Source organism: Nicotiana sylvestris, chromosome 6 (assembly GCF_000393655.2).
Source record: "Nicotiana sylvestris chromosome 6, ASM39365v2, whole genome shotgun sequence".
NCBI classification, from domain to species: domain Eukaryota; kingdom Viridiplantae; phylum Streptophyta; class Magnoliopsida; order Solanales; family Solanaceae; genus Nicotiana; species Nicotiana sylvestris.
The window spans coordinates 26,769,253-26,841,341 of NC_091062.1; the positions used below are offsets into that span (position 1 = coordinate 26,769,253).

The following is a 72,089-nucleotide window of genomic DNA, read 5'->3' on the forward strand; positions in this document are numbered from 1 at the left end:
GGAACAACAAGAAACAACCACATAACTTCAGCAAGGAAATAGAACTATCATAGCTCTTAGACAGCAGTAAACAACAACTATCAACCAGCTACAACCATGTTTTGAGCTCAGGAAAGTAGTAGTGTATTCAAGCTTTTAAAATAACCCAAGAGAGATCAAAACCATCTGCAATGGAACAGTGCTTGCGATTTATTTTTTTTGTGTTTTTTCTTTCTAATTTTCAAACTCTATCAGTGGGTATATATTCTTTAGACGTTTGCTAGTTCTTAGTGTTGTAATCTCTGCCTAAAGAATGAGTGAAACAGGCCTTATATAGAAGGATTTTAGGGCAGCAACATATGATTTTATTCATTCAAAATTACCCCTCATCAATTCCCCTTTTGTTCAATTCAAACCCCAAACTTTTACCTATTTGTTAAATCAGCCTACTTCCTACTTTCCTATAACTTTCCTAGGCAGTTATCAAATATTCCCTCAATATAAATCCCCTAAATACCCTTTAACCTCTTGTTATTAACCTTTTCAGAAAGTACAACTAATTGGGCTAGACCCTAGTATGCTTGAACCCTTCCCCTTTTCTTCGGGCTTCTGTACTACAAGGCCCAATTTCTAATCCAAAACCAACAACACACAAGAAAACAGACCAACGAAGTTTTGAACTCCTGACATCAGAATTCCAAAGAAGCAAAAACAAAAGGAGAATGGAGCAAATAGCAAGCACGAAATCAAAAGTACTAAAAAAAATATGTTAACTGTATTATTAAGCTAAACTAATATGATTTAAACCTAACATGCAAGTAGAAATTGATTTGAACCAGAGAAGAAAGGAAGAAAAGAAAAAAATCAAGAGAAGACGAAAACAGAAATAAATAGATACCAACAAAAGAAAAGAAAAAATGGATGACTAACCAAAGAAATCGGAGAGTATTGGCAAGGGAAGTAGAGATGAATGACTGGCCATGCTCGAGATGCTTCATTGAAACTGGAAACTCACCCTAATGAATACCCTTAATCAAGAATGCTCTATAAAGGCGAGATTCGAGACCCGATGAGCAAAAATCTTCAACACAATTCCAACCCCAAAATTAGGTCAAACCTTAGATTCCAAATTCGACAAATTCTAGAGTTCGTTTGTGGAAATTGCCAAGGTCTTTGGGTTTGGGGAGGCCTAGGGACTACAGGGTGCAAATTTGGGCGAGTTTAGGTAAGTTAGGGTTTGGGGATCCGATTTTGGATCTAAAATTGGGGGAGTTTGAGAGGGATTCGAGGGACATGGTTTGGATAATGTGAGAGAGGACGTGACAGGAAATCTAGGATGTGAATTTGGGGCGGATTGGGGTTGGTTATGGCGTCGCCGTCGGTGGAGACGATGGAGGAATTTATGGCGGCAGAGTCTAGGGTTCTAAGGTTAGAGATGAGGAATGGACCGAAGGGGGTTTGGACTGGGGGGGGGGAACCTGGGTTTAGACAGTTAAATATTCATGAAGCCCTAGTTCTGGACCGTTGGATTATGGGAATCCAACGGTTGAGATGCAAGGCCACAAAACGAGATCGTCTTGGTCAATACGGGACTGGACCGGGTAGGGGTTGGGTTTGGGCCTGATTTGGACGGGTTGAGGGGAAATTCATTTGGGCTTTAATGAATTGGCCCTAACAGCCTTTTTCTGATTTTCCTTCTTTTTTTTCTTTTCCAATTGTTTTCTTTTTTTCAATTAATTAAAACCTAAATTAGACTCTTAAAATAAATTAATTTACAAAATTAAGATAATTATCTAATATAATATTTACAAAAATTAATTACTCCTAAAAAAAGGAAATTACTACTTTAAAATTAAAAGGTTAAAAATGCAAAAGTAAGCTATTTTTGTGATTTTCACTTTTAATAAGACAAACATTTAACTAATTGATCCTAAAAATGTAAAAATAAATCCTAAATGCAATACATGATATTTTTGTATTTTTCATAATTTTAATAAGATAAACATGCACAGAAAAATGCAAACAATTAACAAAAAAAATCTCATGAAATCCTATAAAATTGTAAAAAAATAGAAAAAATTGTTTTCTTGTATTTTTTGGGAGTAATTCATATAGGGAAAAAATCACGTGGTCACAACCGTGATTGAAAACGATAGAAATGAGCTCATCCCAATGAGAACAGTGACCAGATGGAGGGTTTGCATGGACTACTAGAAGCTAAACAGTGCTAGTGTAAGGACCATTTCCCTATGCCTTTTATTGATCAAATGCTTGTTCAGCTAGCGGGAAGGTCATTTTATTGTTCTTGGATGGATATTCGAGCTATAAACAAATCAATATTGTGTTGGAAGATCAAGAAAAGACAACCTTCACAATCCCATATGGGACGTTTGCATTTAGCCGTATGCCATTTGGGTTATGCAACGCTCCGGCTACTTTTCAAAGGTGCATGATGTCAATCTTCTCGGACATGGTGGAAGATTTCTTAGAGGTGTTTATGGAAGGCTTCTCTGTCGTGGGTGATTCTTTTGAGCATTGTCTTGACAATCTTAGACAGGTGCTTAAAAGATGTGAAGAAACAAACCTTATGCTAAACTGGGAGAAATGCCAATTTATGATGGACGAGGGCATTGTTTTGGGCCACAAAATTTCCAAACAAGGCATAGAAGTTGACCGGGCAAAGATCGAAATTATTTACAAGCTTCCTCCACCCACTTCAGTAAAAGGTGTCCGAAGCTTTTTGGGGCATGCCGGCTTCTATAGGCATTTTATCAAGGACTTCTCAAAAATTGCAAATCCCATGTTCAAACTCCTTGAAAAAGATGCAAAGTTCATATTTGATGAGAAGTGTCTCAAAGCATTTAAGGAATTGAAAGAAAAGCTCACCACGACACCTATTATTTTCACACCCAATTGGTCTCTTCCATTTGAACTCATGTGTGACGCTAGTGATGTAGCTATTATGGCGGTGCTTGGTCAACAGCATAACAAAATCCTTCACCCTATCTACTATGCAAGCAAGACACTTAATGGTGCTCAGATGAATTACAATGTGACTGAGCAAGAACTCCTTGCCATTGTCTATGCTTTTGAAAACTTTTGGGCTTATTTGTTGGGGCCCAAAGTGATAGTGTACACAGATCATGCTGCTCTTCGCTATCTTATGGCAAAGAAGGATGTCAAAGCAAGATTGATTCGGTGGGTCCTTTTGTTGCAAGAGTTTAATTTTGGAGTCAGGGATCGGAAAGAGACAGAAAATTAAGTTGTGGATCACCTATCTAGGCTTGAAGAGACAGGGAGACCGAAAGCTAACCTAGAAATCAGTGATGCCTTTCCAGATGAACATATATTGGCATTGTCTAGCACATTCGCTCCTTGGTATGCCAACATCGCTAACTTCTTGGTTAGTGACCTTATTCCCGATGGATTGGAAGCTTATCAAAAGAAAAGGTTCTTGCGGGAGTGTAGGCAATACTATTGGGAGGAACCCTTTTTGTTCCGTATTTGTGCCGAAAACATCATTCGGCGGTGTGTTCCGGAAGATGAGGTAATACCAATTCTCAAGGCATGCCATGATTCTCCGGTTGATGGTCATCATGGAGGAAATCAGACGGCGGCAAAGGTGCTTAAATGTGGCTACTATTGGCCATCGATATACCAAGATGCAAATCAAATGGTTAAGGCGTGCGATCAATGTCAAAGGCAATGGTCAATATCTAAAAGACATGAGATGCCTATGAATTTTGTGATGGAGGTCGAGATCTTTGATGTGTGGAATATAGAATTCATGGGACCTTTCGTGAGTTCTTATGGCATGACTTACATCTTGGTTGCTGTGGACTATGTGTCCAAATGGGTTGAGTCAATTGCCTTGCCCAACAATGAAGCAAGGAGTGTAACCGCATTTTTGATGAAGAACATATTCACGCGGTTTGGAACCAAGGGCCATCCTTAGTGATAGTGGTTCTCACTTTTGCAACAAGGCTTTCACCGGGCTACTTGAAAAGTATGGCATAAAGCACAAGGTGGCCACACCTTATCATCCTCAATCGAGTGGTCAGGTTGAAGTTTCTAACAGGGAAATCAAGAACATCCTAGTAAAAACTGTCAATGCAAACAAGATCGACTGGTCAAGGAAGCTAGATGATGCATTGTGGGCGTATCGCACAGCATTTAAGACTCCTATTGGCACTTCACTGTACCGGTTGGTTTTTGGCAAAGCATGTCACTTGCCAGTGGAGCTCAAACCTTGACTGGGCCGAGGCTGCTAATCTAAGAATGACACAACTCAATAAGATGGAGGAATTCTATCTCCATGCCTATGAGAGTGCAGCCATGTACAAAGTGAGAATGAAGTTTGTCCATGATAAGAAGATTTTGAAGCGGGAGTTCAATTCTGGTGACTTGGTCTTACTCTTCAATTCAAGACTCAAGTTATTTTCGGGTAAACTCAAGTCCAAATGGTCTGGCCCATTCAAAGTTGTGAGTGTGTCCCCCTATGGTGCTATTGAACTGGAGTTGGAGGATGGGACTCGAACTTTCAAGGAGAATTGACAACGAGTCAAGCATTACCTTGGTACCACAGGAGAAGGGCATTTGATAGAACAATTTACTCTAAGGGATAGTCCGACAACAATCCCCACCAATGAATAACTCAAAAAGGGATCAACTGCATCGTGCCGCGATGTTAAATCAAGCGCTTCGTGGGAGGCAACCCATGTGTGGTAACACTCTTTTGTAGTTTTTTTTTATTTACGTAGTTTAGATTGAGCAAGTTGGCGTGTGTGCTAGAGTGAAGGTAGTCCCAAAATATCATGAACATGATCATAGTGCTGAAGAAACTGAAGGAAAGAAAGGTTCAGATTGGGCGACAACTATGCGGTCACATAATAACTGTGCGAACCGCATAGTCATCGCAGACCCAGGCAGAGAAATTGGTTACATTGGTTGTCAATTATGCGGTAGGTTTTTCCTTTATGCGGCCCGCATAACCACTTTGCGATCGCATATTGCATCACAAAGTGCACTTAGCCTGTCCAGTCATTAGTCTATCGCACAACATATATGTGATCGCATACTGTGTTATGCGATGGTCATAAGCACCGCAAATCTGCCAGGATAACTCTCCGCATTTGTAGTCCTCACTCTATTCACACACTCACTATTGAACAAAACAATCAAAAGAACAAAAAAACAATAAAAAAACAAAGAAAATCTTGTTACCAGCTAAGTAAGAAAAAGGAAATGATTAAAAAAAGTTAATACTCACAAGGCAAGGAACTCGTTTCTCACAAAGCATAGCGTGCTTCTGGTATGTTCTTCCTTCTCCATCTCGTCTTTGTGATATACCTGCCTTCCTAAACTCTGAGCTCAGAATTGGTCACTTCCCCGGTCCCTTAAATTTCCCCCAAGTATGGTAGCTTATTGGTGAAATTGTGGGTGATTGTCTGTGTGTGAATTGTTGATGAAACAAATAGGGGGAAGTCTAAGTACCCCTTTTCCCTCCTGTGTGAATTGACTATGTGTGAATCATTTGATAGGCCTGTGACCAAAAAAGGGGAAGTCTGAGTACCCCTGTCTTTTTTTGAAATCGAATAAATGGGAATTAGAACTCTAAGTGGGTAGCAATAGGAAACACGTCAATTGGGGGGGGGGCACTATTTCATTAAGGAATATCATCTTTGCGGGATGCATAATTGCTTTGTGGTCCGTAAAGTCGTCGCATAAGACCCCTAAGCTGACCTAGTGTAAAAAGGGTTATGCGATTGCTTTTGCGATCGCAAACCCATTATGCGGTCCGCAAACATGTCGCATAATGAGGCAGTCCACCAGCACTTATGGCTTTACTAAATGCGACCACATTGCAATTGCATAACCACTATGTCGTTGGTTTTGTGATCGCATAACTGTTTTTGTCTTTATGCTTGTATACATTTGCGATGGGTTTGCGGTCCGCATAGTTGATATGCGATGGCATAACCCATCGCATAGTTGACTCATTTTTTTCCTTTTGTCTCTAATGTATTCCCTATTCTATTTCACTCACTTTCACAATGTTTCATCAACAGGAATGGCTCCAAAGAAGTCTAATCCAATGCAATCACCACCTGCTCATAGGCAGAAAAGGGCTGCAAATCCTAGCCAACAAGCAAAACGTCAGCGGGCTCAGGCAATTGGCATTACTACTGAGCACTCCTCCCAGTCTAAAGAGGAGGAGTCACAGAGTGAGCTCGAGCCTTTTGTTGATATACAGGACGAGGCACGAAGGAAGATGGGGGAAGATCTTAATCTCTGGTTTGAGGTCAAAGGCGTTATAGATCTATATAAAGATGGGCTCTCAAAGAGAAAAATTCTTGTGGAGAAGCAGTTGAGTTTAAATGGTCTGTCGGAGCATTACCCTTGCATACTCGAGAACATCCAGCAGAGGAAGTGGGAATTCTTTACTGAGGTCCCTGATGAATACAATGAGACAATTGTGAGGGAATTTTATGCTTCATATGGTGCCTCCAAGACTGCTGAACAAAAACGAAACAAGATTGTTGCAAACTCTGTCCTAGTTCGAGGGTGGTCCAAGTTTGTTGTGGTGATGAGACTATCAATGACCTGTATTTTAAGGTTTGGACGTCAGGCATAGCTGAGTATGATGCTAAGGTAGCTAACAAGAACAACGAACGTGCCTGTATTGCCTTCGTCATAGCAAAGGGGACACTAGCCTGGATTGACCCTAAACACAAGATTTATAAGGAGGATCTCACAAGGGAGGGTCGATATTGGCTTAGCTTTATCACATCCCGTCTGATGCCATCTAGGAATGAAACTGACATCAATATTGATAAAGCACTCCTCATTGTGTGCACCATGACATGCATCAAGATTGATGTGGGAGAGATCATATTCCGAGGGCTGGGAATCGGGGCCAACCAGAAACAAACATCACTTCTTTTCCCCTGCTTAATCACTGCTCTCTGCCAAGCTGCAAGTGTGACTTTGATACCAAAGCATGACAAACTAGAGAAAGCTTTCAAAGACATTGACATCATGAGAATCAATGATGCAGTAGTGAAGGAAGTTGAAACTCCAACAGAGACTCACATTCCTCCTCCAACAGACATAGCAGCATCAGAGGTCCCAGCACTGCCTGACACCTCCTAGGCCCCAGCTACCTCCATAGCTACTCCACAACATGCCATTGCACAGCCTCATGTCCATTTACCAGCTCTTTCCAAGCTAGGTCTAATAGCTTATAACACCAATGCTAAGGTGGACCGATTGATAAAGGAAATTCCCAATCTTATCCGGCAAGCATTGACCCCTGTCCAATCCTCAGTGAGTCTTCTTCAACAACAACATAAAACATATAAGGATCGCCTCAAGCACTTTGAAGTGCATCTTGAGAAGGTTGAGCGGGGTGAGGTTGGAGGTATGCCTCAGCTCAAGAAGGATGTGGATGAATTGAAAGATGAGCTATAGAAGATGCAGAGTTTGGAGTTTGACTTGACACCCTTCCTCCCGAAGGAAGGTGAGTAGGGTGCTGACACTTTCGTTCTAGGAATGGACTTTGATTTCACGACCCTGATGACAGCTCTAGAGACATAGAGTGTTGAGACCTTAAAGGCTCAAGATCCTCCTGCACACATTGATGTTCCTTCAGAGGAGAAATTCGGGGACACTAAGGAGTCCGATAAGGGGAATTTAGCGGATGATGAAACAAATGAGGTGCACTGGTAAAGGATACTGAGGGTCATCAGGACAAGGGTAAACAAGTTGTTGTTTCCAAAAGTGCACAGGATGAGGAGAATGCAACTGTGCAGACAACAATTGTGCATTCGATAGCAGATATGGTCACCAAGGCAATTCCATCGACCACTCAGCCATCATCAAGCGAGGCTAGCAGCTCCCAGGCCTTAGATCTAACCTCATAGTAGGTGGAGCTTCCTGCTCTACCCTCACATCCACTGGAGCCTCTTGCTCCAACCGTGGAGGCCACCACTCAGTCCGAGGTTCCACCAGTTGCAGCTGCAGTACCAGCAGATGAGTCCACAGCTGCCCCAGATGCTTCAGTTTCCTCGAGCGCCTAGTGCGCCCCAGGGAGTCCCTGGGCTTTCTTTTTGCTTTATCTATGCATTGGGGACAATGCATGATTTTTGGTTGGGAGTGGGGTAGTTATAGTGATGTTATTGTATCCCATGTTTTGTGTAAATATTGTGTTATACCCGTACCCCATATTTTGTATATAAACTCTTGTAGTTTAGCAATGAATTCCCTTTGATTTTTCTTCGCCGGATTTTTTTCCAAGGGTGTAATAGTAGAACTACGGCAGCAACATGAAATGTTTTGACTCATTTGGTATTGACTATTGTAGCTTCAAGCATGTGCTAAATGGTGTAAATACATGGTACCCTTTCTTCTTTTGAATCAAAAGAAAAATAAAACAAAAATAAAAAAAATATGTTTGGTTAGTCATTCTTGTGAATTTGAGGCTCTCTCTTTGACTTTATGCTTATTCAGAATCATACATATCTTGATATGAAAGTGTTGAGTTGCCTTGTGTCACTTGAGGGTTGAAACTATGTTTAGTTGAACAATTCATGCGTTGTGAGTGAGTGAGGATTTGTATAAATAATGCACATACCTAACTTGTGATGTCTAGAACTTGCCCGGTTGGTTTCTTAGTGCAACTCTTAGGTTAATGATTGGATGTTGAAATGATCTTAGGCTCCCTTGTGACTACTAGCCAGTGTTGCCTAAATTGACTTCTCTATACATTAATTACCCTAGTTACCCCCGTTGAGCCTTTAACCTTTCATTGGCTACCACATTACAAACCTTTACCCCTTCTGTAAAGTAATTCCTTATTTTAAACCCATCCTTCCTTGAACGTGTGAGATTGAGGCTAAAAACCTAAGTTGGGGTGTCGTTATAAAGTGGAAATTGGTAAGGTTTACTACTATGTGTATATGAAAAAAAACAATAACCTCAAAGTTGTGTATATAACGAAATGCAAGCTCCAAAAAGAAAAGAAAAAAAAAAGAGAAAAGAGAAAAAGAGTGGAGTCTTGTAGAATGTTAAGAAATACTTTGAGCTGGTTCTAGGTCGGTAACCCGAGGTAAATAGGGGTTATGTAGTAAAAGAGCATAATGTATATAGAGTTCAAGGAGGGTATAACCACTACATTTCCAAATATTCATCCAACCCATCCTGAAGCCTACATTATAACCCGTGAAAAATCCTTAGTGATCTATGGTCACTCTTGAGGTAGCGGCAAAGTTAAAATAAGGGCAAGCATATGGACTGATACTTGTAGCATGTAGCTTTCGTTCCGAGTGTTAGAGTGTTTTGATTGCATCCTCTGTACATATATGTGAGTGGGGATTTTCTTTGTTGTGAGCGCGCATGAATTGTAAGACTTAGTAGAAAATAGGTTCTTGAAGTAGAACACAAGTGCACTCAGCTGTGAATAACATTTTGTCATTTTGGTCGAGGCTCTAAGTTCACGAGTTGATTAGTCGAATGGTTGATTGATAAGTTATCTTCCAGGAAAGGTAAATAAATGGAGTTACATGCTTGTTAGCTGTCAGTCAAAACCACCTATAGTCACTACTATTTTGTGGAATGTCAGAAATAGAAGTAGTATAGAATAGGATAATTTTGTTTTAGTTGCTTGAGGACAAGCAAGAGTTTAAGTTGAGGGTGTTGATGTGCCGTAGAATTTCGGTACATTTGATACCAATTAGTTAGATTGTAACTCGTCTTTTAATGCATTTTTAGTTAATTCTGATCAACTTTGGTTGTTTTGTAGTGATGAGCTTGAAGACCTAAAAACATGGAAATGAAGTCAAAAGGTCACAAAAGAAGGGAAATGCTACAACTATGCGACCGCATAATGCACATGCGGACCGCATAACTCAGAGGTTGATCGCAAACTGAAAGACTTATTGACCAAATGAAGAGAAGAATATGTGGTCCATTATGCGGTCGCATAACACTTTTGCAAGTCGCATGATGGTCGCATAATTCCAGTAGAAGAAGCTTCTCAACATGATTTACGATGGCATATGCAGTCGTATAACACACATGCGGACCGCATAATCGATATGCGGCGGAAGCTGGAACTGGTGATTCATTAAGTCTGCGATGAGAATAAAGAGTATGCGGACCGCATATGTGGTCTGCGACCATTATGTGGTCGCATAAGCTGTCTGAAGGGGCATTTTTATCCGATTTTGACCACGACTTTTGGTCCACTATAAAAAGAATAACTAGGATTTTTGTGGGTCATTCAAGTCTGAAAAAGGTCCTAAATTGAGAGCATTGAATACTCCATTAATTTGGAACCTTGTGAAGAAGGAATCTTGCACTTTTGTAAGCTTTATAACTTTATTTATTACTTTATTCTTATATTTTAGCATGAGTAGTTAGTTTTAAATACTAAGGTTGTGGACCCTAAATGAGTGTAATGTTAATGGGTGTTTAACATTGAAGATATATATAATGGTTGGTTGATATTTATTCATTTCTTGTGCTTTATTTATGGTTAGTGGTTGCAAACATTAATCTATTCCATTTTACTCTTTCTTTACTTGGAAAAGTGAGTTAGAGTTTGGTAGAAATGAATATCAAGAACTCAAGACATTAAATCTTGTTTAATAGAATCACTTAGGAATACGTGAGTTCTACTTGGCATAAATTGGTTGTTCTTATATTGCAACTCTTTTATATTTGGAAAAATAATAAAGAGAAAATACTACCCAACTATTGGAAAATATTGGGTAGTCATTTAGAAACCATTTGTGTATCAAAGGACCTTCCATTAGAAATATATCATATTAACACCGACAGCATTACATTTCATTGATGGGGACACAACCTTGGTTTTCTTAACCAAATCATTCACATTTTCATAACAAAATTAGTTATCTTCTTAGTTCACAACTATACCATTCTCTTGTTACATTAAAGGAATAGAATTACGACCTAAGTCAAGTGCCACACTACTCAAGTAACCTTTTCATACCTATTCCCTGTGGGATTCGACCCCAACCATGTTGGGTTGTTATATTTGACACTGACCGCCTTACTATATTTAATTAAAGGGTAATTTGAGCGTATCACACTGTGCCTCAACCTAGCCTATAAACCTGCCAGTTTCTCCGAAGTGCGGCGACGTGACTTGGCGACCCTACTTTAAAAATTCATATTTTCCTACCCCGATGTAGTATGAATAAATGGTTTGGACCATTAGAAATTAGGTTCCAAGACCTTCAGTTTGGTATGAGCTATGTTCCAAAATTACATCATAAAGCTTACGAATTTAATTTCTCAAAATGGCTCGTTACATGGCAATTCTTAACTCGACTTTTCCGTAAGCTAAATCCAATTTTTCTCGAACTTTATATTTTATATCCAAACATAATATATAGCCATATTATTATTTTAAACTCTTTTAAATCATGATTAACAAGTCTCATTCATCCTAACTAATTAACACTTCGATAAACCTTCCTTAGCCTTGTAGAAACATTTCATCCTTTTTGAGCTCACATCAATTGACTACGATGTACTTTTACATTCGAAAATATGGGGTGTAACAATAAATAGTTTACGCCTTAGAGAAGCTCAGGACAAAGGTGAAGTGGCCACAAAAGATGAAGTCAAATCCGAATACCAGAAAGTCGGATGCCCTTTGTGAGTTCTACCAAGAACGAGGGCACAAAACCAAGGATTGCATCGCCCTAAGATAGGAGGGCATAAAAATGTTTCGAAGGGAAACCTCAAAGAGTTGTTGAGCGACCGAGGGAGGACCAATTTTTCCATAGGAGGTAAACATCATCAAGGACCGCTGAAGCTGCCCTCACTAACTGTAACGACCCAACTGGTCGTTTTGAGTTTTTGCACTTTGCTCGCCAGTTCTCGGGAATGACTTGCCTGTGTGATGTATTATGACTTATGTAAATCATTGGTTTTGGTTTTCAGTGTATTTGGAATGAATTTGGAAGAACAGTACTCAGTTTGAAGCTTGAAATGTGAAAAAGTTTGACCAAGATTTGGCTTGTTTGTATATGATCTCGGATCAGAATTTTTATAATTTGGTTAGCTCCATTAGGTGATTTCGGATGGTTAACAGAGAGGTTGGAATCTTGTTGCAGCAGCTGATATTACTACTTCTGGTATTTTCGCACCTGCGGTTTGGGGGCCGCAGATGCGGCGCCGGATAAGCAGAGATTTGGCAGCAGAAGCAGGAGAGGATTGAGGAACAAGAAACCATAGAAAGGGCTAAAGGGAACGCATCTGCAGAATCACAGATACAGAGGGAGGCTCGCAGATGCGGAATGGTGAGGTAGAGTTAGGAACCACAGATGCGGTATTGGGACCGCACCTGTGGAGTCACAGATGCGGCTAGTGTACCACAGATGCGGTATTTGGTCCTGTATGTGAATTCCGCAAAAGCGGAGGATTAGACCACATATGCGGTACCGCAAAAGCGGGTTTTGGACCGCAAATGCGTAAAAGCCTGGGGCAGAACGCTTAAAAATGAGTTTCGCGAGCTTTGGTCTATTTTCTCCATTGTTGAATGATTTTTGGAGTTTTTGAGAAAGATTGAAGAGGGAATCGAGGGGTAACACTTGGAGGTAAGATTTTTGAAGTCTATACTCGATCCTATGTTAATTCCTACTTGTTTAATCATGAAATATGTGAAAATTAAAGTCTAAAATTGGGGAATTAGGGCTTGTAATTGGAGACCTAGAAATTGGGATTTGAGGGGCCATTTGAGGTCTGATTTTGATGTTCTTGGTATGTGTAGATTCGTGAGAGGATGAGGATTTTACTGATGTAACTTTTATCGGATTTCGAGACATGGGCCTGGGGGCCGAGTTTGAGCAATTTCGAGATTTTTGATGTAAATTGGATATTTTCAAGTGGGCTTTGTTCCCTTAGCATATTTTAATAGTTATGTAATGATTGTGGCTAGATTTGGAGCATCCGGAGGTCGATTCGTGAGGGAAAAGGCATCGCGGGCTAGAGTTTGGACCGGATCGAGGTAAGTAATGATTGTAAATGCTATTCTGAGGGTTTGAAACCCCGGATTTCACATTGTTGTGCTACTTGAGGTGACACACACGCTAGATGACGAGCGTGGAGTCGTGTACCGTTGGGGATTGTGACTTGGTCCATCCCGTACAACTGCTAAGTCACGTATTTGATTTGAAAATCTTATGATATTCCATGTTTTAGAGAATGATATTATATTTGGGCGGTATGCCTTGTTTGGGGCCTTGTGCCGACCTGTTGAGACCCTTAGGGGCATTTTGACTATTTTCCTCACTTTACTTGCTAGAAGCCAATCCTCAGTCATGTTTTACATGCTTAAATGTTTAAAACTGATTTTATTACAATACTCCTAATTGTGAAAATTGATTGGGATGAGATAGACAGAGGGTCTGATTGTGAGGTTAAAGAATGAGAGTGGCCGAGGGCCTGGTTGTGAGGATTATATATCTATGGATCGGTATGCACACCACAATAATATATATATATATATATATATATATGTGTGTGTGTGTGTGTGTGTGTGTGTGTGTATGGATCAGGCTGCACGCCGTACCGATATATATATTGGATCGGGCTGCGCGCCGCAGCGATATAGCGCTTGGGCTGTAGAAGCCCCTCCGGAGTCTGCACACCCCTAGTGAGCGCAGTTGACTATATTATGGATCGGGTTGCACGTCGCAGCGATTACTATATGGTACCTATTGAGTGTGAGTGCTGAGTGTGAACGCTAATTGGTAAGAGTTGAGTCACGAGTGACTGAGAGGCTTGCCCAAGGGGTTATAGATATACATGTACATGAGTGATGCTTTGCCTGAGGGGCTTGTTTATGAACTTACTATTTTTTTTACTCCTCTTTAAAGTGAGTTTCTATTGAATATGTTGATTTAATTACTGCTTTTACTCATTTTTAGACCGAGCCTTTATTGGAAATGTTGAACAAATGTTTTAAATAATCTTTCATTTAAACTAAAGTTTTTAAGTTACGAAAAGGGTGGTAAAATTCTGTTATGCCAAGGGAGCTGTATACGAACTATGTTTTTGCCCGAGGAGCCGATTATGGTTTTCATCTCTTTATTATAAATGGTATTGAATCCCTACTGGAACTGTTGGAAAGTGTTTTAAATGATTTTTACCAAAAGCTGGATTTTAAATGAGACGATTGACTCGTATTCTGATTGAAAGCCTGTTGTGCTTATTGAGTTATTATATTTGTGGATTCATCATTTTCTACTACTCAGTGTTTATTTACTCTTATTACTTACTAGGTTGGAGTACTCATATTACTCACTGCACCTCGTGTGCAGATTCAGGTATTTCAAAATCCGGTAACGAGTGTTGATTGCTCAGACGCAGAGTCATAAGAGATAGAAAGGTGGCTACACGACATTCGCAGCACTGCTTCCTTCCTCTCATTTTCATTACTGTACTTAGTACACTTTTGATTGTTGTTGTTGTAATCAGACCTTGGTAGATGTTCATGACTAGTGACACCCCAATGTCGTGCTTGTGTAATTATTTCGCATTTTTCTTTTAAATGTTCATTATGAGGTTATTGGTTTATAAATGGTATAAAAACCACTTTTAAAGGAAAATGGTTGATTTGGGAATTGTGTCGGCTGGACTTGTCTTCACGAGAGGCGCCATCACGACCGGGTCCAGTTTGGGGTCGTGACAAGTTGGTATCAGAGCCTAGGTTACATAGGTATCACGAGTCATGAGTAGGTTTAGTAGAGTCTCGCAGATCGGTACGGAGACGTCTGTACTTATCCTCGGGAGGCTGTAGAACCTTTAGGAAAAACTTCACATTCTTGACTTCTTATCATGCGTCTTTGATTTAGCTTGACCTTCTCAAGCCTCTCTACTATACCCTTTAGAAAGTGACAACGGATGACTTCCATTACTAAATGGAAGAACTTTTCAAACTAGTTGATAGTTCCTCCCTGGTTGCACCCCACAATGGGTTCTAATTTACTAAATCACATGTTTCTGTTTTCGGAACATCACATGTAGAGTTTTTTGGGGGATAATCACTCGGCGCGAGGCCTCCCGTGTGAGGTCAGGTGATGGTCAACTAAAAGTAACTCTTTGAATTCCTTCCATGTATTCGTATGCGTGCATGAGCGCTCAGTATCAGATGTGCATCGATGGCTTGAGATTCCCTGATCGAGGGGCGAGATGTGATCTCTATGTGTTGGTGTTAGGCCAGTCTGGAGGACTCGAGACCGGATTTTTGCCTATAGCTTAAGCACCGAGTTGCTGATTGTATGAGCAAGTGTTTTGAACTTATACGTTCGGTAGTGCCCTATTGGTAGCGATAATGACTGGATAGTTACGTGATGAGGTGATGTGACTGCGAGATGTATTCATATGATTTGGAAGCGACGAGAAGGGCCTGTTGGAGGATAGAAGAACTATTAGGTGCTTGATTTTCATCTCGATTTGAGGTATAGCCCCGAGTTATGAGTGTGTGAATAATATTTCATGTGTTCTAGTTGGGAGTGAAATAAATTTCATGTTACGGTGTGAATTCAGACTCGGGAAGATTAAGTGACTGCATAATGTTTATGACAGTGGAATCTATACAGAAATATTAGTTTGAGGCCAAGCAGGTGGGGTTATCTCCTGCGGAGTGTTCTGAGGTTGTGTGATCCTCATGTTGTCTGTTAGAGCATCTCATTTACAAGTGAAATATAAGTGTTGAAAATTTAAATTTGGGATGCTTAAGAGAGTGGGCTTGACTGTTGTGAGGATGAATGCAAAATTGCAGAAGACTCAAAGTACTAGATGGTCTGTGTTTCACGAGCTTATGAAGGATTGAGTTTGAATCTCACTATGGTATATTGGCAGCAATAGAGTATATGCATTACGAATTATTGTGTGTTTTGTTCTATGGCTTTGAGCCAAGTGGGGGAGTCCTCTATTTATTGGTTGATTGCACAGATATGTGCTATGTTGGTTCCAGTTCGAGGCGTACAGGTGAATCAGTTATGGCTTACGGAGATTGAGACCAAGGATGGCTCGAGTAAAGGAAAATTTTGACAAAGGCTATGTCATGCTTCATAGGTGTATGAGAATCACGGGATGTCTTGAGCTGTTATTGGTAAAGGATGCTCGGTGCATAAAGCAGAAAGTTGCTTTGGTTGTATTGGTATGAGGTTGCATTCTACAGTGTCTGAAGTGCTAATGAGGCACAGGTTGTTCGGTTATTTTGATCGGGCTAATTGGGGTTTGAGTAGGGTGAATGACTCTCGAGAATGGTCTAATGTGTTCAAGATTTTACATGTAACAATTGGGTATTTTCAAGTTGTATGTTTGGCTAAGAACTGAGTTTTCATTGGAAGATGTCAAGACTTGTGGTATTTTCCATATTAATTATGGGATTCTATGTATCAGCATCATGAAGGTAAAGGTAACAGATTTAGATTCGTAGGAAGTCTCTTCAGAGTAAAGTATTTTGAAGGTGGTACTTTTGGGGATATTTAAGAAAGTATTCAGCGGCTTATGAGTCTTAGACCGTGTGGTTTTATGCTTGGGTATCTTATGGTAAGTCTGGGTTGATAAATTGTGATGTTATAGCAAGAACGAGTATCAAGTTGAAGGTAAGTCAAAAGGAACTCGGATAGATGTGATAGCTTGGTAGTGGCCCGGATCGGTGTGGTAATGACATGATTAGTTCTTTGGATACTTGTGAGGTAATGAGTTTATACAGGTGTTTAGCGACAATGCTCTTGGAATTTAGTGGCCTGCGTATCTTGGTTAAGTTAGAAGGATTCAGTTCTGACGGTTTTGTTTTGTGCGAATGGAATTCGGAAAGTTCTCGTTGATTCTACCACGGTTAGAGGTGTGTATTTTACCACGGGCATGAAGAGCATGGGATGTATAGTGATTTTCTCCCAGCTGAGGTCTAATAGAAAAGTTCCTGGCTAGTTGAGTACGTAGTTGTGTGTGGCTCGGAATGTATATGAAGTTCTCATGTTTACCTTAGGACGGTATGGTATAGGCGGTGTATTGTGCAAGACTTAGATTTGCATGTGTAAGGTCAGATTAGTTCTGAAAGGAAGGTCACAATTCTTAGGCAACACATGCAGATTCAGATGATTTGGGAAATGATCTTTAGATGATTAAGGAAATGGTAATGCTAATTGAGGTGATTTGATGAGGGTATATATTTTAGAAAAAGGCAATGTGATTAAGTTGATGGTACTTCGGTAGCATTGCAACACTTCTTGTCAGATCAGCTGCTGATATTCGAGTTTGCTTGGCGGCACAGAAGAATTTTTGAGTACCTCTCATGAGATGATTGAGTACTAGAGGTGTGATATATGTGCAAGCAGCGGAATTTGGGATCAGATATGGTAGTTCGTGTGCTTTATGGACTTGGAAACTAGAAGTTCTCATATACAGGTTAGCTCGTGGTTGTGGACGGAAAAGATATGGATAAGTTAATTAGATGATAGTATGTGCTATGATTCAGTCATTGTGAACCTTCTGAGGATTATTTATCGGTTGTGTGTGACTAGACTTGATGTGTGGTTCCTTGGTAAGCCTATATGGATGTGTGTTCTGTATCGTGACGGGTCTGTTGACTTCGAGTTGCCAATGGTGAGGGATGTGTTGATTCATTTGTTATTGAGCTATTAGTAATCAGGGGGATCTATGAGATATCTTTCCATGTTGCAAGGCATTAAGGATTGTTGGTTATAGGCACATATGGTGCGGCTGTATTAGGGCCTCTCAGTGGAATTCGAGCGCGAAGAGCACAGAGTATGGCTCCGTGGATGGCATATCGGTTATGTCCTTCCGAGTCGTGTGGTGTTATGTAATTGCCTCGCGGTGGTTATGATGATTGCTTTGGTCTTAGACATCATATTGCGCATGGTTGTCAATTTTGAGCATAGTGACTTAAGGTGTTTTCACGTGGACCAGTATTTGGATGAGGTCGCGCATTGGAGCGAAGCTATGTGGAGGTATGATCCTGCGGGTTAGATTCATGTGTTTTGTTTCTATGATGGGAGGCGGGTTCTCAATCTTGTGTTGTAGTGTTACTAGTGAGCTTATGGTACAACTCTTTCATTTGAGTCATTTTTATGATTTGAGTAAGTTCGGATTGTGGCTTAGTAGTGCACGGATTGCACAAGTTTTGGCTTTAGTATGTATTGATGTGTCAGTGGCACAAGAGTAGTTGTGTTGGATTGGATGAAATCACCGGGATCTTTAACGACTGCAAAACGGATTCGATTCCAGCATGTTGGAAGGATAATACCGAGGTTCGACTCAGAAATTTGCTATGGTCTTTGCCAAAGGAGAAGTGGCTTCATGAATGATTGATCTGAGAAATGGTTAAGGCTTACTGCGTGTTTTATTTATCATTAGCAGTATATGAAAGTGTTGGGATAAGACTTTAGCTGATAAGAGGTTTTCTACCGGTATTCGGTTGTTGTGTGCTGCTGCTGTGATTAGAAGTTATAGCTACAAGTATTTGAGTTATGTGGTAAATCATGTAACTACACTTGAGGTTACAAGTATGGGTTATTACAGCTAATTCGGGCTTATTCAGAGTATAGATGTGAGATTCTGATCTTGTGGATGATTTCAGAAATGGAAATGTGGTTCCAAGGTTAATGGGCTAGATTGGACTATAAAATTTCAGTTACATTTTGTCATTGGATCTATATGAGATAGGGTGACTTGGGATCACCCCCGGGTATATGTTCATGGTAAGGTTATTCAGCAATTGGTTGGCTTCTGGAACACCTCTGGGCAAGTTCGAGGGCGAACGTATGTTTAAGTGGGGGAGGATATAACGACCTGAGCGGTCGTTTTGAGTTTTTGCACTTTGCTCGCCAGTTCTCGGGCATGACTTGCACGTGTGATGTATTATAACTTATGTAAATCGTTGGTTTTGGTTTTCAGGTTATTTGGAATGAATTTGGAAGAACAGTTCTCAGTTTGAAGCTTAAAATGTGAAAAAGCTTGACCAAAATTTGGCTTGTTTGTGTATGATATTGGATTGGAATTTTTATGATTTGGTTAGCTCCGTTAGGTGATTTGGGACTTAGGAGCATGATCGGAATACATTTTGGAAGTCTGTGGAAGGTTTAGGCAGAATTGGCGAAATTGAGAATTTGGCGTTTTCTGGTTGATAGGTGAGATTTTGATATAGGAGTTGGAATGGAATTTCGGAAGTTGCAGTTACTATTGAATATGTTGATTTAATTACTGCTTTTACTCATCTTTAGACCGATCCTCTATTGGAAATGTTGAACAAATGTTTTAAATAATCTTTCATTTAAACTGATGTTTTTAAGTTATGAAAAGGGTGGTGAAATTCTGTTATGCCGAGGGGGTTGTATACGAACTAAGTTTTTGCCCGAGGGGCTGATTATGGTTTTTATCTCTTTTATTATAAATGGTATCGAACCCCTATTAGAACTGTTGGAAAGCATTTTAAATGATTTTTACCAAAAGCTGGATTTTAAATGAGACGATTGACTCGTATTCTGATTGAAAGCTTGTTGTGCTTATTGAGTTATCATATTTGTGGATTCATCGTTTCCTACTGCTCAGTCTTTATTTACTCTTATTACTTACTGGGTTGGAGTACTCATATTACTCCCTGCACCTCTCAGGTATTTCAGAACCCGGTAGCGGGTGTTGATTGCTCAGACGTGAAGTCATCAGAGTTAGCAAGGTGACTGCAAGACGTTCGTAGCACTGCATCCTTCCTCTCATTTTCATTACTGTACTTAGTACACTTTTGACTGTTGTTGTTGTAATCAACCTTGGTAGATGCTCATGACTAGTAACACCCCGATGTCGGGCTTGTGTAATTATTCCATATTTTTCTTTTAAATGTTCATTATGAGATTATTGGTTTATAAATGGTATAAAAACCACTTTTAATGGAAAATGGTTGATTTGGGAATTGTGTCGGTTGGCCTTGTCTTCACGAGAGGTGTCATCACAACCGGGTCCGGTTTGGGGTCGTGACACTAACTCGCACCGTCCACATGATCATCGCGGTGGTGACGAAGCTTTTTATCAACAATGTGAAATTCACCACAACCCACAAGCTCAAACGGTCAATAACCCGCGAGCGGTACAATGAACTCGAAGAAAGTATCATCTTCGATAAGTTGGATACCGACGGTTTAGTTTTCCCTCATTATGATGCCCTTGTTATCACTTTACGAATTTTAGATACCAATGTGAGACGCATTATGGTAGACAATGGAAGTAGTGCATGCATTATCCACCCTCGAGTACTTGCACAAATGGAACTCCAAGATAAGATAGTATCGCGTTGCATCACGTTAACGGGTTTTAACAACATAGTTGAGCGAATATACAGCGAGATAACACTCCCCATCCTAGCCGGTGGCATCACTCTAGGAACCACATTCCATATCATTGACCAAGACACAACAATGCCATAATAGGGCGACCATGGATACATACCATGAGAGTTATCCCCTCCAACTTGTACCAAATCATCAAATTCCCAACTCCATGGGGAATATTCAGTATACGAGGGGAACATCACACATCAAGGGAATGCTACCGCATTGTTCTAGATTGTACGAGCACTCAACAAGCAAAGGACGGAGAAAAGGAAGCATAGCAATCAACAGGGTCGAGGTCAAACAAGGACGTCATCATAGATAGCAACGACCATAGAAAGAAAGCCTACATCGGCTACAAGCTTCAAGAACCAGGTAAATTTCGTCAATTCTTAACTACTAACGAGGGCCTATTTTCTTTTAGCCATGTAGATATGTCAGGCATTCCAAAGGAAATTGCCACACACAAATTGAACGTTGATCCATTTCACCCCCGGTGAGACAGGTCCAGTGTAAGTTCAACTCCGCAATCAATAGCACAGTACGCAAAGAGGTCGAAAAGTTATTGGAAAATGGCTCCATCAGGGAGTCAAAATACCCCCATTGGGTCGCCAATGTGGTCATGGTAAAAAAGAAAAATGGAAAGTGGCAAATGTGCATGGACTTTACAGATTTGAATAAAGCATGCCCCAAAGATTCATTTCCATTACCTTATATCGACCAACTCATCGACGCAATGGCCGGACACGAACTACTGAATTATTTGGAAGCCTGCTCAGGCTATAATCAGATACTCATGGAAGAGGAGGATCAGGAGAAAACCACTTTCATCACCCATCAGGGGACGTACTGCTATAGGGTCATGCCCTTCGGACGGAAAAATGTAGGGGTAATGTACCAAACGTTAGTAACAAAGATGTTCAAAGACCAACTCGGCAAGACAATGGAAGTCTACATAGACGACATGCTAGTCAAGTCCAAAAGAAAAGAAGACTGCATCAACCACTTGAGAGAAACCTTCGACATACTCAGGCGATATGGAATGAAACTGAACCCTAAAAAGTGTGCATTCAGTGTGGCCTCAGGAAAATTCTTGGGCTTCCTAGTATCACAACGAGGTACCGAGATCAACCTTGAAAAAATCAAATCCATCAAAGGGATACCAGAGCACTTGACCACCAAAAAACAAGTTCAGAGATTGACTGGTCGTATCGCCACCCTTTAGAGGTTCATTTCGCGATCATCTGACAGGTGCCACAAATTCATCGGCGTGCTAAAAATGGATAATGACCTCCAATGGAACTCTGAGTGTGCCCAAGCCCTGAAGGAGTTGAAGGCTTATTTGTCGTCACCGCTATTGCTTTCCAAACTAGAACTGGGAGAATGCCTCCTCGTCTACTTTGTTGTATCTGAAGTAGCCGTGAGTGTAGTCCTGGACCGAGAAAATAAAGGTACGCAGTCTCCCATCTATCACATCAGCAAAACCCTAGTCGAAGCCGAGACAAAATACCCTCACCTTGAAAAACTGGCTCTGGCCTTGGTCATAGCTTCACGAAAGCTTAGACCATATTTCTAGTGCCACCCCACCTCGGTAGTCACGACTTTCCCCCTAAGAGGTATTTTGCATAAACCTGAGTTATCGGGCAGTAGGCCAATTGGACCATAGAACTAAGCGAGCATGATATCACATATCAACCGCGAACATCGATAAAGTCACAAGTCCTTGCTGACTTCGTCGCCGACTTCAATGCAAAAATAATGCCCGAAGTCAAAAAAGAAGTCGCCCACGCTTTTTCCCAAACACAAGATCTCTGGGTCCTGTACATCGACGTCGCTTCTAACGCGTCAAGGTCCAGGCTGGGACTCGTACTCAAAGTTCTGACCGGCGAAGTGATTCACCAGTCCATAAGGTGCCCGAACATGACTAACAACGAGGCCGAGTATGAGGCCGTAATTGTAGGGTTAAATCTAGCACTCAAATACAGGGCGAGATGGTTAAGACTATGATGCGACTCTCAACTCGTTGTCAACCAAGTCACAGGAACTTTTCAGATCAAAGAGCAAAAGTTACAGAAATACCAGGCCAAGATATGTAAGTTTCTACCGAGTTCGACAAATGTCAACTCGACCAAATCCCCTGAGCACAGAATACTGAGGCGGACAGCCTCCCTAAACTAGCAGCAGCCACCAAAAACATCACGACCAGAGAGAGAAACATGGTCCACCTCCTTAATTCATTGATAGATCAAATCGAGGTAAGAAACATAAACCTGACTTGGTACTGGCGCAACCATATTATTACATATTTGCAGGATGGTTTACTCTTAGATGATAAAAAAGAAGCCAAGAAACTGTGACTGCAAGCAGCAAGGTACAACATCATTCATAACGACCTATACAATAGGACGTATGGCGGCCCCCTGGCGAAATGCTTAGTCCCAAATGAGACGTGGCACGTCCTTGAGAAAGTCCATGAAGGCCATTGTAGAGCTCATTCCGGTAATTGAGCTTCGGTCAGATGCCTCATATGGGCAGCATATTACTGGCCCACCATAAAAAAAGAGGCGGCAGATTTCGTGAAAAAATGCGAGCAGTGTTAAAAGTACGCCCCAATGATCCACCAAGCAGGCGAGCACCCCCACTCAGTAACTTACCCTTGGTCATTCCTCAAATGGGTAATGGATATCATGGACCCCTCCTGACGGGGCGAGGTAACGTACGATTTCTTTTGGTTTTAACTGGATATTTTTCTAAATAGGTAGAAGCAAGAGATTCGCCCAAATACACGAACAAGAAGTGTTCGCCTTCATATGGAAAAACATCGTATGTCGTTTCGGTCTCCCCAAGAAGATTAGTTGCAACAACGGACCCCAATTTACAAGAAAAAAAGGTCGCCAAATTTTTTGAGAAATGGCATTTCAAAAGAATATTTTCAACACCGTATTACCCTGCGGGTAACGGGCTAGCGGAGTCCTCCAACAAATCTATACTGAACATCATGATGAAAAAACTTGAAGACGCCAAGGGGCTATGGCCGGAATTACTACAAGAAGCACTTTGGGCCTATCGAACAATGCCAAAGACGAGCATAGGAGAGACACCTTACTCATTAGTCTATGGGACTGATGCTGTAATACCGACCAAAAACGGAGAGCCAAATCTGAGATACTCCCACAAGAGTAGGCCGAGGAATGACGAAAGCAGAAGGCAAGAGCTCGACGAAGTCGAGGAACAGAGAGATATGGCCTACATAAGGATGATTGCCTAAAAACAACAGGCAGAACGCTATTATAAAAAAAATCCAAAGGCCAGACCACTTAAAATCAGAGACGGCGTGCTTAAAGCTAAAACAAAAGCAAGCAAACACCGACGGGAAGGCAAACTAGGAACAAATTGGGACAGCCCATACAAAATCACGGGCCACAGCAACAACAAACAAAGGGTCATACCAACTAGAAACAATGGAAGGAAAGCGACTACGAAACAATTAGAATATTACGTACCTCAAGTACTTCATCTTTTAAAAGATGAAGCGTCCTAAAAGTCGTATTTTTTCCCTCACTTGAGTTTTGTCCCATTTGGATTTTCTCGAGGAGGTTTTTAACGAGGCGATGAAAGGGACACTTCAATATTGAAGGGCACACTGATGGAGGCACATGAAGACTAGTTCATCGCTCCACCTCTCAATATACTTCTCCAGGTCGACCAATGAAGGGACTAGATAGACCGGGACTAGAATGCCAACCAACGCTAAATAGATTGGAACCGGAATGTTAGCCCGAAAAATATGCAAATTTCTCCAAGTGTATGAATAAAGCACAAATGCATGAAATTTACTCATATTTTCTCGAAACGTACAGCAAAAGCAACGTTGCCTCAACACCTAATCGGCTGTCAGCCATAACTAAGTATAGGTTATATTCGACCTCGTTCGAATCAATACCTAATCGCTCTTCGGCCATAACTAAGTATAGGTTATATTCGACCTCGTTTGAATCAATACCTAATCATCCTTCAACCATAATCAAGTATATGTTACATTTGATCTCGTTTGAATCAACACCTAATTGGCCTTTGGCCATAACTAAATTCGACATTATCCGAATTAACACCTAATTGGTCTTCAACCATAAATAAATTCAACCTCGTTCGAATTAACACCTAATCGGCTTTCGGCCATAACTAAGTATAGGTTATATTCAACCTCTTTCGAATCAATCCTAAATAGTTTCGGCCAAAATCAAGTATAGGTTATATTCGACCTCATTTGAATCAACACCTAACCATCCCTCGGCCAATAATCAAGTATAGGTTGTATTCAACCTCATTTGAATCAACATCTAATCGGCCCTCGACCATAAATAAACATGCGATATGTTCGACCTCGTTCGAACTGACACCTACTGGTCCTTGGACATGATCAAACCTAGGCTTTGTTTCGACCTCATTCAACCTACTTGAGCTAAGTTACTACGACTAAGGAAACCAAACAACGAAATTGAAAGGCATACAAACTCAAACAGAAGAAAAAAAATCAGGTACGAGTAATTAAACTAGTATTTCATACATAGAATAATTTTTACAAATCCCACGGAATATTAGGAAAAGCAGAAGTGCAAGAAGAAGAAGGCTGAGCTAATAATTGTGCCTTCTCGGCCTCGAGAGCATCAACTCGATCACAAAGGCCTAAAGGCTTTTTCTCCAGCTCTCATATCCGTTAATCAAGTCGTTCCTCTCTAAGTCAAGCCGTCTCCAAGGCACTCTCCCGCTCAGAATGAAGAATGCGGATCACGATCTCCAAAGCCTCCGCCTTCCTCATAGACTCCGACTGAGCTGACTTCGCCTTCTAGAGATCCGCTGCCTTCTCGGTGACCTCGCCACTCAAAGTATCCGCTTTGAACTGACACTCCTCGAGCTCGGCGCAAAGAGACCACTTGGGCCTGAAGATCGCCACACTGGGCCTCAACCCCCTTACTAACCTCAAGCTCCTCTTCTTTATCTTTTAGCGCCCCCTCGAGGACACTGCATTTTTTGATAACCCTAATCAGATTGCCATCTTTCTCCTTCAGTTCATCTCGGAGAGCCTGGAAATTGCCTCTCTCACCAAACCGCCTTCAAATCTCAAGGGGCTTACCACGATACTTGCGATATTTTTGCTCCATCTTAAGAAAAATAGCCTTATGCCTCTCCTCTCTTTGGGCGCTCTCAATTTCCAAAACCGCTTTCTAAAAAAAAGAAAAAAGAAAAAAGAGAACAGAAAGTAGGAACGAAGTACAAAGCGTTGAACTTGAGAAATAAAAGTCAAAGAGCTTACCCTAAGAGCGAGGTTGACTATGCTCCTTGATAGGGTAGCATCATCCAATTTTCAAGGGTTTTACCCTCCACGTCGGAATAGAGGGACCCAAGGAAGGAACCACATTCTCCATTTTTACCAGTAAATCTTGATCCTTGAGGATTGCAATGGTCCGCGTGGACCTATCCAGTCTCACTTCGAGCCAGATAAACTTTTCCCCATCATCCTCACCTCTTCGGCATCAAGATCGGAGCCCATCTCATAAACATCCTCGGTGATGACCTTACCTTTCCCATCAGCTAACGAAGAAGGAATATCACCCGGTAGCAAGGATGATGGCTCAACTCGCCGTAAAGGATCAGAAACTCCCACAGATGGCCCTCTAGCTTCAGTCTTAGGAACGGGAATGGATACACCATCTGCAGCCTCAGTCGATTGTGGGATCTCAAATGGCAACTCGACGTCATCTTGAAGAACTACGGTCATCATTTCACAAGCGCCCCTTACTGAATCCACGGCCCGGACGACTCCATCACCGACGTCCACCGATCTCCTCTTAAGGGAAACCAAATCCCCGTCGCTCGGCGACGACTCCTCTTCTTCATCTACTAGATGATGCAAAGGGGAAGCCAAGAGCTCTACTGCAGATGTAGTCGATGACCGAGTAGACCTAGCCGCAACGGAAGGAGGAATAGAAGCAGACGACCTAGCAGGCCTAGTCGCGATCACAACGAGAACAAACTCCGAAGAAGAAGCAGCCTTCCTCTTACGAAATGCATGAGGAGGATCCCTCGGTCTCCTCAAAGATCCTCAAGATGAAAAAGAAAGATTCAAAGCAGCCATGAGGTCAAAACAGTATAGGTAAAAAATAGATAAACTCACCAGCCAAGGAAGACGCATGCTCGAACTTCTTAAGAAAGGCCGACCACTCGCGAATCCCCACTGTGTGAGGCAGAACCTGGCTAACCCAGTCATGAATATCCCCAACCGAAGGAGGGGGCATAGTCTTGGCTGCACGAAGAAGGGACAGAATGTCAAACTATGACTAAAACATGCAAATTAAGCTCTTGATAAAAAAAAAAGATACTTACGGGCGTAATTCCAAGTCTCAGGGAATCCGCTCGCAATGGCCACCACATCCTCAGTTTTGACGAAAAAGTAGTTGAGCTGGAACTGACGATTTGCCTTGTCGTCCATCTTCACCACCAGGCATTTACTTTCTCGGTGGCGAAGGTGCAACATCGTCCCCCTATAGAAACTAGGGGCAAAGAGATGCATCAGGTGGCGGAGTGTGACCCCGACTCTGACCAACTCCACATATTTCACAAACATCCTAATAAGCTTGTAGGTGTATGGAGAGAGTTGGGCCGAGCAAACGCCGTAATAGCTGTAAAATTCCTCCGCCAATGGGAGAAGAGGAAAGGTATATCCGACGTAGAAAGGATATGCATACAACGTGCAATACCTAGGGCGGCGTATTTGTACCACATCGCGCTCTGCTGAGACCAAATCGACGTGGGCAGGAATTTTGAACTTTGCTCTAAGTTTAATGAGATCGACCTCTTTCATCGCTGACTCTGAGACCTCAGGCTCGCCTTCAGGTACCTTCGAAAAGTCGGACCTAACTTTTTCGCTACGAGGGATTATTTCCTTTACCGTAGGGAAATTCTCATCTTCAATGGTGACAGAGACACTATCAGCATGAGAGGGCATGCCAAAAGGATAGGTCAACTACCATGCCAGAACCAGAGGGTATGTTAACCATATTTTTGAGAGAGGATATTTTAAGTACAAAAGGGTTGGAAGCAACTGGAATCACCAGAAACAGGAAAGTAGATACACAATAATGAAGTAAAGAGAAGACAAGGATTCGATATGAAGAATATAGAATAAGACACGGGGATTTTATATTGAGAATATGCAAAACACAAATGAATGGTCTCATATCCCTATATATAAGAGTTCAAGCGTTAGAATCAAGAAATCAGACCATCATTATCCCGCGCAGGTATTGAAATGGCAGAACCACGGGAAACGACGCAAGCATCGGGAAAACGCACCATAATGATGCATGATGTCATGACGTCATTCTGAAACGATACGACCCCAAAAGTTGTGGCTCACGAAAGGTCATGTTGTCACCTTGTCTGAAATGCCACTACTTGACTTGCTCGCCCAGTTTTTCCAACCACGATAAATAGAGTCCGCTCATCAAGGTCGTCTGAGGTCGGCCTTAATAAGCGGGGGGACTAACTGTATAGGTCGAAATCTGTCTCGGTACTTGATGCAAAGTAATGTCACGGAAAAGGCCAGCTGAGGTGGATCATGAGATAGCAAGGCTCGTGGTCGAGGTGCGAACGATTGTCGAGATCGAGCACTGCAAAATAGCCGTAACAACTAGTTTATTAGAATAAGATATTGAAGAGAATGTTCCATTAGATATTCTGTGCTATGTATTATTAGGGTTTATTGGGGGTATGCCCCATATAAATAAAAACAAAAGGTCAATGAAGGGGGGCATGTAATTTTCATTTGATAAAAACACTTTTTAGAAGAAGATATTTTCTCTCTCCCCCTCTCTCGCTAGCAAAGATACGAATATTGCCTTTTCATCAACATTCTTGCTTATATTATTCCACACTTTTCCATCAGATCCAAGAATATTTTGAATATTCTAGGATTTGTCTGCCACGCATTATTGTCAAGAGGAACAATCATCTCATTCATATTGGGTGAATCATTCTTTCTATTTACATAAATATTATTTATTGTTATTTATTGCTAGTTATTCCTCCGTTATTACTCATGCTTTTGGAATATTTAATGCACAATATCATTAATTCCCCACTGGATCAACCCTATATTATTCGTATTTTCAAGATCTATGCTTAGGAATATTATTATTAATTAGGTTTAACCTATCATTGCATAAGTGTTCGACTAGCACACATTTTGACCAAGTTTATTGGGTATTTATATTATCTTTCATCTGTACTTGCTAACTCTCATTATTATAGATATAGAATAACTTTATTTATTAAATTTTAAATAAATAAAAAGAAACTTCACTTGGGTGCTACTAGTACTGTAGTACACCTATTTTACACTCAAACAAGTAGGGCATTAATTCAATTAGCCGTCTTAGGCTGCAATGACTTTCGGCTCTGATAGCAATAGCTTACCGGTCAAGTCCACTATCTTCATCAGACACGGCCACGCGTTTTTGTAAGAAAGCCGTATTTTAAACTCTTCTACTGTCATGTTCCTATTCGTTTATAAATTGACTATTAGTATCTCTCATAAAGAAGAGAGGTGTTTACTAGTATATTTAAATGACATTAGTTGGTCCAATTCAAACCTTCTATCAAATTAAAGATGAAATTAATTCTGTTGTCACCATTATCACCTCAAATAGGCTAACTACTGTTTTGTTACACGAACATGAAATGAGGCATTTTGGTGAGACAAAATGGAATTTTATGAAACTTTTCGACAAAGCACAGCGTAAATAGTAGTATTAGAATTTCTACAAATTGAGAGGATTTTAGATGGTGTCGGAGGCAAGATCAAAGACCAGATTCAAAGCCAACTAAAATGTCAACTGAGAATCAAATTCATGACCTAAAACATATCTTGAATCCCGTTTTCTATGGTAACGTTCCTTGTGCTTATAGGATTCAACAATTGATACATACACATTAAAAACAATTCACCTATATAAAGTTGGTCGATCAATTCCTCATTTCTTTCTCCCGCCTCTACACATCGTAGAATATATTTGATCCGAAGGAGGTGAGGAACGAACACAGTAATTTGATTGTTGGGATCTCGGTCGGCCTGTATCAGCAATTATCTATAAAAAAATTCCCTATCTCCCCCATGAAGGAAAGTACAAAGGGAGTTGTTTCAAAGTTAAAAGAGCTCGTACATTCACTATATATCTGTAATTTCATACATAAAGAGGAAGATTAATTTTTTGGCAAAGAGGATTCAATATGACCATCCCCGGGCCAATGTGATTCCGCCACTGATTAGGCCCATGTACATCAATAGTTAAGAAGAACCAAATTGAATAAGACAAAAGAAATGAGTATATCCCTAACGACGTGAAAGAGGAAAGCCAATTCCATGGCGAGTTGTAGGGAATGCAACAAACAGCAATGTGCAAATTACGCCAACAGCCATAGGCAGAATTGCAAGAACCTCTTGAGTTTCTGGTGATGGAGAAGGATACAAACATTTGATCACATTTTGATCAAACGCCGCGACAGCACCAAAAACAAGTATAGATAACAAGGCATGAAACACATCCAAAAATCTCAACTTATATTTTGTTGCTTCCTCAGGAGGAATGATAATATTTGATCCATCAATAATCCATAAACCTCTGAATGTGGCCAATCCATAACGAACCTTTCCCCTTTCGTCGCGAAAACTGTCCGTAAAATTAAGGAAAAAACAAGAGATTGCACAAAAGGCTAAAAGGCCTAATGTCATAGAATGGCTAATTGAGGAATGACATTGGCCTTCATGTGTTATAACTGGTGATAAAATTTGGAATGCAAGAACAGAACCTGAGGGTAAAAGATTGGCTAAAATGGCTGTTTTCTTGAATGTTTTTCTAATGACCTTTTGTGCTGGTGTTTTCTTTGGTTTTTCAACAATTAGTTCATCTTCTAATAAGGGTATTTCCAATTGGTTTTCAGATGCTACAACATTTTCTGTTCCTAATTTGTTTGTGGCCTCCATCTATATGTGTGTTGAATCTTGTAAATTTTATTTTTAAGATTTTGGTTCAATGTATGAAGATCACTTTGGGGGATTAATTTGTAAGTATATATAACGGAATGTCGAAGGAAAAAGGGAAATTTAATATGCTAAAAACTCTCTAAGACAAAGATTTATGATATAGGGTTCTGGTTCATTCGTTATTTGAAGGATATGGGTTTTTAGTAAAAGGTTTAAAGGCCAGAATTAATTCACGCCTTCATTTGACGTAAAAGTTCACTTCCATCATTTAGAATGTTAACGACTTGGCTCACAAAGGTTTAAATAAGGAGTCTATTAAATTAGAGCAAGTAATGGCTGATATAACGTAATCTTGTTGTTTTAATTGAGTCAAACTTACCTTGATGATACAGAATACAAGAGTTGGCCAACTTGTTTCTTTCATCACACATTTAACCGCAAAATATTTATATTCACTAACTAATATACATAAAATATACACTAATTCTACATAAATTATATATCTGCCGATATTCTTTTCAGGTTGACAACTACAGTGTAAAAAATCCCTTTTTCTTTTTAACATCCCGAATAACGCCAATAATTTCTTTCAGGTGGACGGCTATACAATGTAAAAAATCCCTTCTTTTTCTTTTGAACGTCCCGAATAAATAAAAATATTGAGAATTTACCGAAAAAAGCATGGTTTGAGTTGCCAACAGGCTCTACTTGAGAGTTGAGACAATAATTAGGGAGGAAGAAACATATAATCGAAAAGTCAGACTAAACACATTTAGAACTGGAGATATGAAAGATAAGGCTTTAGGAAATAAAAACAGCTGATAAAGGATGAGATGGAAAGCAGGATTTCTCTTTATACCTTCAATTTTCATATTTATTCTCCAAGGAGCGACATTTAAAAGAAGTGTATGACCTGAAAAGGAGAATTCGAAGTTGAAAAGTAAAAATAGACTACGAGACCAAATTGCTATCTCCGTCGCCAAGTTAACCAAGAGGCTATCTCCAATTCCCTATCCAAGAATGGTCCCAACTATTAACAAGCTGAGGAAGAAAATGCAATGGTGAAATAGCAAACCGTTTTGCCATGGTCGCTTCCTGGTTACTTTCTTCCGGTTGTCTCCATGTTCAAGCCCTGAAGGTTGAGCAACAAATCATCAGAACTCAAGTACACTTTGTTTGCTGCATTTGAAATGGTATGTGCAATATCTCTTGCTGCTTCAATTTTCCTGAGCGTGATAAACGCTGGATTGTTGGCAATAGCTTGACCGATCAGCTGCGCGCTCTTAGCCTCACCCTGCAGGAAGGAATTCAAGCACCATTAATCATAGTATTCCATATAAAATGAAAAGCTGAAGAAGCAACTGAAGATTAGAAAGAGAGAAGGATAAGATTGGGAAGTATTATGACCTGAGCTCTAATAATAGCGCTTCGTTTATCCTGCTCAGCTTTTTCCACAATATACTTTGCTCTCTCAGCTTCTTGAGCAGCCACTTGCTTTGCTTCAATTGCAGCTGTAAACTCCTTTCCAAAAGTCAAGCTAGTTATGGACACATCATCTAGAGCAATGTTGAAGTTGGCTGCTCTTTCAGTTAAGATCTTCCGTATTTCTCTACTAACATTCTGCACATGTACACAAGTTTAAGCAAAGATGGTGAAGAACATTTAAAATTTCAATGAGTTTCTACGGCAGCCAAATAGAAAATTTGCAGCTATCCGATATCAATGTCCCCTACTTCAGAGAGGGAAGTGGAGCATAAATCCAATATCAGAACATTACTCACAATAGGTGTCGACACACCATACAGTACAGATGCAATATTACCAGTTACCACCTTTAGCGCAATAATTACTTCTACCAATAGCAACATCAACACACGAAGTAGGTATATTTCCTCTCCCACGTACCTCTCTCTGGGTGATGAGCTGGCTGGCATTGTACTGTGCAACCACAGCTTTCAAAGTTTCATGAATAATTGAAGGCAGGACCCGCTCATTATAGTTTTCACCAAGAGTTCGGTAAATAGTGGGCACTTGTCTGGTACAGGACGTGTGAGAACCCGAAGTCCAATTTTAACCTGAAAATAGTTGAGGAACAAGGTCAATTTTTACACCTGTCATTCTTATAGCACCTAAACTTTCTGCTCCAAGGATTTAAGGAAAACATCAGATAAACATCTTAATAAGTTTGTACATTTTTTAGGACATGTTATACTGTTCCTCCCAATCCCAAATCTTTTGGTTCTATTATCCTTGTTCTATCTGAGAATAGGAGTTGAGAGAAGAAAAAATCCTTCATAAGTTTGTACATTCTTTACCACATCTTATACTTTTCTCCTGTCAATCCCAAATCTTTTGGTTTCTCTTTCCTTTTAATATTTTGTAGTAGGGAGCAATGCAAGTATTGAAAGAAGAATTTACCATCTGAAGGTCGCGACTGCCTGAAGTGCTTTCAACTAGATGTGGACGTGCACGAACGTCATATATGACAGGCCTTTCAACCAAGGGAATCATGAAGTGTGTCCCCTCTGGATAAACCTATTAAATAAAATATTCAGCACACGTATAAAAAAATGCATAAGGCACGTCGAAAGTAGATGAAAATCAGGTCTAAAGGTCATAAACTAGGCTGTACACCATCAAAGAACCATATTGAAGATAAAAATTAATAAAGAGTTGACATTAACCTCAAAATATATTACTTGAATGTGTTTGAGGATTTAACATAATTTGATCACTTTTACACTTCAATCTACTTCAACCTCCTTTTATCCAGTCTCGGGACAGTTACACTATGCGAGCACACATGGTTAGAGGTTTACATATTTATACAGGCATCATGCATAAGCATGAGATTTAGAAAACATCTAGTCCTAAGAATTAATGTCGTCTTGAAAGACAAATTTTTAGATATTGGGATGAATGCATCCGAATAGAGAAAAAAATATATACAAGATACATATAGTCGACCCAACTAGTCTGAGATTGAGGTATAGTTGGTTGATTGATTGACTACTTGAATGTGCTTGGACATCACATTATCGAAGACATATGAACAACACATATTGATCTCTATCTTGAAAAAATGATAAAAGTATGTACATCGTGCCCGCTAAACTACGTCAACAAAAGAATCCATCAAGCATATCCAAAAGGACATATTAAAAAAGCAAAGCTATACTAGAAGAACTTCCTTAATTGTAGAAGACAGTAAATCCAGCTCTGATCTAACTACATTTCTTAAACATAGATAGAGTTTCAGAGATGACTGTCCGTGTATGCTAACCATCAAGTCAATCTAATATATGTACCCAAAAAAGGGTCCAAAAATTATCTTAGTCCATTAGGGAAAGGACAAGACATACCTTATCTTTAACACCAAGAATACGGTTGAAAACAATAGCACGATTCCCGCCGTCAACATTGTAGAGACTGTTAGCAACTCCATACACACCAAGACCAGCAACAACTCCCAACTTGATCAAAACAGAAGCAGCACCACCACCAGGCATCTTAGGAACCTTAACATTCTTGAGATCCATCTTGCTAATCCCTGAAAGTAAAGCCAATAATAGTCATCATTATAATCATTTAATAAAAGCCTGCTAATAGGGAAAAGGAGTGATCCATGAGCATCCTGAAGAACATATGCAAGTAAGCATACATCTCTTTTGATTAGTCAGCAGGCAATTTCGTCACAGAAAGCTCCAATGCAAAGGACTTGACAAAATTTACAGTTTCCATTCAGTAAATTATCTTTAAGATCTTTACTCCAAAGGTGTACAGAAAATCTAAATTTGCAAGGATACAATTTTAGTTTCATTATATGGCCATAAGAACAACTTGTATGCCACTTAATCTGTCTACCTTCTGACAGAATACGCTTAAGCTTATCAACAAATCCAATTGATTCAAATAAAAAGCAAGACCATTACAACAGTAAATTGTAGCAATGAGTCAATGACTACTTTTTTAACAATTGGATTGAGAAAATGTGTGGATGGCTTAATCTCATTTTTCACATTCAATTGTTTGTTTTTACTATTTTGTTGAAACTTATATGAAACACTCAAATACTTATCATGCACACTAAGATTCTAAATGGGTTAATGGAAATAATTCATACATTTATCTTAATAAAAAGTATAACGAATTGATACTTTTATATCTGAAGCCTTAGTTCAAGGAAATCTCTGAGGGTACATTACCTACTCAAAAGCAACAATACCACAATACATGATCATCCAATTAACAAATCACATTTTACACTAAATTTAAGCAAAATCCAGAGAGATTATTCATATATAAATGTACTGAATTGTCTAGAGAATATATATAACAGTGTCAAAGAAAAAAAGCAAACAGATAGCAGAAATCATATTATGAACTTTTTTAACACACAGAGGATTGGAGCCGAATTACCATTTAAGACATAAAATTAAAATGGGTCTGAATATAGCATAATGGATACAGATCATTATATTCACATAATAGGACTTAACACAAATGCTCAGTTATTATAGCAACTTAAATTTAAAAAAAAAAAAAAAGAACATAAACTTATTTAAAACCGAGAATCATACGAAAAAGAATATAAACTTATTAAGTTATTTTTTCGTAAATTTACTCACTGGAAAATCGAAATAAGAACTAAGAACACACCAAACTCCTGTAACTTTACAGTTCGTCACAATTGGTTTTCATAGAAAAAAAGCCTAGATAAAATACATAAAAGAATGTGTAGATTAAGAAAATGGAACTTACAACGGAAGAGTTTTACCTGAGCAGAATGCAGGGAAGGAAAGTTCTAGAAAGTATTTTTTTGACGAGAAGGAACTGAAATGGGGTTTAATGGAATCTTGGAGAAGGGGTTTATTAATAGTTTAGGGCTTACGGTTCATCTATTTTAGTTTTTGGGAAAATGATCAAATTTGCCCAAATACTATTGGAAATTGAGAAATTTTACTCTTTGTTAGATGTTTGATTTAATATTAACCTATTGTTAGGGGAAAAAAATATTTTTACCATTGACAGGTAACTAAACTTAATTTCAAGGTAATTTTAAATTACAAAAAAAAATTAAAAGGTGAATTTTGACTTTTTCGAAGAATAATAAACACGTGGATTCCAAACCATTCACTACAACAACCCAGTATAATCCCACAAGTGGGGTCTAGGGAGGGTAATATGTACGCAGACCTTACCCCTACCCCGAAGGGTAGAGAGGTTATTTCCAGGAGACCCTCGGCTCAAAAAAGCAATAGGAGCTAATATATTAGTACCATAAAAATGCATAATAAAAATAACAGCAATATATAAGAGATATGAAATACAGAATACGAAATACGAAATAGATGGCTGGTATAGTAAAACTAGAAGGTAAAGCCCTGCATCAATAGACGACCAATGACATTCTTAGTTTAACTCCTAACTAGCTAGTCTCACTCTATTGTGCTGTAGAAATATTCACAACTCTTTCCTAACCTACAACCTTAATGCTCGACCTCCATAATTCACTGTCAAGGGCCATGTCCTCAGTGATCCTAAGTCGCGCCATGTCCTGTCTGATCACCTCTCCCCAATACTTCTTAGGTCGTCCTCTACCTCTCCGCGTGCCCACTACAGCCAGTCGCTCACACCTCCTCACCGGTGCATCAGTGCTCCTCCTCTGAATGTGCCCGAACCATCTGAGTCTTACTTCCCGCATCTTGTCCTCCATGGGGGCCACACCCACCTTCTCTCGAATATCTTCATTCCTAATCTTATCCATCCTTGTATGCCCGCACATCCACCTCAACATCCTCATCTCTGCTACTTTCATCTTCTGGATGTGTGAGTTCTTTACCGGCCAACATTCAGTTCCATATAACATGGCAGGCCTAACCACTGCTCTATAAAACTTACCTTTTAGTAACGGTGGCACTTTCTTGTCACACAAGACTCCCGACGCTAACCTCCACTTCATCCACCCCACCCCTATACGGTGTGTGACATCCTCGTCAATCTCCCCGATCCCCTGAATAACCGATCCAAGGTACTTGAAACTACCTCTCTTGGGAATGACTTGAGAGTCAAGCCTCACTTCAACTCCCGCTTCCGTCGGCTCAACTCCAAATTTGCACTCGAGGTATTCCGTCTTCGTCCTACTCAACTTGAAACCTTTAGACTCAAGAGCATGTCTCCAAATCTCTAGCCTCTCGTTGACGCCGCCTCGTGTCTCGTCAATTAGAATAATGTCATCAGCAAATAGCATGCACCATGGCACCTCCCCTTGAATATGATGAGTCAGTGCATCCATCACCAGGGCAAATAGGAATGGGCTGAGCGCAGACCCTTGGTGCAACCCCGTAATAACTGGAAAGTGTTCAGAGTCGCCTCCTACTGTCCTAACCCGAGTCTTAGCTCCATCATACATGTCTTTAATCACCCTAATATAGTTACTCGGGACCCCTTTATCCTCTAAGCAGCTCCATAAGACCTTCCTAGGAACCTTATCGTACGCTTTCTCCAGATCAATAAACACCATGTGGAGATCCTTCTTCTTATCTCTGTACTGTTCCACCATCCTCCTAATAAGGTGGATAGCTTCTGTGGTAGATCGTCCCGGCATGAACCCGAACTGGTTGTCTGAAATAGACACCGTCCTTCGCACTCTCATTTCTACCACTCTCTCCCAAACTTTCATGGTATGACTTAGTAATTTGATGCCCCTATAGTTGTTACAGCTCTGGACATCACCTTTGTTCTTATACAACGGGACCATTGTACTCCACCTCCACTCTTCAGGCATTCTATTAGTCTTGAATATAACACTAAACAATGCAGTAAGCCATTCCAAGCCTGCTCTACCCACACACCTCCACAGTTCAACCGGAATTTCGTCTGGCCCGGTAGCTCTGCCCCTTCTCATCTTACGCATTGCCTCCATGACTTCATCAATCTCAATGTCCCTACAATTACTTAATTCATGGTGACTGTCGGCATTCCTCGATTCCCCAAGTATAATATCCTGATCCCCTTCTTCACTTAGAAGTTTATGAAAGTAGGTCTGCCACCTCCTCTTAATCTGGTCATCTCCCATCAAAACTTTGTCGTCATCATCTTTTATTCACCTCACTTGGTCCAGATCCCGAGTTGTCATCTCTCTCGCCTTAGCGAGTCGGAATAACTTCTTCTCCCCACCTTTGTTCCTTAGTTCCTCATATAGACGAGCAAAAGCTGTCGTCTTAGCCTCCGTCACTGCCATCTTCGCCTCCTTCCTAGCTACCTTATACCTTTGACTGTTCTTTCTCTTCTCCTCCTCGTCAGTGCTCCCTACTAACCGCAGGTAAGCCGCCTTCTTTGCTTCCAAACGATTCACTAAAAGTAAGAATACGGACAGAGAAAAAAAATATAATAAATGGTAAAATAGAACAATTTCAAATAATGCACAGGTACATTGAACTTTTTGTGTCAACTAATTTTTAATGAAGTATTTCAATTATATGTCACTTGAACCAACTCGAGTTTTTATGTAGTTATATATCTTGGGGATGTCGTTTATAATCTTTAGATTTACATGAGTTATTTTAGTGAAATTTTCATGAAGTACTATCTTTTAGTGGTAATTAGTTATCTATAGATACCATTTGTTATATTACGGATTGTAGATACATTTTCTGTTGTTATAAGATATATTAGATGTATTTAAGCTACTGTATTCATGAATACAGTAGCAAAAATAGGCGTGAATCAGGGAAGTCCAGCTAATCAGTTGTTGTATTCGAGTATATTCGACTGTATTCATGGCGTGAAACAGGGGATTGCAGCTAGACAGATTTTTGTATTCGAGTGTATTCGACTGTATTTATGGCGTGAAACATGGGATTACAGCTGAACAGATTATTGTATTCGACTGTATTCACGGCGTGAAATAGGGGATTACACCGTTTTTAGACGGAAAGTGAATCAATTAACATAATAGACTCCTAATATAACTGAACAAACTCAATTATAACACACAAAATTTGTATTTCCAATTATAAAAAAGATTCTCAACCGAAAAACACCCCAAAAATATAGCAATCTTCAGAGAAATTATATAATACATCTGAATACATAAATTATATTAATTAAAAAAAATATATGAAAATACATTCATGTAATATAGCGAGACAGTGAATACAATGAAGTACATAGAATACAGCGAGATACATTGAAATACAATGGAAAAAAAGACAATGAATACAATGAAATACATCGAGATACATTGAAATATATTAGCAGAAAATTCAAGTTGCTTAGCCGGGAAAGGAGGGAGTCAAGAAGTGATATTACCAAAAGGGGTTTCTTCATCATCAAACCCATCTTCGAAATTCAGCGAATAACTCAACGGATCATAACGGAACTGATAAGTAGAGGAGCAGTGTTGTCACTTGTGCCGGTTAGATCCAAAGCTGAAAATAGTAAAAACCTTGTCTTTTAAATTCGGGAGGTTATTGGGTTCCCAAATCAGCGCCGGATTCTCATCGGAGGATGACGGCGGAGGCGGAGGAGAAGGATGGCGGTGAGGAAAGCAACAGGAGAAGCAAAAGGAGTTCTTCAACTTTTGCTTCGGAGATGGAGCTGAATTGGGTATAGAAAAAAGATGATTTTCGTCCATTGGAGTTTGAGATTTGGGAGTAAAAAATGGAGGAGATATTGAGGGGTTTTACACATTAGAGAAATAGAAAACGACGGATATTCTAATACATGAGAGAGAAAAATAATGCTGGCGTATTTTATGGCTTAAGAGTAGGAAATGACCATAAATAGATATTTGGCTATAAAAATCAAAAGGTTGCTATGGAATATAATTTTTTAAAAGGATATTTATTTAAAATAAATAAGGTATCAACCTTTGCTATAAGAGGTATAAATTCCGTTATTTTAGTCTCAAATCCAAGGGGCTAGGAAACTTACCATTGGTCATATGACATGACTCATATCACATTTGTTTTACATGACCTACCTAATGCACAAAAAATTATCCAGAAAAGAAGAAGAATAAAAAGAAGAAGAAGAAGAAGAAGAAGAAGAAGAAAAAGAAGAAGAAGAAGAAGATCCCATGAGGTGCAAGCAATGCAAACTTGTTCAAAACATGTGAAAATGACATTGTATAACCGCTTTTAAAATAATAGCAAAAAAATGTATAGTATTTTTTTTGTATATATATACATTCTATATGTTATATACAAAAATTATATAAATTTTATACACTTTTTTGGCTACTGAATATAAATAGTTTTTAGACCGGGCTAGAAGTGATAATACCTCTCAAAACATAATAGCATGGGCTTGAATAACAGAGTTAGGACTTAGAAGGAGTTTAATTAATTTCATTTTATAGAGAAATTATACGGTGCAAATAAAATCAAATAATTTTTCATAGAGATTTTTACCTTCTTTATCATTTGACCCAAACTTACAATCAAAATAGGCTCATATTTTCAGATTTAAATCTATTTGGTCCATTTTGTATATAATTTCAAACACTCTTTCACCTATTAACAGAGAATTAACTGCTACTCATTTTCTCTTCTTGTGAGCTATTAGTTAGTCTGTTAGTCAGTTTTGTTAGTTAGCAGATGAGTTAGTCGGTTATAACTATGGGGCCTAGTAGTTGGTTAAGTTAGTACGGAATTGATTTGTATATAAGTTTGTAATCATTCATTTATAGAGAATAGAATTCATTTTTCTCTTCTGCAATTCCTCTATTCTCTCTCTAGTTTATCTCTTTCATTCTCAAACCTAATCACAAATTGCTTGGATGAATCTGGAAATTAAACTCAGCTTCACCAAGCCAACACAGTATCAGAGCATGAAGTGCTGTAATTCTGCAAATTTTGTTCAATTTGGTTGAAATTTCATCGTCGTCTTCCTCGCGAAGCTGTGACTGACGATCGTCAATGGCGGCCGAAAAAATTGATTCACACGCATCTTTTGTTTGTTCATCCCTCAGACACTCTTAGTTCGATTCTAATTCCTGTAAAGCTTACAGGTTCAGAAAATTACGGACTGTGGCGTCGTTCAAGGCGAATTGCATTGCAAGCTAAGAGAAAGCCAGGGTTTGTGCTTGGGACATGGAAAAAGGATTTGTTCCAATCTGAATTGCATGAGGACTGGGAAAGATGTAATGCAATCGTGTTTTCCTAGATCATGAACACTGTGTCTCCGGATCTACTTAGCGGCATTGTCTACGCATTTAATGCACATTTGGTATGGGAAGATTTGAGAGAGAGATTCGACAAAGTGAATCGTGTGAGGATATTTCAGTTGCACAGGGAAATTGCTACTATTTCGCAGGGAACAGATTCAGTCTCTGCATATTTCATTAGGTTGAAGGAATTGTGGGTTGAGTATGATGCAATGGTGCATGTTCCTAATTTGAAGGAGTGTGTTGAACACCTTTAACAGCAAATGCTAATGCAGCTTTTAAGTGGTCTCAGTGAGATATACGATCAAGCAAGGTGTCAAGTCTTAATGAAGACTGTGGAGCCAACATTGAATCAAGCTTATGCATTGATTATAAAAGATGAAAGTTAGAATTCTAGTGCACATCCAGTCTTGCCAAACAAAAGAGATCCAGTTGCTATGCAAACAGGTAGAGGGCAGATGACTGTGCAATATAACAGGGGACAATACAAAGGAAAGAAGCCATTTGTGAAATGTGATTACTGCAACAAACATGGGCACTCTAAGGAAAATTGCTACAAATTAGTTGGCTATCCAACTGATTTCAAAGACAAGAAACCATATGCAGCTAACATGACAACTGGTGGCTTGGAGAGTGACAAATCAACACGTCAGGATGATGGAAGAAGTAGCTGTGATGGATTAAAGGTAGGACCATACTTCCCTAAGGATCAATATAGACAGATTTTGAGCATGCTGAACAAGGAGACTCCAGAACATTAGGTAATGACAAGTATTGCAACCTTTTTAATGGCAAGCTTTACTTGTAAAAAATGGATTATTGATTCTGGAGCTACGCATCACATAACTGCTGAGTTAGATATGTTAAATACTAAGACTAAAGTAAACAAATGTGATAGTGATCAAGTACATTTGCCTACAGGATAGAACTCTAATATAACACATATTGGAGATATTGTTATATGTGATAAGTTGAAGCTGGACGATGTTTTATTTGTACCTGAGTTTAAGTTCAACCTAATCTCAGTGTCCAAACTAACTAGGCAGCTGTGTTATTCAGTGAATTTCTTTCCCGACTTCTACTTATTTCAGGATCTCTACAATGGCAAGGTGAAAGGGATTGGTAGAGAAAGAGGTGGTCTATACATATTGAAAAAGAACTTCAAAGGAGACTTGGAAAAATTCATTAAAAGGAATAAGGAAATTTGCATCAACTACAACCACACAGAGTAATAAAGAAAATGGGGTCTTATGGCACAAAAGGCTAGACCATGCTTCAGTTAGTACTATAAAAAACTTGGATCTATTTCATAACAAATTTGTAGATGTAGTAGTTAATAATGATTGCCCTGTATGCCCACTAGCCAAGCAAAGTAGGCTAGTATTTCCTAGAAGTATGAGTAGTATTACAACAACAACAACATACCTAGTATTATCCACATAGTGGGGTTTGGAGAGGATAGTGTATACACAGACCTTACCCCTACCTTGTGAAGATAGAGAAACTGTTTCCAATAGACTGCGTTAAATACTTAAACTATCGAAATAAAAACTTGGCGACTTGGAAACGATTCTATAGGTCATTTTGAGTACTAATTTTCTATTTTGTGTTTTAAGACATTTCATAGTTCAATGATAATTTATAACTTGCGTGCGTGGTCCGTGTCAGTTTCTGGAAAGTTTAAATATAAATTTATAAAGAAAATATGATTTTTGATTTTGAAAGTGGCTAAAGTTGACCACGGTCAATATTTTTGGTAAACGACCTCGGGCCGGTATTTTAAGGATTCTAATAGGTTTTATGATGATTTTGGACTTGTATACGTGTTTGGTTGGGGTCCCAGGTGACCCGAGGTTGTTTCAACACTTTATGTAGAAAGTATGAAATTTTTTAGTTTGAACTTTGAAAATCTTGTGTTTTGGTGAGTGATTTTTTATTTTAGATATTATTTTGATGATTTGAGCGTATGAGCGAGTTTTTATGATGTTAATATACTTGTATGAATATTCAGATTGGATCCCGAGGGGCTCGGGTGAGTTTTGGATAGATTGAAGACTATTACGCATTGTTGTTGTGTTTGCTAGTGTTTTTGTAGATCTCGCATTTGCCAGATAATGCTTGCATTTGCGATGCTGGAGGGGCTGGGCAACTTCATATTTGCGAAGTTATGTTCATTTTTGCTAGGGGGCGGCCTTCGTAATTGCGATGGTTTGGTCGCATTTGCGACTCGGGAGAATAGGGGACAACTTTACTTTTGCGAAGCCAATATTGCATTTGCGATAATCCCCTTTTCCGCATTTGCAATCATTATTTCACATTTGCCACATAAGAGGAGCTCAGGCATTGATCGAATTTGCGATCAGTGGTTTGCTTTTGTGAACATCGCAATTGCGATATCTGCAGCTGGGTAAAATATTGGAGTTTCAGAACTTAGCTCATTTTTCACCATTTTTGAGACCTAAACTCCATATAGGCAATTTTTGGAGAGCAATTTCTTCCCAACTTCATGGGTTAATAATCTTAACTTGTTTTTGTTCAATTTTATTACTTTTTAAAAATCAAATCTAAGATTCATAGAGTAGAAAATGGGGATTGAGTAGAAATTAGGAATTTCGTAAAATTGAGATTTAGACCTCAAATTGAGGTCCGATCTCGAAACAAATTAGATATTTGGACTCGGGAATAAATGGATAATCAAAAGTTGGTCGTAATTTTGGATTTTGACCACGTGGCCCCGGGTTGCCTTTTTGTTGACTTTTCCAATTAAGTTAAAGATCGAACCTTTTTGTACGAGGTAGTTTCTAAAGCTTGTTTTGATTTGTTTGAACAATATTTGACTAGATTCGAATGGTTTTGAGGCTTATTCTAAAGGAAAAGCCGTGTTGGATTGGGGATCTTATTGCCTAAAAAAGTAAGTGTCTTGGTTAATCTTGATTGAGGGAATTAGGGTGTAATTGAGTCTAGTTGCTACATGATCTATGTGTTACGGCGTATATACAAGGTGACGAGTAGAATTAGCCTTATTTGTGCCATGTTATTTTGTGTATTATGTCTTCCATACTTTAGATAAATTGTATAACTCGTTGATTTCTCATATTCGTGTTATTTCCTATGTTGAGCCTATTGAGATATTAGGTGTTGATATCGTTAAATTGTTGATTTAGTTGTTGGTGCAAAGGTGTAGGTAAATTCTCATATGACGAGTTATGTTCAAATATTATTCTTGATGTTGTTTATGCTTCCCACCTAGCTTGGTACTGTGTTATATGTGATGCTTGGTGAGGAAGAGTGAAATGTACGAAGAGTATTACTGTGCTTGTATGGAAGAGCGATTGTACATGAAGTGTGTTTTCGTGCTTTATTCGTATATCAACATTATTGCACAAATAGTATTTCCGTACGTGCTATTATATTATGTTGTAAGGATGAGCATAAAAGCACGAAGAATAATGTTGTACCGTTTATTGGTTTCATTAATCTTCACTTTGTTATTTTATATGTATATTGAATCGAGCAATTTAATTTTTCAAGCACAATTTCTCCTAGCCCTTTTAATTCCAATCTAGGGAGTGTCACGATCTAATTAGCTTGAAGCAGAATCTACTAAGACCTTGAAAGAATATAAAATCAAAGTTGTAAAAATTGATTCGATTAAGTTTAAATGGACTATTATTTTACTTATCTATCACTTTCATCTATGATTACCTCAAAATAAATCCTAAAATGTAGTACTATAAAGTAAGAATTATGTGATTAATGATTGGTAACAAGCTGATAACAAATGATTAAATTTTTGACTTACCTCAATAAGAAATAATAATTATTGAATTACATATTTTATATCTAACAGGAATAATTTTAGGGGCCTAATTATCTAGTCTAGAGTAAAAAAGAAGAAATAGAATAAACGACAATAAAAGAATAGGGAAAGAATCTTGATACGCAAGACTCCAAAGGAAACGCGGTATTAGTCCTATTCCCAATCAAATTGGGTATTAATTCGGCCTATATATTTAACTCTGTAAACATTAAACCCTATAATCCCAACAACTTTCATTCTACAACATGTCTCATACTGCTACTCCGTTGCAAACAAGAGATCAAGTGCCCAGACATATGGCTACAACAGCTCGAGTGAGTGTCAATTATAGTATCATGCCTCATTGTTCGTGGGTGCCGTCACCAGTTCCTCATAGTATTCTTGATAAACTTGATGCAGAGATAGAAAAAGAAGAGTTTGGGGTTGACATATCTGATCAGTATAGTGTTAATCATTATGTGTTTTCGGCGCCACAGTCTGATGATTATCTTGATGATGAAATTGAAGAAGAGGAGAAAGAGGAGTTTGGGGTTGACATATATGATAATCTTGTTAAAGAAATAGAAGAAGAGGAAGTTGGGGTTGACATATCTGAGTATCATAGCGTCACTCATTATGCGTTTCCGGTGCCACAATCTGATGATAGTCTTGATGATGAAATTGAAGAAGAGGAAGTTGGGGTTGACATATATGATAATCTTGTTAAAGAAATAGAAAAAGAGGAGTTTGGGGTTGACATATCTGAGTATTTAGAAACGAGAACATATTATGGTCCAATGTGTGATGATGAGGAAAAAGATGCTTGTTTCATCTGTGCATATGAATATGAAGATGAAGATATGATCGGCACACTTCACTGTGGCCATGACTTTCATGCAGATTGCGCCAAAAAGTGGCTATTGACGAGGAACAATGCATGTCCGGTTTGTAGCGATCCAGTTTTGCCCATTCAGTGATAGCGATCTAGTTTGCTCCTGTACCAAATTGATGAATGTATACTTTAAAAATTCTCATAAATATTATTAAGAAATATGTTTAAGTTATTAAATAGAATTTTAATGAAAAAATATAAATTCCTAAAGTGATGAATATTAATTCCATTTAACTAACTCAATAAAAAAAAATCAATTCCACATAAATCCTCAAAAAATTCCGCATAAGTCCTCAAAAATTACCTTGTTGTGATTTGTCAAATATCAAAAAATTTAATCTTTTTATCTTTTCGAGATTTGGGAATAAATAAGTTGGTCGTATGGTTCCTAGGAAAAATTGATAAGTTATAATATAAATTTTAAAAATAATTAATATTGAGTTAATATTTTACGAAAAATAACATGAACACGAATGCTCAAGTACCAGTGATTTTCTCAATGCCACCACTCTAACTTGTGCTAGAAGTACATGTACAGAGGGACTCAATTTTTTATAAATTGATGTATATACAATAGTCCAAATATTTAAGTTGGAACAAAAGTGCACATCCAATAGAACTTTAAAATTCTTTATCAAATTCATGAGATATTTACCTTCCTAATTTGTATGTGTAGTTACAAAAAAAAATGATACAAACGAATCGTTTGTTATTTACTTAGTTGATTTTAATATCCTAAAAATTAAGATTTTACATAGTGATTTAAATAAGAAAAGCTTTAATAAGAAAAGTTTTAGTTGAGTTCAAACTCTACATATTAGGAAAATAATAAAATAACTATTTCTATATATTAGAAAAATAACTTAAATTACTATTTTGTCCAATGTAAAATTTATTTTAAAAGGGTAAAAAAAGCGAACGACATTTCGCTAAGGGCCTTCGTGCTTTTAATATAGTATAGATATAGATATATAATAAATAGATATAGATAGATTAGTTTTATTTTTGTATTACTCATAGTAGGTTTAGACATGGGACTAAGAAGAAACCCTCCCTAGCAGGTAGGCTTCTTAATTCCATTAAGCCAAGTATTAGCAGGTTTTATTTGTTTTTTAGCTTCATTAGAGAAGACCGCAGACTGGGTTGTGCTCTAGCTAAAAACAATTGTAATTATCTTGGTGATTAATAAAATAATTTAGTTACCTTTTTTTCTTTTTTCTTTTGCGTCTTTCCCCTGTTCGTTCCTAGTGTTGTAGGTGCTTTTTTCCCATGTAATCTGTTTATACATTTGCTTATAACACAAATGCAGTGGTGTGCATACTAATATGTTTATGTATCTATAGACTATAACACAATTTCATGGTTCAAACTGGTATTTATGATTTTCTTGAGCAACCCTAATTTAAAGAAGCTAATATGTTCGCAACAAGGAAGGTAAACTTTTAAGGTCACAGTCTTAAATCTTACTTTAATTGTATGTTTTGACTCACTACCAAAATATTGTCCAAGTGTAACAAAGTTTTAGTCTTTACAACGGCACCTTTAGTCATATTCAATCTCAAAAGTCACTTAAGCCTTTAAAGCTAGTCAAAATAATTGTCACTGACTTAGATCGTACTTTAATTTCAATAAACATTTTAGCTTGTCAAACTTTCTCATTCACAGGGATAAAAGTTGTAACTTTGAAATTGATATATAAAACAAGAAAATTCAGTCCATTCCTGATTCCTGTGTCACTATACTTACAAGAAATATGAAGTTCCGTATTAATTAAAAGACTTAGACATACGCTTTCCTAACATGATCATAAAATAAGATAATAAATATTTTATTAATCAACAAGTTGCTGCCATTCATATAATGCGTTAAAAACTTAAAATATCGAAATAAAAACTTGGCGACTTGGAAAGGAGTTTACATCACTCCTAATCTCACCATACAAGAATATTATAAATTTTGATGATAAAAAAGATCATATCATATTATACTAAAAATAGAAACCCTCTAAAGTTAAAGTTATCATGCTATACTAAAGTAGAGAAAGCCTCTAAAATTAAACGGCTATTTTGTCCCTTCTTTTAAATCCTACTTATATATAACATTTTTGTACGAAAAAGTAAAATTATCTTCTAACAAGTGATCAACAAATTTATACTACAATTAACCAGGTAAATGAAAAGACATTTGCAGGAAGACAACTACAATAAACAGAGTAAGTGATAATTAAGTTGTATTGATACAGTTGATAAAGCTATATTACTGTAGCATTTCAATTTCTTCGAATTACTTTCCTTTTCTTTCCACCAAACTATTATAATAGAAATAATCTCTTTTCTCTATAAAAACATTTTTCATGGAGGTAGTCAGTGGTGAAAACCCACCCTGTTTTCTTTGGAAGAATTCGGAAACTTTAAATATAGCTATGGAGCAGATATATTATGAAGAAAGAGTAACGTTGCAGATATCTAGAGAAGATGAAAATACTTGTTTCCTTCTTTGTTGCACTATTCTTAACTACAAATGTCATAGTAACGATCCGGTCGATCGTCTTGAGTATTTTAGCCCCAATTTCCCTATTTGATACTTTTTATATGTGTATTTATGATTATGTGACTTGTGCGGTAGATTTGAGACAATTACTGCCTTGGTTGGAGGCTTGAGTTGAAAGAGTTGACCGGAGTTTGATTTTTATCTAGACGACTCCGGAACAGTGTTTTGATGGTTTCAATAGTTTCATATGGTGGTTTTGGACTTAGGCGTATGTCCGAATTTAGATTTTGAAGTCTGTAGGTTGATTTGATGTTTTTTTTTGGTAAAAGTTAGAAAATAGGTTGATAGGTTTGAGCGAGGGTTGACTTTATTGATATCTGGCTCGGATTGTGGTTTCGAGAATTGGTATAGGTCCGTGGTATCATTTGGAACTTGCATGAAAAATTTGAGGTCATTCGGAGTTGATTTGATATGGTTCGACATGAGTTTTGAATTTTGAAAATTCATTAGTTTCTTTAGGCTTGAATTTGAGTGTGATTCATAGTTTTGATGTTATTTTGGGTGATTTGAGGTTTCACGTAGGTTTGTATGTGTTTTAGGACTAGTTAATATGTTTGGATGGGCCTGGGAACCCCGAGTGTGTTTCAGATGGAGTTCAGACCATTTTTGGACTTGGTGGTGTTGCTCAAGTTTTGGCTTTTGGTGTTTTCCCATTTGCAGTGGGTTTTGCCGCAGGTGCGCAAGCAGAGCATGGCAGGGGAAGTCCACAGAAGCAGCATAGGTGCGCAGATGGCACGCGCAGGAGCGAAAGGAGCCCGCAGATGCGGACTCGCAGATGCGAAGGTTGCTCTGCAAAAGAAGATGGACGAAGAATTAATGAATTCAGCATCTGCGATGAATTTCTGTAGATGCGGCGTAGCAGGTGCGACTAAGTGAGCCACATGCGTGATTTTGCTGGCAGGCTTTTATAATCGAAAGGGTTAGGTTATTTTGCATTATTTGGTGTTTAGGAACTCGGTCTAAGACGATTTTTAAAGACTTTTTGCTACAATTGAAGAGGTAAGTGAAGTATATTCAATTTCATAATTAAGAAATTTATTTAAAAAAGTCATGGTGTAGCGCCCTTATTGTTTCTGTACACATCGCAAATTACGCCACATGAAATGTACTTGTGATTCACAATATTTTTATTTTAATTATTTGAAGTTGTTGTCAAGTCACGGGAACACGTACTCAAATTGGGGTTTATATATCGTGACCATGTCATATGAACCGTACCCATAGTCACAATGATTTATTAGTCGCGCCTTAAAGAAAAACTACCATAGTTTATAAGTTGTTTATTTTCGTAAATTGATCGTTGAGGGTCGTACACTATGGAAAGGACTTGTTGGAATCAAAATCTGATTCATTCACAATGACTAAAGAACTTGGTACCAATTAATTCCAGTCAAGAGTTTCATGATGATTACCTCGCTGGGTCACTGTTGGAAAAGTGACATTTACACCCTGAAGTTGGATTGATTTTAAGGTGTTGATTAGGGGTACATAGGTTGGGTTGGTTCGGATTTTATAATTATCAAACCAAACCAATTGTGTCGGATTATTAAATTTAAAGACCAAACCAAACCAATAAAACTCAGGTTTTTCACTCTCGGTTTTTCTCGGATTTTCAGGTTATTCGGATTTTTTCCTGGTAAAATCGTCATAGAAAAAACATATAAATTGTGCTCAAAATATTTCTTTAATCCTAATAAGATATAATTATATAAAGTATTTTCCAAGAAAATAATACAAAATGTGAGATGTGTCATGGCATTATCTTAAAATATTCAACAATAAAGACAATAAAATTATGTAATATAAATATTGCTAATTAAAAAGCCATAATAAAAATAAACATAATCTAAAAGTACGAAGTCATGCTAAAATAAGTAGACTAATAAGAGAGTATTAATTATATGACTAAATGCTAAAGAAAAATAAAAATAGGTTATGCATTTTTATCTAAATTATTGCAAAACAAAAAAATAGATATTCAATACATTCCAGTTCATAGTATTGAATTGAATGTCTTTTGTTAGCATTAGTATTGATTTAATTCTGGTTTGAGCTTTTGTTAGCATTATTTAATTTACTAATGTTAATGGCTATAAAACTTATTGGAACATTCAAAAGTTCTAAGTCCAACCTTGAAATAATACCTTAAAAGATAAAATTATGAATTTTTTTAAGAAATAGTTATAAATTACATCACAATAAGTATATTTATATATTAACAATAAACAATAAGTATATTTATTTATTAAATATATCTAAAAAATGTCGGGTTGTTTGGTTTGGTTTCGGTTTGACTTTCTTTAGTTAAAACCAAACTAAAACAATTATGGTCTTTTTTTTTCCAACACCAAACCAAATCAAACCAAATCATAATCGGGTTTTTTTTCTCGGTTTGACTCGGATTATGGGGTTGGTGCGATTTGTCGGTTTCTTTTGTACACCCCTAATGTTGATGTAGCCAAAGGTTCAGATCTTTAACTAACGTGATTATGTGGGCTAAGCTTTGATTCATACAACAATTAAATTGAGAAGAAAGGACGAGTCCAATCAGCCTTGCTTGTCCCCATCTGGGCCCCATCGAATTCACATTGAAGAGGCCTAAGGGTAAAAATTGCATGGGGCGCCCTATTTGGTCGCCCCCATTTAACCTATACCCATTTTTTTTAAAAGTTTTAACTTGTATCCTCTTTTTAAACAACTTCAACCCTCTTTCTCCTCCTCCTTCTCCTCCTCAAGTTGTAACACCTGTAAAGTGCAGCAATGGAGTCCTCTTGAAGCGACCACGTATCCTAACAACCAAAAAACTCAACTCCTATTTTCAGGAAAAAACCAGACATGCAACTAGCAATACTACAAGCAAAAGCAGTGGAACTCTAATTACTCTCAGCTGAGCTTAATTAAGTTAATCAAATAATGGCGAACAGAAGGGGTGGCAGAAGCCTAATGGGACCATTCTTAGTCATAAACTTGGTAGTTTATTTAATAGTACTAGGACTTGCTGGCCGGTCACTTGATAAATACATCGATGGCGAACAAAATCACCCTCGTATGTTAGCTACTTCTTCATAAAATAATATTGTGTTGAGCTCTGTTTGATTGTATAGTTTGTTTAATTTTGTCTGTTCAATGTGAATTATGTAACAGATTTAGGAGGGAATCTATCAACAAGTTTTATGTTAATGTTTGCATTGATTGATTGCTCTAGAGCTGAAGTTCACCAGTTACAAAACAAAAACTTCAGCTCTAGAGCTGAAGTTCGTTAGTTACAAAACAAAAACTTCAGTTTTAGAGCTGAAGTTCCCCAGTTACAAAAACAAAAACTTAAGCTCTAGAGCTGAAGTTCCCCAATTACAAACAAAAACTTCAGCTCTAGAGCTGAAGTTCGACAGTTACAAAACAAAAACTTCAGCTCCAGAGCTGAAGTTCGCTAGTTACAAAACAAAAACGTTCCCCAGTTACAAAAATAAAAATTCAGCTCTAGAGCTGAAGTTCGCCAGTTACAAAACAAAAACTTCAGCACACTTCAGTCCCATCTACTAGAATGCTGAAGTTTTGCGTGATTGACTTTGCTACTTCAGCCCCGTATGCTGAAGTTACGCAAAAAGATGGGCACGCTTATAATTTGTTTTGCAAAGCGGGCACAAATTAAAACGTAACCCAAAAAGCGGTATAGATGCAAATGCCCCGGCCCAAGGCTAGAGTTCATAAACTCACATTGACAAAGGCCCTATATACGTAGGCCTTATGTGCTTGCTAGGCCCAATATATTCAAACCAAACAATTACAGTGAACTAAAACTAATTGTGGGGTTTGATTATAAAACAAAATTATCAGAAGTCTGCTATGTTTATATAATAGTCACAATAGGATACAAATTCAAATGACAAAATTGATACAACAATCTCATATTATGCCAATAACCTCTTAACAATGTAAAAATAGCACGGGTTGGTCAGTTTTTTTGACTGGTCATTCAAAAATAGCCAGCGTTTGTCAAGTCATTAAAAATAACAACTATTTTGTTGCAACAGAGATTGGTCCAGCATAACATACTGGAGTTCGGTACACCTGTGTATGAACTTCCAGCATATTATGCTGGAACTCCAACACACGAAAAGTTCCAGCATAATATACTGGAGGTTCGAGCATTTATGTATGAACTTCCAGCATATTATACTGGATCGGTATACTTTGCTGGAACTCCAGTATATTATGCTGGAGTTATTGTACTTATGTTGGAACTCCATCATATTATGCTGGAGTTCCAGTATACTTATCCTGGAACTCTAGTATAATATGCTGGAGTTCAAGTATACTTATGCTGGAACTCTAGCATAATATATTGGCGTATTTTCCGGGTTTTAAACAGTGTTTTTGCTCAGATTTATCTTTACATGAAAAGTGGCTAAATTTCGATTACTTTTGAAAGCATGGCTATCTTTGAATGACCGCTTGTAAATCTGGCTATTTTTGAATTTCTCCCCTTAACAATTGCAGTCATTCTTGGGCTTTCTTTTACGTCCAGATCAGCAAAGTTTATCTCGATGTTCAATGCCTAATTCAAAATTCAATAGTTCTTCAATGGGACCTTTATGAGATGTTAAAATTATAGTGAAATATAATTGAAGAAATCTGCAGCAATTAGGCAAAAACCTCAAACACATTCAAGGCTGGAACAATTGATTAAGCCTGAAATGATCCAAGGATTAACAGAGTTTCTATTGTCAACAGGAAGTTAAATTGATTCATACAAAAATATTAGGTCTCAAATTACTCTATTGATTCATTCAAATTTACACAAAAGAACCTCAAGGCAAACAAAAATCACGACCTGAACAGATCCAAGAAAATTCAACATGAATTCAAGCATTTTCGTCATTTTGATGAAATATATTAGAGTGTATTATCTGTTTTGAATTCACATTGTAGTCTATCTAGAACTCTATTGTTGTAGCTTATCCATTGTAACAAAAAAAAAAGATTACTCTTCCTTTAGAATAGGTATTAGATAAGGATCTCAAAATTTTATATTTATCTTCAAAGATGTACAGAATCTATATAAACTAGAATAAGAATAGCAGAAGATGCATCTTCTCTTATTTTCTAAACTCTTTCTCATTCTTAATCTTTATATGGTATCAGATTTACCCATCGATCCTATGGCCACTTCTCAAAATTCCAGCAACCTGTTGTCCCTTGCAAAACAGACCAGTTCTTCCACCACTATTCAACTACCAAATCTTTCTCTCAAACTTGACCGAAACAACTATTGTCTTTGGAAAGAAAATACCTTGGCCATACTCAAAGCCTTTTCGCTTGATTCCTTTGTTCTCGGTTATAATCCTCCTCTAGAAACCATTACTGTCACCTCTACTTCAGTCATTACCGCTACAAATCCACCTTCTAATACATATTCCTCTCCTCCCCAAGCACAATCAGTAGTTACTTCTAACCCTGCCTACGAGGAATGGTGACGTAGCGATCTTCTTATTCTCGTTTGGCTTTGTCAAATCATTTCTGATCCTCTTCTTGGTCACCTAACTCGAGCCACATCTTCTTATGATGCTTGGACCAAAATTGAGCACATGTTTCAGTCACAGACACGCGCCCGACTTATGCAACTAAAATCCCAACTTCAAAACCTTCCTAAAGGCAATCTTTCCATCACAGAGTACTTTGAGAAGAAGCGTGCAATTGTCGGCTCTCTAGCCGAAAGCTTGTACTTTGTACAAGATGATGACTTCATCTCATTTGTTCTTAATGGCCTTGATTCTTCATTTAGCATTTTCAAGGCTGCATTCAATATGCGTGTGCAATGTCAAATATGTGGAAAAAATAATCATGATGCTCGTAACTGCTACAATCGTTCCAACAAAAAAGATTTTCCACCAACAAGGCAGCCACCGTCTCGGTCAACTCCTAAACAAGCACATCTTGCTTCTCCTTCAGCTATTGTTGATCCTGCTTGGTACTTCGATTCTGGTGCTACACATCATGTGACCTCCGACATGGCTAACCTCTCCTTACAAGTTGACTACACCGGCAATGATGGTTTGATGGTGGGCAATGGTATGAAACTTCCTATTTCACACATTGGCTCATCAATTTTGTCTACACTCACTCGACACATTTATCTTAACAATATTCTTCATGTCCAACAAATTTTCAATAATTTACTTAGTGTTTCTAAAATAACTCATGATAATAATGTCCATATGGACTTTCATCATTATGATTGTTATGTGAAGGATTTGTAGGGAAGGAAACTACTTCGAGGAACACTTTATGATGGCCTTTACCATCTTCAACTTTCATCACCTCATTCTCGATCTTCCCCACCTTCTGTCTTTCTTGGTGAACGCACATCTCTTGTTGGTTGGCACCGTCGACTGGCTCATCCAAATAAAGCTCTTCTTCGACGTCTTGCGTCTAACTTTAGTCTACCTATTTCTAATTTTGATTTTCCTAATGTTTGCGAACCATGTCAACTAGGAAAAAGTCGACGCTTACCCTTTTCCCATTCCCATGATTCTAGAAGTAGTCCCTTGCAATTAGTTTATTCCGATGTTTGGGGACCTTCCCCTGTTCCTTCTATTAATGGATCTTGCCACTTTGTTTTATTCATTGATGATTGCACCAAATTTATTTGGATATACTTTATGTCTCATAAATTGCAAGTTTTTCAACTTTTCGCTCAATTCAAAATTTTTGTTGAGACTCAGTTTGAAACTAAAATAAAATAAGTCCAAACTGATTGGGGAGGTGAGTACCTAAATGTATCATCCTTTTTAAAAAATCAAGGTATTCATCATCGTATCTCTTGCCCTTATACACCTCAACAAAATGGTGCATCAGAACGCCGAAATCGAATTATAATTGAAAAAGGACCCACTCTTCTTTCTCACGCTTCTCTTCCTTATCAATTTTGGGAGCATGTGTTTAACACTGCCACACACTTATCCAATATAACCATATCTTCCTCTTTATCCTTTAAGTCACCATATCAATTACTTTATAAGAGTTCTCCTGACTATGATTTTCTCAAAGAATTTGGTTGCCTTTGTTATCCTTATCTTCGACCCTACAATCATCATAAAGTTGATTTTCGATCTCTACCTTGTGTCTTTATAGGGTATAGTTCTCATCACAAAGGTTACCTTTGTTACCATGTCGTGTCTTCTCGGACTTATATTACTCGCCATGTTGTGTTTGATGAAAATATTTTCCCTTATTCCTCTATGTTGCCAACCGCAAAATCCTCCTCTTCCTCGTCATATTCTACCAACTTATCCTTTTCTTTACTTGATCAAGCTTCTCAACATCTAGTGCGTTCACATTCTCTTGCACACCCTGTCATGTCAAGGCCATTATCAAATGCTCCAGTTGCATCATCTATCCCCTCATCTGAGCATATTAATCATACAAACTTACCCTCTACTACATCCCCTACAACCCCTCCACAAACAGATCCTTTACCATCTACTGACCCACCTGAACATCTACCACCATCCACTGGTTCCTCTTACCCGACCACAGCTCTTTCCTATTTTCGCCCCTCAGACACCTCTCGCCATCCCATGGTTGTTCGAAGTAAAACTAATTCGTTGAAACCAAAAGCTCTTATAACATCTCGCCATTCTCTTCCTCCTGATCCCTCTCACATTCCCGAACCTACAACCTATCACCAAGCCTCCAAATTTCCTAAATGGCACCATGCTATGCAGACATAATTTTTAGCTCTTATGCGAAATAGGGCATGGACATTGGTCCCCCCACCATCTAATTCTAATATTGTTGGTTGTAAATGGGTCTACAGGATTAAGAGAAAAGTTGATGGATCAATTGAGTGTTACAAAGCTCGCCTTGTAGCTAAAGGTTTTCACTAAGAGGAGGGTGTTGATTACTTTGATACTTTCAGTCCTGTTGTTAAGCCCACAACTATCCGGCTTATCTTATCTTTAGCTGTGACAAATAAGTGGCCCATTCGACAACTTGACATTAACAATGCATTCTTAAATGGTGATCTCTCTGAACAAGTGTTTATGGAGCAACCAAAAGGTTTTGTTGATCCTCATCGGCCATATTTTGTATGCAAACTGAACAAGGCCTTATATGGCCTCAAACAAGCACCACGTGCTTGGTTCAACAAGTTAAAGGTTTTTGTCATCGGCCTTGGCTTCCGCTCTTGTTTATCTAACACTTCCCTTTTTGTGCAGCAAACTTCTGAGCATACAACATATATTTTTGTTTATGTGGATGATCTTATTATAACTGGCAGCGATAGTAATTTTATTACTACATTCATTCGCACTCTTGATCAATAGTTCTCACTCAAAGATCTTGGCTCCTTAAATTATTTTCTTGGTATTGAAGTAACTCCAACATCAAAAGGGATTCTTTTATCTCAAGGCAAGTACATTCGTGACTTACTTCGCCGAACCAACATGGCTGATGCTAAACCAATTTCTAGTCCGGCTGAACCTGGATCTAGACTTAATATTTCTGGTGATCCCTTGCCCGATGCTCATTTATACCATAGTGTTGTTGGTGCCCTTCAATATGTTACCATCACTAGGCCAGAAATATCCTACACAGTCAATCGTGTATGTCAATTTATGCAATCACCTACCATGGTTTTCTTGGATGCGGGTTGGATCTCTGACCTTGATGATAGCCGCTCCCAACATGGTTTTGCACTATTTTATGGTGGTAACTTTATCAGTTGGTCTTCCCGAAAACAAAAGATATTAGCCCGTTCAAGCACTGAAGCCGAGTATCGTGCCTTAGCTTTTGCAACTACTGAATTAATTTGGGTGCAACAACTTATCAGTGAGCTACGTGCTCCTCTCACTTCACCTCCCATAGTTCTTTGTGATAATCTCAGTGCACAGTTTTTATCTCGGAATCCTGTTATCCATCAACGGCCAAAGCATATTCGTCTTGACTATCACTTTGTACGTGAGAAGGTTGAAGATCAATCTTTAGTGGTTCGCTATGTTTCATCTCAAAATCAAATAGCAGATATTTTTACTAAAGCTGTTGGAACAACTCGATTCCTCAACCTTCGATCCAAGATCATGGTTCGATCTTGAACATGATCTTGCAGGGGGCTATTAGAGTGTATCATTTGTTTTGAATTCACATTGTTGTCTATCTAGAACTCTATTGTTGTAGCTTATCCATTGTAACAAAAAAAAGATTACTCTTCCTTTAGAATAGGTAATAGATAAGGATCTCAAAATTTTATATTTATCTTCAAAGATGTACAGAATCTATATAAACTAGAATAAGAATAGCAGAAGATGCATATACTCCTTTTTCCAAACTCTTTCTCATTCTTAATCTTTATAAAATATAATACAAAGGAGCTGGAAGACCGACCTGTTTGAGCAGAGAAAACACTAAACAAAGCCAAATAAAGGTAGGAAAAGATAGCTCAAGTTAAATTCAACAAGCAATTCAGCAACAGGACAATCAGCTAGAGTAAAATAGCAAGAGATGATGATTTTCTTCAAGCCAATCAGCTATGCAAATCCAGGAAATAATGCGCAAACGAGTAGGAACTAGGAACAACTTTGAATTCTTTTTTTGGTTTTCTATCTCTAAATCTAAAACATCAGAATGCTTTCAAGAGAGGAATTAATGAAGATGATGGAATAGCAAAAAAGTTGTAAAGAAGGTGTTGCGGAGTCGAGTGGGGTTTCTTTCACTATGTTAGCTTAGAGGAGCGGAATATCAATGGTGGCGTGCTTGTGAGTTAGGTAGTTTGGCTGAAACTCAGTTCTTGAATATGTTGTTGAGGGAGTATGTTCCCCAGAGTCTCAAATATGCATGGCGCGTAGAGTTTAAGCAGTTGCACCAGGTTCTATGACTGTGTCAGAGTATGCGGTTTGCTTCAGTAATTTGGCTAGACATGCACCAACCTTGGTTGCTAAAGTTCAAGAGAGGATCCGTCAATTTATTTAGGGGCACAACCCTAGTATCCGATTTAGCATGGCCCGAGAGTTGGAGATAGACATCGCATACTAGTAGGTAGTGGGGATTGCTAGGAGATTGGAGGGTATGCTGATTGGGGAGAGAGAGGAGAGAGAGGCCAAGAGGTTTCGAGAGTCTGGCACTTATAGTGGTGCTCGTACCCCAAAGACATCTCGTCATGGTAGGGGCTATGTGAGTTGCCCTGTTCATTTAGCAATTCCAGCCGCCAGTGGTTTTCCAGCCACTCTTAGGCCCCAGGATCCTCATTATGCACTGCCATTGTCTAGTACACCTCCTGCACGGGGTGCTTTCAGTGGTCAGTCTAGCCGACCTGGCCCAAGCTAGCCACAACAGCCACACCCTCCGAAAGCTTGTTTTGAGTGTGGCAACACTTGCCATATGGTAAGGGATTTCCCCAGACTTAGGAGGGTTGCACCTCCACGGACTACTCAGGCACTACGTGCTCCACCGGGTCCCCAGGCTATAATTACAGCACTAGCTCCCACTCCACCTGCTCAGCCAGTTCGAGGCGGAGGTTAGGCAGGTAGAGGTCGCCCTAGAGGGGGAGGCCATGCCAGATATTATGCTCTTCCTGATCAAACGAACGCATTTTCATCCAACTCTGTCATTACAAGTATTGTTCCAGTCTATCATAGAGATGCATCAGTCTTATTTGATCAGGGCTCCACTTATTCCTACGTGTCATCTTATTTTGCTCCGTATTTAGGCATATCTCGTGATGCTTTGAGTTTTCTTGTTTACATGTCCGCACTTGTGAGAGATTGTATTGTTGTTGACTATGTGTATCGATCGTGTTTGGTTTTTCTTAGTGGTTTTGAGATCAGAGCCGATTTATTATTGCTCAGTATGGTAGACTTTGATATTATTTTAGGCATGGACTGGTTATCGCCTCATTATGCTATTCTTTATTGTCACTCCAAGACCGTGACGCTGGCTATCCCATGATTACCGCGGTTAGAGTGGAGAGCTACCTTAGATTATACTCCTAACAGAGTTATTTCATTTCTTAAGGCTCAACGAATGGTTGAGAAGGGATGTGATGTGTATCTAGCTTATGTGAGATATGTCAGTATTGATACCCTTATAATTGAGTCAGTTCCAATAGTGAGGGATTATCCATATATATTTCCAGCAGATCTTTCGGGCATGGAGCCCGTTAGAGATATTGACTTTGGTATTGACTTGTTACCATGAACTCATCCCATCTCTATTCCTCCATATCATACGGCTTCACCTGAGTTGAATGAGTTAAAAGAGCAGTTATAGGAGTTTCTTGATAAGGGCTTCATTCCGTCATGTGTGTCACCTTGGGGTGCTCCAATCTTGTTTGTGAAGAATAAGGATGGTTCTATGCGTATGTGCATTGATTATCGCCAATTGAACAAAGTTATAGTGGAAAACAGATATCCATTGCCTCATATTGATAACCTATTTGATCAGTTACAGAGTGCCAAAGTGTTTTCCCAAATTGACTTGCATTCAGGCTATCATTAGTTGAAGATTCAGAATCCAGATATCTTAAAGACTTCTTTCAGGACTCGGTATGGCCAGTACTAGTTCCCTATAATGTCATCTGGGTTGACCAATGCCCCAACAACATTCATTCACTTGATGCATTGTGTATTCGGGCCCTATCTTGACTCATTCGTCATTGTGTTTATTGACGACATTCTGGTGTACTCCTGGAGTCAGGATCATGAGCAGCACCTGAGGATTGTGCTTCAGACCTTGAGAGAAAAGAAGTTATATGCAAAATTCTCAAAGTGTCAGTTTTGGCTAGATTCAGTGGCATTTTTGGGTCACGTAGTGTCGAGTGAGAGGATCAAGGTGGATCCAAAGAAGGTTGAAGCAGTGCAGAGTTGGCCCAGACCATCCTCAACTACAGAGATCCGAAGTTTTCTTGGTTTAGCAGGCTATTACCGTCGGTTTGTAGAGGGTTTATCATCTATTGCAGCACTTATGACCAAGCTGACCCAGAAGGGTGCTCTATTTAGGTGGATAAAGAAGTGTGAGCAGAGCTTTCAAAAGCTCAAATTAGCTTTGACTATGTTCCCAATATTGGTATTTTCTACAGGTTCGGGGTCTAATACCGTATATTGTGATGTGTCACGGATTGGTCTCGGTTAGGTGTTGATGCAGGATGGTAGGGTGATTTCCTACGCGTCTAGAAAACTGAAGGTGCATGAAAAGTAATATCTTGTCCATGACCTCGAGCTATCAGCTATTGTTCATGCCATAAACATTTGGCGATACTATTTGTACGGTGTCCCTTGTGAGATCTAAACAGATCACTGGAGTCTGCAGCTGTCGCGCCCCCTTTTTTTCCTCAATGGAGAGAGGTCCGGGCTTCGACATTAATGGGGTGTGATAACTCATTTCCTTTTGGGAATTGGGTATTTGGAGAGTCGCCACTTAACGAGTTATGGTGCGTTAGGGCACCTAGAGTGATTAACTCTTGGATTGGTTTGCATTACAAGAGATTAGGGTAAGGACTTGAAATGACCTCGAGGGGAAGGTGTTAGGCATCCCTCTTGGTCCACAACTGTGAGTCCCGGCCGAACTTATATTCACAAATTAGTCCATCACAAATAAACAGTTGAATCAAATAGGTTGCAAGTACAACTTGTTGGATAACTCAAATAATAAGATAAGGATTTTTGAACAAGTTGTATAAAACAAAGCTTTAAACATAAAAAGGAATTTTGGAAAAGGAGAAGTCCTAGATTGGTTAGCCTATAGGATGACCCCACAGAATGTCCGATAAACACTCCTCAATGAGGGGCTACACGTCACATTAGCGCGTAGTCATCATATCCCATATCTACCCTTCCCTTCCCCTTAGTGGTCATTCAAAGCGAGTGTTGGTCAGCGACCTCTATTGCGTGTTGTTACCCGTCCCTTCTTAATGGTCTTGGAGGGATTTAGGACCTCTACCTATAGGTGGTTCTAGACAGACCCCTAAGGTTTTAAAGGTGAAAATACTAAGGCGACGCGCAATAACACATAGGACTCTTAGCAAACAAGAGCAGGAAGGAGCAAATAAGAGGCTCAGTTTACCTCCACAGAAAAGGCATGTAAACAGCACGACTCAAACACAAATAAAGGCCTTTTTATTAAACAATATCCTAAGGCATGATGTCTAAGTGAATGTACAGAAAACATGTAGTTTGTTTTATAAACTTAGAAGTGATGGTCCAACAAGTTGCCTCCTGATTTTAAAAAACCTATTAGAACAACATTAGGTCACAGAAACAATTTCAGAATTGCAAGTTTTGAAAATACCCTACGGGCTTACCTATACGCGGAATATTGATGACTATATTTTATATAGTGAAACAAGGTAGGTTTTCAAACGGACTCTTTAATCCCTAGAGGCATGCTGTCTCGTAACATATTAAGGCATTTTTAAAAGAACTCGTTTCAGGGAAATATAAACCACTTAATTAAACCAGTTCAGAAGTGAGCCAAACGTTAATCGAACAAATTTATTTAAACTAAACTAGTAGTCATGCTAACACATAGAACCAAACAAAAAAATCTTAGAAATTTTAGGGCTTTCAACATAGGCGAGTTGAAAAGGTAGTAAAATCATATAATCCGTCGAAATATGCAAGAGATGGAAGTTTAAACATAATGAATTAGTTTAAACAAAGTTATAAAAGGAGTTCCGAAAACCCTAATTTTAGAAGAAGGTGAAAACCCTTTGAAATTGATGATTCTTGTAAAAGAGTCCCAAGAACAGTGTAAAATACTAAAGAAACAAACTCAAATCATTTTAAAATTGTATAGATCTAGAAGATGTAGGTAGAAATTAGGGTTTTAGAAGAAACCCAAATAGAGATGGTAGAACCTGTCTAGAATCCCAAGGATTGTAACAAACACAACATGATTTTGCTTAAAATCACACTGAAGTATCCAAGAACAGACAAATAGAAAACCCTAGATACAAGTCGGCATGGCCCAGGGCCCTTGAAGACCTTAGAGAAGGCAAGCATAGCATTAGAGGAGCCATTGGAGGCTTATGAGTTGAAGGGAGATCATCGGAGAAGACCGGAGAAGAAGGTTGGCGGTTGAAGGAGCTAGGGTTATGTTGAGTAGTTGAGAGAGGAGATGAGATGAGAGAATACAGAGGCGACGGTCTCTGAATAATGAGCTTGGGTTAGGGGTCGTTTGGGATAAAAAAAGGAATGAACGGACGATGGTCGTTGATCTTTTAGATCAACAACCAGGATTTGACGCATCTTGGAGCGGGTAGGCGGGTTCAGGGTTTGGGGTCGGGTAATTTGGTTAGAAATTGGGCTGGGGTTAGGTTTAAATTGGGCTGAAATTGAAAGGCAAATCTGGCTATATTTTAAATAGCCAATTTTCCCTATATAATTTATAATAAATGATAAATAATTTCTAAAAGGTAATTTCACATGCTAAAATGATTAAAAAATAGATTTTCAACATTTTAAAAATATAGAAGGTCGATTTTATGCAAATAAATGTAATTATACATTAATGGGGCTAATATTGCAATTATATGCAATTTAGCTTTAAAAATACAAAATGTAATTATAAAAATGCATAAAAAATATTTTAACCATATTTTGGAATAAATATAGGAATAAAATGACTAAATCACCATAACATTAATTTGAGGGATAATTATTGGGGATTTCATGAATAAAAGGGAAGGAAATAAATCAATTAAATCCTTAAAATTATGGAAAAAATTATAAAAACCTTGTTCATGCTTATATATGCATATATATGCTATTTTGAAGGTATTTATGCATATAAAAAAATATAGAAAAAAATTGAGTATCAACAACTGCCCCTCTTTACCCAGGAAGGATGAAAAAGTTTTCGGGTAAAGAAATGATGGCCAATTTTGACCGGACGAGGTGTTTTGAAAGACAGAGGCTGGACTACGGTTTTCGAGTTGCCTACATATCTCTGGTTGTACAGGAATCAGGCCATGTGTAGTTCTGGATTCATCTGTGGAGTATACCAATGAAATTACTGTAAGAACGGACATGCGATGCGGAAACGACTACAGTGAGCGGTTAAAGCTCGGGACGGTTGGAGGGAACTAGAGCGAGATCGCTCCTGCTAGGATAGTGGTTTGTTACTGGTTACCTGCAGATAAAAGATGCTACAAACATGTTTGCAAAAATTTAAACATGATGCAGATGCCCTTTGGACCATGAAGGTTGTCTTTGGACGGTTAAAGATGACGTCCCTAGATCATGACGTCCTGGGTCATGAATTGTTTAGTAAGGGATTTGCAGGCCATGAAATGATATTCTCGGGCCATGACAACGGTGTCTCCGAACCATGACACCTTTGAATAATTATATGCAAGTTTGAGGGATCCTCAGGCCATGACATAGTGTCTTCTGGCTATAAGGATGATGCCTTTAGACTATGACGCCTTCGGATAGATTGGCAATATTTCATCCCATGATGTGAAATAGTCATGATGTTATCAAGACAATGATTAGTCTTATGAAATGGCGGGCAGAGCTTAGCCCGATTGGAAAGCAAATAGATAGTAAAATAGAGCAATATATGTGCAAAAGGGATAGTGCTTAGTCCCATGCGAATATGGAGGCAAGGATTAGCCTTATGCAGGTATAGAGGCAAGGATTAGCCTCATGCAAGTAGGGAGGCAGGGATTAGCCTCATACTGGTATAGAGTCAAGGATTAAACTCATGCAAGTAGGGAAACAAGGATTAGCCTCATGCAGGTATGAAGTCAAGGATTAGACTCGTGCAAGTGAGGAGGTAGGGATTAACCTCATGAAAGTAGTGGAGTCAAGGATTAGACTCATGCAAAAGGAGGCAGGGATTAGCCTCATGCAGGTACGGAGTCAAGGATTAGACTCATGCAAGTGAGGAGTCAAGGATTAGACTCATGCAAGTAGGTAAGCAAGGATTAGCCTCATGCAAATGTGGAGGCAGGGATTAGCCTCATGCGAATAGGGAGGCAGGGATTAGCCTCATGCTGATAGAGAGGCAAGAATTAGCCTCATGCAAGTAGGGAGGCAAGGATTAGCCTCATGCAAATGTGGGAGTCAAGGAGTAGACTCATGCAAATAGGGAGGCAGGGATTAGCCTCATACAAATGTGTAGTCAAGGATTAGACTCATGCAAATAGGAAGGCATGGATTAGCCTCATGCAAGTATGGAGGCAGGGATTAGCCTCATGGAATCAAGGATTGGACTCATGCAAGTATGGAGGCAAGGATTAGCCTCATGCAACTGTGGGAGTTAGGGATTAGACTTATGCAAATAGGGAGGCAAGGATTAGCCTCATGCAAATGTGGAGTGAGAGATTAGACTCGCGCAAATATGGAGGCACTAATTAGCCTCATGCAAATGTGGGAGTCAGGGATTAGACTCATGCTAATATGGGGGATAGGGATTAGTCCCATATAAAGAGCGAGCAGCAAATAAGAGTAATGTATTTCTTATCTGGAGATGTATTCTATGTCTGATGGTCTGATTGATAGTGAATTATCTTTGTGTATACATGTTTTGCGAGTGCTACCGTTACGTCAAATGTGCCTGTGTTCAAAGAAAAATTATAAGTTTTGTGAGGGGAGATTGGTTCTTGCTTCGTCTACCGGCCTTGCTATGCTCCGTTCTGCAAGCCCCTTTCGAGTTCCCCTAGGTAACCCCTGACTGTCATGGAAATAGAATTTTCAAAAAATATGCAATTATTGATAAAAATATTGTTTTGGAAACGTATTGATATATCAAGTAATTTTTGATGAACTAGTGACTGTAACACGTCTCAAAGGCATTGCAACTATCTTATATTGGAATTTTGAGGGTCCTCCTCAAAATTCTGCCCTAGTTTGGTATATGATCCTTCGACTGTTTGCGGATAATAGGCCTTGCTAAACCTTCTTCAAAATTTTGAGAATCCTTCTCAAAATTCTGCCCCAGTTTCTTAACTAATTACTGATCGTCTGACACATGTTGGCGCTGTCTGGACTTGCTCCGGAAATTTGAGGGTCCTCCTCAAAATTTTGCCCCAAAATCTGATCTTGGGGAAATGAAAATTTTATTATGATATGACCGAACCCATAAGGCTGCCTATGTATCCCCTCTCAAATGGGAATCAGTTCAAGCGTAGTTCAATTACATCAGAAAAGAAATATGAAATAATCTAGGCATAGGATCTCTTGACTGCGTCTGAATCGATTGGTTTTGGCCAGACTTCTCTGTCCATTTCTGCAAGTATGAGTGCTCCTCCTATTAGTACTATGTGAACCATGTACAGACCTTGCCAGTTGGGAGAGAATTTCCCTTTGGCCTCATCTTGATGTGGGGAGATTTTCTTCAATACCAGTTGCCCTGGTGCGAATTGTATTGATTTGACTCTTTTGTTGAAAGCTCTGGACATTCTGTTTTGATAAAGTTGACTGTGGCACATTGCGTTCATCCTCTTTCCATCGATAGGGGCCAATTGTTCATAGCGACTCCTTATCCACTCTGCATCGCTGAGTTCAGCTTCCTGTATGACTCTTAAAGAAGGAATCTCCACCTCGGCTGGGATGACAACCTCGGTACCATAAACCAACATGTAGGGAGTTGCTCCGGTTGATGTGCGAGCCGTGGTGTGGTACCCCAATAGAGCAAAGGGTAACTTTTTGTGCCATTGTTTGTGGTTCTCTACCATTTTCCTTAGTATCTTCTTGATGTTTTTGTTGGCGACTTTTACGGCTCCATTCATCTGAGGTCTGTAAGCTGTGGAATTCTTGTGCTTGATTTTGAAAGTTTCACACATAGATTTCATCATATCACAGTTGATATTGGCGGCGTTGTCGGTAATAATGAACTCGGGAACTCAAAATCGGCAGACAATACGATCCTTGACAAAATCTGCGACGACTTTTTTGGTTACAGCTTTGTAAGATACAGCTTCTACCCATTTTATGAAGTAATCAATAGCTACCAGAATAAACCTGTGTCCACTTGAAGTAGTGGGATCAATAGGACCAATAACATCCATTTCCCAAGCGGCGAATGGCCAAGGTGAGCTTATTGCATTGAGCTCATTTGGTGGCACTTTTATCATGTCGGCATGCACTTGACATTGAAAGCATTTGCGTACATACTGAATGCAATCCATATCCATGGTCATCCAAAAGTAACCTGCCCTGAGTATCTTCTTAGCCAAGATGAAACCATTCATGTGTGGGCCACAAGTCCCAGCATGCACATCCTCAAGTAGCTTAGAAGCTTCCTTTGTGTCAACACATCTTAGTAGACCCAAATCGGGAATTCTTCTGTACAAGTTCCCCCCACCGTGGGAGAAGTGATTTGGCAATATCCGGAGTGTGCATTTCTGAGTGTGATTTGCATGCTCCGGGTATTCTCTTTTGATAAGTATTCTTTGATGTAATGGAACCAAGGTTTTCCGTCTGCTCCTTCCTCAACATGAACACAATATGTTGGCTGATTATGGATCCTCACCAGAATGTGATCGATGTAGTTCTTATATGGATGTTGTATCATGGATGATAAGGTGGCCAATGCGTCGGCAAACTCATTCTGAATTCTGGGCACATGTCGGAATTCTATCTTGGCGAACCTCTTTCTTAATTCCTGCACATGGTGCATATATGGAAATATCTTGGAATTCTTGGTGGCCCACTCTCCTTGTTCCTGGTGCACAAGCAAATCTGAGTCACTGATTACCAGCAACTCCTGAACGTTCATGTCGACTGCCATGTTGATCCCTGGTATGCAGGCTTCATATTCTACGATGTTGTTGGTGTAGGGAAATCTAAGTTTAGCAGATACCGGATAATGCTAACACATTTCTGATACTAAAATTGCTCCAATGCTCGCTCCTTTGAAATTTGCGGCTCCGTCAAAGAACATCCTCCAACCATAATATGTTTCGGTAATGTCTTCTCCTACGAATGGTACTTCTTCATCAGGAAAATACATTTTCAAGGGTTCGTATTCTCCTCCCACCGGATTTTCAGCAAGGTGATCTGCCAATGCTTGTCCCTTGAGCGCCTTTTGAGTTACATAGACGATATTGAACTCACTCAGTAGTATCTGCCACTTAGCCAACTTCCCGATCGACATGGGTTTCTGGAATATATACTTCAGGGGATCCATCCTAGATATGAGGTAGGTAGTGTAGGCACAAAAGTAATACCTCAATTTCTGGGCTGTCCAGGTCAAAGCACAACAAATACGTTCAAGCAGCGAATACCGCACTTCATAAGGTGTGAACTTCTTGCTCAAGTAATATATGGCCTGCTCCTTTCTTCCTATCTCATTATGTTGTCCCAAGACACATCCGAAGGCTCCATCTAATATGGATATATAAAGTAGCAAAGGTTGTCTTGGTTCTGGTGGGACCAGAACTGGCGGTGTGGACAAGTACTCCTTGATCTTATCAAAAGCTTTCTGACAATCCTCGGTCCAGCTTGTTTTGGCATCCTTTCTTAGCATCTTGAAGATGGGTTGACATATGACTGTGGACTATGCTATGAAGCGACTGATATAGTTGAGACGCCCTAAGAAGCTCATCACATCCTTTTTGCTCTTAGGTGGTGGTAACTCCTGAATAGTTTTGACTTTGGACGGATCCGGTTCGATCCCTCGGCGACTGACGATGAGTCCCAATAACTTTCCTGTGGGAATCCTGAATGCACACTTTGCAGGGTTCAGTTTCAAATTGTACCTCCTAAGCCTGTCAAAGATCTTTCTCAAGTCCGCTATGTGATCTGCGGCCCTCTTGGATTTGATAATGACATCGTCCACATACACCTCTATTTCTTTGTGTTTCATATCATGGAAGATGTTTGTCATGGCTCTCATGTAAGTGGCCCAAGCATTCTTCAGACCGAATGACATCATTTTGTAACAATATACACCCCCATGGTGTAATAAAAGCTATCTTCTCTGCATCTTCTTCATCCATCCAAATTTGATGATAACCCCCAAAGCAATCTACAAAGGATTGGAGTTCATGTTTGGCACAATTATTGATCAGGATGTGTATATTTGGCAGTGGAAAACCATCTTTGGGACTTTCTCTATTTAAATCCCGATAGTCAACACATATTTTGACCTTCCCGTGTTTCTTCGGAACTGGCACAATGTTAGCTAACCAGGTTGGATATTCAACCACCTTGAGAACCTTGGCTTTGATCTACTTGGTAACTTCCTCCTTGATTTTCGGACTCATGTCTAGTTTGAATTTTCTGAGTTTCTGCTTGACTGGCGGACACATGGGATTAGTAGGCAACTTGTGAGCTACTATGGAAGAGCTCAAATTGGTCATGTCATCATACGACCATGTGAAGATGTTCTCATATTCCTTTAGGAAACAAATGTAATCTTCCTTCTCTGTTGGCGACAAGTGAATACTGATGCGAGTCTCCTTGATGGTCTCAGCGTCTCCCAAATTTACTCCTTCTGTTCCGTCTAGGTTGGACTTAAGCTTGTTCTCAAAATTCTCAACCTCCCTGACAATTTCCTTGGGTATCTCATCTTCTTCCTCCAAATCACTATTCTCATATTGCGTTGCCTCAATACATGTCACAGTCACTGGTTCATCGGGAAAAGTAGTAATAATGCTATGGAAAGAAAAGCGTAAAGAAAGTAGTGAATAATAAGAGCAAAATGCATTTGATCAAAAATTTGAAAAGATTGTTCAGACAAAGCACGTCTCGATGAATCGAGCGTTTATTTTGAAACAAGTAAGGATTAAAATAAAACTGCAGGAAATTTTAAATGCCTAGAACGACTATAGAAGTAAATTCTGCCAAGCTACCTAGGGACTCGGCGGGCTCGGGATTGAGTAGCGGTCCAGTTTCTGAGAACAACTCCTTTCACCATAGTCTGAATAGTGAGGCCTTCTTCCTCCTCCTACTCAATTATGGCACCACAATCCATGTCCTCATCCTTCAAGAACAAATTCTTCAACCCAGCTAGTGCTTTTTCCTCTGCAATCCCCCATATTGTATCAGCCTGGTGAAAAGCTCGTTCCAAACGTGGCACTAGCTACTCTAGGGGGTAATACGATCCGCACCATGGAGGCGACCAATCATTGTACTCTTGCCATGTATATCGGTATCCGAGCCCAAAAGTGGTACCATGATTTTCAGCTGTATTGGTTTGGTGATACCTTGGAGGTTCTTTCCCAACCCTTTGTCGGGTTCATATCCGGACCATGCTAGTATGCTTTCTATTTTGTTACTCCACCACTTATCCTTCTCGACGGCATTGACCCATTCGATGTGATTATAGGTTTCCCCTCTTAGCCTTCTTCTATGTCCAATAACTGGGATTATTTGACTAGTGTAGATGGGGTTACTTATATCTCCGTGAATGATTACCTCCTGGCGGTTCCATTCAAATTTCACGGCTTGATGTAGTGTGGAAGGCATGGCTCCAGCGGCATGGCTCCAGCGGCATGGATCCATGGTCGGCCCAACAGAAGATTTATGTCGAGCACTTGGAATTCGATGTCAAACCAGGTTGGCCCCATCTGCAAGCAAAGGTTGATTTCCCCAATCGTGACCCTCTAAGACCCATCAAAAGCCTTTACGTTCATACTTCCTACCCGTATCTCGTGGAAACCTTTGTCCAACCTCTTCAGAGTGTCCAATGGACAAATATTTAGGCTCGAAGCCCCATCAACTAGGACCCTGGCAATGAACTTGTCTTCAAATTGCACTGTGATATGCAATGCCCGATTATGATTCAAACCTTTGGGCGGTAGCTCATCTTCGTGGAAGATAATCTTATGGCTCTTCAGCACTTGACCGACCATGTTGGCCATTTCTCTATGATGTTATTGGGTACATAAGCCTCACTCAGTACTTTCATCAGAGCGTTCTTGTGTTCCTCTAAATTCTACAATAGTGACAGGATAGATATCTGAGCAGGGACTTTGTTTAGATGGTCAACAACAGAATACTCCTTTGCATGTACTTTCCTCCACAAGTCATCTAGCCCGGTCTCAATAATAGGATGCCTAGTAGTGGCATCCTTACTTGATCATCCCAAATGTTCCGGTGTATAGACCCTTCCGGTTCTAGTCATTCCTTGTGTGGCGTCAGATTCCTCTATCTTTGTCTTCCCTTTTCGTTGAGCCTCAACAACATAATCCTAGGGTATTGCTTTTGAGTTGAATGGGGGTGTGGTTGACACCGCCACAGTAAAAGGTGTGACCACTTCTACTTCAAATAGAGCGGAGGTGGCTGTGGGCGGAGCCACTTCTACCTTGAATGGAACTGATGCAATTACCTCAACATCAATAGGTGCCTGATCCGAATCACAATAGGAGTAGTGTGACTGCAACCTTAAAGTCATCGCCTTCTCGAATAAGCCCGATTGACCCCTTGGGGTCCCATTCTTCTTTTGTCTCTATCACATGTACACCATCACCTCTGTGATCAGGGAGAGGATTGTTGCGGACATTAGGTGCGTCTTCTTTTGTTTGTATGACCTTGCTGTCAATTAGTGTCTGGATCTTATCTTTCAATGTTCGACACTCAGTAGTGGTGTGCCCTTTCATACTGGAATGGTACGTACAAGTTTTGTTCAAATTGACCCATTGGGGTGGATTTTCTAATGCCACAGCAGGAATAATAGTGACGTAACCTGCGACATTCAACCTTTCATACAGTTGATTGATGGGCTCAGCAATGCCGGTGTATTGTCTAGGTGGCTTGCGGTCAAAATTGGCTCATGGTCTTGGATAATTTTGGCGAGCTGGTGGTGATTGGAAGTGGGATGGTTGGGAATTATAGGTGTGATGGACAGTGGCTGATTGGGAATATCTGGGAGATGAAGGCTGATATGTAGGCGGTGATGCTTGGTATGTGAGTGGAAGTGTTTGGTATGTGGGTGGAGGTGTTTGATATAGAGGTGGAGGTGTTTGATAGGTAAGTGGAGATTTTGGGCCCTGGACCACCATTACTGCCCCAATATCTCTCTTCTTCGATATGCCACCTAATTGCAATGCCTTATTTGTGACTTGCAGTGCCTCGAAGTTCGTTACCATCCCAATCTTGATTCCTTATTTGATTCTTTCTCCGAGTTTGATGATGTCAGAGCACTTGTGATTTTCGATAACCATCAACCTCTCATAATATTGTGGATCATGTGCCCTGACGAAGAATTTATTCATCTGTTCTTCGTCGAAAGCGGGCCTGACCTTGGCTCCTTCCGAACTCCAACAAGTAGTGTACTCACAGAAAGTCTTAGTAAGTTTCTTCTTAAGATTCTGAATGTATAAGACATCCGATGCATTCTCTGTGTTGAACCTGAACCAGTCCATGAAATCTTATGCCATGCTTACCCAATTGGACCATTTCTTGGGATCCTGGATGATATACAAAGACAAAGCATCCCCAGTAAGGCTCTTCATAAAGAGCTTCATCCGAATCTTTTCATCTTTCCCGACCCCGACAAGCTTGTCACAATAGGTCCTTAGATGAACCCTGGGATCACCTGTACCATCGAACGTTTCGAACTTGGGAGGTTTGTACCCCTCGGGCAGTTTGACATCCGGTTGTATACACAAGTCTTCATAGTTTAGACCCTCTATTCCTCTATCGCCTTCAATACCTTAAACTCGGCTTGTTAACTTCTTGAGTTCTTCAACCATGTTCTTAATAAGCAGGTCCTTCTCAGAGGACTCCGGTGCACATGATATTGGTTGGGTAGAATAAGGTATAGTTTCCACATATATAGGGTTGCTTTGATGGGTGCTAGGAACCTGGGTATAGTGATGGTCATTGGTGGAGTTTTGTGGATCGGGAATGAGTTGTGTGTTTTGGGGAGTATGGTAAGTGGTGGTTGGTGGGTACTGAATTGGTTGATGATGATTTGTGGTGGAGTTGGTATTGGTAGCGGATTGATATTTTGGGGTGGAGTTGCATATTTATTTGGTGCTGTAGGATTTTGTGGCTGTTGGTTTTGTGTGTTCTAAGGAGGTGTTGGGTTCTTTTTGTTTTGTTGGTGGATATCAGGGACATTGAGGGTGAGTGACAGGTTTTCCAAGTTGCGGATCTGCTCAAGTTCTTCTTGCAGTTCTAGTTTCTTTTGTTCCAGTCTCAAAACCAGGTCATTTGGGGCTGGAGTACTACAGCCATCTGAAGTCTCTGCATTCTCAACATTTTCCTTTCGGATTCCACATAAGTCATCCATCTTCGATTTTCCTCTACCTTTTGTGTTGCTTAGAGGAGGAGAAGGTGGAGGGTCTCTGGATCTGGTGTGATACGCTGATGAGGCCAGTA

At 39.2% G+C, this 72,089-nt stretch overlaps 2 protein-coding genes and 1 pseudogene across 2 annotated transcripts; 1 reads left to right on the forward strand and 2 right to left on the reverse strand.

Annotated features, from left to right (window-relative positions):
• Positions 1 to 29,504: 29,504 nt before the first annotated feature.
• On the reverse strand, positions 29,505 to 30,454 carry LOC104233393 (protein DMP7-like). Its single transcript, XM_009786778.2, has one exon. The coding sequence runs from the start codon at positions 30,409 to 30,411 to the stop codon at positions 29,761 to 29,763; it is 651 nt and encodes a 216-aa protein (XP_009785080.1). The 5' UTR covers positions 30,412 to 30,454; the 3' UTR covers positions 29,505 to 29,760.
• A 682-nt stretch (positions 30,455 to 31,136) lies between these two features.
• Positions 31,137 to 35,268, reverse strand: LOC104233392 (prohibitin-1, mitochondrial-like; annotated as a pseudogene).
• Positions 35,269 to 44,647: 9,379 nt separating this feature from the next.
• On the forward strand, positions 44,648 to 45,358 carry LOC138870391 (uncharacterized). The gene has a single exon (XM_070148191.1). The coding sequence runs from the start codon at positions 44,648 to 44,650 to the stop codon at positions 45,356 to 45,358; it is 711 nt and encodes a 236-aa protein (XP_070004292.1).
• Positions 45,359 to 72,089: the final 26,731 nt, after the last annotated feature.

Coding starts and splice junctions, on each gene's coding strand:
- LOC104233393 (XM_009786778.2), bottom strand. CDS start 30,411: ATGGAGGCCACAAACAAATTAGGAACAGAAAATGTTGTAGCATCTGAA.
- LOC138870391 (XM_070148191.1), top strand. CDS start 44,648: ATGTCTCATACTGCTACTCCGTTGCAAACAAGAGATCAAGTGCCCAGA.